This window comes from Sebastes fasciatus, chromosome 2 (assembly GCF_043250625.1).
Source record: "Sebastes fasciatus isolate fSebFas1 chromosome 2, fSebFas1.pri, whole genome shotgun sequence".
Classification (NCBI taxonomy): Eukaryota; Metazoa; Chordata; class Actinopteri; order Perciformes; family Sebastidae; genus Sebastes; species Sebastes fasciatus.
The window spans coordinates 25,341,746-25,413,834 of record NC_133796.1 but is presented as its reverse complement, the minus strand read 5'-3'; the positions used below and the strand labels follow the sequence as shown (position 1 = coordinate 25,413,834).

General features: G+C 40.8%; 3 protein-coding genes across 5 annotated transcripts in view; 1 reads left to right on the top strand and 2 right to left on the bottom strand.

Moving 5' to 3' along the window:
• Positions 1-11,732, bottom strand: part of ankrd11 (ankyrin repeat domain 11) — a 124,118-nt gene extending 112,386 nt beyond the window's left edge. Inside the window, exon 1 of one of the 3 annotated variants that reach the window (XM_074615584.1) lies at positions 11,261-11,732. The gene's annotated coding sequence lies outside the window, so the exon portion shown is untranslated. The remainder of the gene's footprint in view (positions 1-11,260) is intronic. The other 2 variants (XM_074615576.1, XM_074615593.1) reach the window with 2 other exon arrangements.
• A 4,339-nt stretch (positions 11,733-16,071) lies between these two features.
• spg7 (SPG7 matrix AAA peptidase subunit, paraplegin) lies at positions 16,072-27,526 on the top strand. The gene is made up of 17 exons (XM_074615409.1): positions 16,072-16,675; positions 17,723-17,825; positions 17,914-18,003; positions 18,113-18,354; positions 18,469-18,608; positions 19,501-19,603; positions 19,697-19,822; positions 20,191-20,353; positions 21,223-21,396; positions 21,493-21,617; positions 22,620-22,722; positions 22,907-23,017; positions 23,107-23,222; positions 24,524-24,680; positions 25,699-25,862; positions 26,109-26,186; positions 26,274-27,526. Exons 1-17 carry the CDS (start codon positions 16,481-16,483, stop codon positions 26,478-26,480), a joined length of 2,397 nt encoding a protein of 798 aa, XP_074471510.1. The 5' UTR covers positions 16,072-16,480; the 3' UTR covers positions 26,481-27,526.
• Positions 27,527-28,931: 1,405 nt separating this feature from the next.
• cdh15 (cadherin 15, type 1, M-cadherin (myotubule)) lies at positions 28,932-46,976 on the bottom strand. The gene is made up of 14 exons (XM_074615398.1): positions 46,684-46,976; positions 36,557-36,712; positions 35,501-35,656; positions 34,906-35,050; positions 34,465-34,646; positions 34,252-34,380; positions 33,962-34,144; positions 33,296-33,540; positions 33,063-33,199; positions 32,699-32,929; positions 32,372-32,611; positions 31,018-31,166; positions 30,709-30,900; positions 28,932-29,801 (listed from the first exon to the last, which is right to left on the bottom strand). Exons 1-14 carry the CDS (start codon positions 46,732-46,734, stop codon positions 29,601-29,603), a joined length of 2,397 nt encoding a protein of 798 aa, XP_074471499.1. The 5' UTR covers positions 46,735-46,976; the 3' UTR covers positions 28,932-29,600.
• Positions 46,977-72,089: the final 25,113 nt, after the last annotated feature.

Sequence of the window (72,089 nt, the reverse complement as noted above, 5' to 3'; positions counted from 1 at the left end):
ACCCAACAACACTTTGTCCTAACACCCTTACCCCCTGTCTCAGCTTATAGCTCATGCCCAACATGAAGAGGACGGCATGACACAAGAGGGCTCAAAAGAAAACTAATAAAGTCGTTTGCCTCGGAGCACAACAGTAGTCAGGGATGAAGCAATTTCTCAAAGTGGCAATAAATCCCAGACATATTTTATTTATCTCAGGGTGACAAAGGTTGGTTATTGACAGGACACAAGATCCTGTTCCATCTCTACTGTGATGGGGAACAGTAAACACAAAACTACTTTCACATTATATCGCATTTACCATCAATTTAACATCATTCTATGGTCAAGATGTCGTGGGAAAAATGTCAGTCATGGCAATTTGACTGCTTAATAGGGATGCTAATTTTGAAAAATGTCCTTAACCGATAACCAACCATCGTTAACCGATTATTAACCGTTAACCGACAAGATTTGTGCCTCGCATGCAGCGGTGTGCAAGCTGCAGTGCATGAGCCCAACAGACAACTGAGTCCCCAGTTCACCCGTCCAGGAGCGTTAACTTAGCAGCCACAGTGTTGCGTGTAGTCTTGCGGACATTCAGCCACTTTCCCAGAAAAAGTCTCCACCGCGCATTTAGTTTAGTTTAGCAGGTTGTCAGCTGTGTGTCTGCCCGGCATAACTTTAGCGAGTGTCCGACAAACAGTGTGTGTATTTGTGCTACGTTAGCATCTCTAGCATTGCTGGTGGCTTCATGCTCGCCGGCGGCACACACATAGTCTTGTCAGCGTGGCAAAACTTTAACGAGTGTCCGACAGACCGTGTGTGTGTGTGGCGGTGAGTGTGAGGTTGTTGGTGGCGTTATAGCTGTGAACGTAGGTGTAGCAGTGTGTGTACACCTTATTTGTCGGTGAATAAATGCTACGAAACTACAACTCCTCCACTCCGACTCAATGAGTCCTAAAAAACAGAAATGAGTTAGCATTTTAACACTTCCAGTTCCCTCGTCTTGAAGTCAATGTTTTTTTTGGCTAGAAGCCTGAAAAAAGGTCTGTGGTTAACACAAGTGTATGCGTTTTGATCTATGATATAAAATACATCAGTAAATACCCAACTCGTGAATTTTGAAGTGTTAACGTGTCTTAAAAAAAGGGGATTGCTATCAAGTGGCTAAATGAGACTACTTAACGTCATTACACCGAACACTAGTCCGCCTATAGCTGAGTGGTGGTGTTGTGAAGTTTAGAAGCTTTTTACTTCTGGCTATTTCTTTTACGCTTCAAATATCATAGAAGTGGTATTCATTTTGCTGAACAAAATGTAGTATAAAAAAAAGTATCATAAACGTTTGTTTGCCACAGAACTTATTTTCTGCAATAATCCAAAATTCAATGGAAAAATCCATTGGCTTTTTGTCGAGGGAACCAGTGCGATGCTAACTTCCAGGTTGGCCAACAAAGATACGTCATCCCTGGAGCACTCTATAAATACCTGCAGCTTTTCACCTAACAAGTTCACCTTGTTAAACCAACCTGACAAACAACGGTCAAAGTGTCCCAACATAGATTCAGACCGGCTTCTTACCTCAATAATAACCAACTAACCTAATATATGATTCTGCCAGCAAGAATTTGAATGGCCCCTTCACAATAAAGGCCTTTCTGGCTCTAGCAACGAAAGCCAGGTTCAGTATGTGATGAGCTAGCATTAACAGAAAAATAACATCAGAAAAGATCCAACTCATTCTCAGACTTATCACCGTGCTGTGTACACTATGTTCTGTTTTACAACAGAGCTTATTAGGAGGTTTTAAAAAACACGTGCGAGCCACCTAAGCTTTAGATAGGCATGGAAAACCCTTTAAAAAGGGCCTTAAGACTGAGGGAGTCCAGGCAAGCAAGCCTGTCTTGTCTTTTTCCCCGTGTGTCAGCAACAGCCTGAACAGACCAGAACAGCCGAGCCCAGAGGAACACATCACACAGACTGTCTCTGCCATCAGCTCCCAGCCCTGGCCGACTAACCTCACAACATTTCCAATGCCACGTATGGAGATAATACATCATCCCATGCAGCCTCCTGCTCAGCAGCACATCCAATCAAAAAACCAACTGTTGTGTCCAGATTTGCACCACCCCTAATTCATGCCTGCTCAGACGGAGACACATAGCCGTTTGCCGAGTAGCGTTACCTACTCAGGTACTACTACTACTCTCAGTGTGGAAAACATGCACACATGTGAAGGTGCTGCTTATAGCCAAGACTTACCTATTATCACTCTTCCTTCACCCATCTGGAATTTCAACAGTAGCATGTCTATGATAAATATGTTAACTAATAAAAGAGAAGGTGTTGGTATAAGGGAACAAATCAAAATCAGCAATTAATAATTTCAATTGTTGAGTTCACAGTGTGAAACAACTTCAAACTTAAACTTCAGAATGATGTTTGCTGAGCAAGCAAGCAACAAGACACAGGAAATGGCTTGGGTCTTGAGGAGTTATAGCATTTATTCACCGACAGTCTAAACTATACTCACACTGCACTAATATGTTCACAGCTATAGCGTTACTACGGACATGATACTCTCCGTCCGTCACACACACACACTCACTCTCTCGATCGTACACTGACGCGCGCTAGCGTTAAGCACACAACCTACGTACGAGTTATTCCATAAAGAAGTTTGCTACTTGTATAACACATTTTAGTTTAAAAAACATCGTAAAAATACATGATTCCCCGATGCTTCGGCCCGGTGGGGAGTCAACTTAGGGCCAGCGGGCTGCCGGGCTTGTAATATACTGGCAGAAACCCTGCTTTAAATTTTACAAGATTACATCTGAACACATCATGATAACGTCAAAATGTACCTTTGCCTAATATTCAGTTTTCCTGAGTAGAGCTTGAACACATCATAATGTAACTCAATGTAGTCTCTATTGACGTTAGCTCCATTATTTAGCCAAGCGAATAGAGCTGCCCACCGGCTGCTAAAAGCTAACAACGCGAGCAACCACATATGCAGCTCCTGACCAGTGAACGAGGTGGGACTAATACACTGCTGTACAACCCCCCGCATGTGGTTGTTCACATGCACAAGAGTGTTTAACTACAGGTGTGTAGTACTAGTTCGTCACTGTGATAAAACAAACAGCAGGCTGTATTTGCCCGGTTGAAAGCCGGCGGACCGTCACTGTGAAAATACAAACAGTATGTGTTGTTTATGGGACGTAGAGTCGGACTCTACTCGACCCACGAGGTTCTGGGCATGGAGCAGCCACTAAACCTACGTGCTTTAGACACTAGCGTAGATAACTAGTTTCTTTTAAGCCATCTCAACATGGTTGTTTAAAGCGCATGTGTGATTTTATCAAAATATTGATATTTGGCGCCAGTGTATGATAATGTATTGCAAGAGGAAGTAATACAATATATTCCCGTATCAATATTTTGTCCCACCCCTATTCACAAATATTGATTGAACTCTTCTAGGCCATGGAAATAAAATATTAGAATTCCTAATTGAGGCAGTGTTCCCCTTTAATCTTATCACGGGATTTTGAATACTTTAAATCAATACGGCAAACTGGCTAAGTTGCTCGTCAGCTCATGTTAAAATGTATTTATTCCAGAATGGCAAAACATCAAACTCAGTAGCCTGCTTCTGTGTGACGTTTTGAAATGTTCTGCATACCTGAAATTGTGATTAAGCATATCAGTAAGTTTCCCTTAAAAACAAGAGCAGAAAATATTCCTTTTCCAAGCTTCGATCAGAGAGATCAAAAGCCAAGTCTGTAAAAAGCACATTTCTGGAGACGCAGCAGCATGCCAGAATAGAGATCCGCTCCCTTTGATGTGTAAGAGACTCAGGGAAGAGAAAATATTATCAAGAGCGCTGCAGCAGAGGGCTGGGAAGCAGGCACAACCTAACACAAGTTAAAGACGCCATCAACCACCAGGACCTCCTAAACCCCAAAATGAGGCTCCACAGTCCCTGAGGGAAACAGCAGGATTGGGGCCCGCCATTTTGTTCCATTTCGCTTGGAGGATAGAGGAGGGGGCAAAGGACTAGGCTGAATTTCAAAGGGCTTCAGATGCCATTTGAGTATCCGCAGAGATTGTGCTGGTAGAACAGCAGCTATAAAAGATTTACACAACTCAAACAGGGAGGAAGAGAGGGGAGTGAGGGAGAAACAGAGACAGAGAGAGAAAAAGAAAGGCAGAGACAGACAAAGAGAGGCAAGAAACAGGAGTAGCCATGCTTGTTTACCTAAAAGGACCACACTCAGCATGAGAGGGGGAGGGGAGAGCCTGTATGGACAGAGGGCAGGCAGAGTGGCTGCTGGAGCTGCAGCTAAAGGCTTCTTTCCCTCTTACAACCAGCACAACTAGAATTATTCTTCGAATTAGACCTCAAGATGAAGGTTTCTCTGCAATATTCAAGTAAGAAATTGCAAAATGTGCTCAGTACTACGTCAGCCACCAATGCACCGTGCATTATTATATAACAGCTCTTACAAAATGCAAAGTTTTGTGGCTCTGTAATGTTTGCATCTTTTCTGTAAACAATTAGAGACTCTAACAAGACCAACAGTATTTACTTAAAATATTACGTCAAGTAATGGAGCAAAGCTAAATGTGCTTTTTAAGCATATTCACAACTGTGTACAAACAGACGCACAGAGAAACCCAATCGTAACATTGGATGGAGAGATGATATGGACAGAAGGAGACATGGTGTTAAAACTGGACAAACTAGGCCCATATTATTTATACAAGACACAGTGTTCCACTCTGCCGCGGCGCATCAGTGTTCATGTGTTTTTAGCTGAGCTAAACCAGATAATATTTGGTTAAAACAGATCGGTGATGCTGTTTTGCCCTCATTGTTCTCCGGGATGTTTGCTGGTAGTGATTTTATGTTGAGTGAGCACTGTACCAGACTCTGTTTAAAAAATTGCCTTTTAAATGCTACATGGCTATGTCAACACGCCAGTCATAATTTTGTTTTAATGAAATTGAAATCTGGGCATTTTCTTCTGGTGTTCTCCACTGCTGTTTTGGAAGAAGGAAATAACTCTGAAACCAAATATCTTTGGTAACCACAACTTCTTACTTACATAAAACAAAAATCAAAAACAAACCGTTGAAAGTTACATTTGTTTCAATTTGAGTGCCTCTATAAATAAACTAAGGCTGACCCGAATGTTTCGAGCTTCGACCGTTTATGAAGTACAGTATGTAATAATAATGTATAAATCCCAAAATAGCCCATGAAATTAGGAATAATCTCACGTCATTATTCATTACTCATATTCAACATGAATTATTATTAGTTATTCTCAGACAGATATCGCTGTTTGTTGTGCGTAGAAGTGCGTACAGTAGTGCGTCAGCGGCGCTGATGAGATGGAGACACACAGAAGAACATGTCAGCCTGTTACGCTGCGCAAAGCTTCGAATACTACTCACTGAAGCATCGAAGCCCAAAAAATGGTATTGGGGAGAGCCCTAAAATAAACCATTTTTCTCTGACATCTTCTGCCAGGTCACACTACACAACTTTAGTCCTGATTTGCCAATCACCAACAGTTTTTGGAGCCCCAGATCAGCGGCAAATCAGCGTCGGCGCAGCTCTCGTAAATCAGCGCTTGAGCGCTATGTGTGAACAGTTCAAAGAAAGAGCCGATTTAGCATGTTAGATATCTGGACCTGTCTGGGAGTCCGTTGAGGAACTACAGCCAATGAGAGAGCAAGACATGGCTTCAGGGGAAACCTGTGTGCCATGTGTTGCATTTGCAACACGGACTATAGTTGTTGTTGCAACTAGGGCATTGGATGTTTGCATTAATAAACACAACACATAACACAGTGACTGATCTACATGGGAAATAGTAAAGACGTATGTGAACACTTGTGCCAACGACATCATCAACAAGCATGACTATGCCCGTGTCACTTCTCGTGTGTGTGTGTTTTCGCGACAAAATATAGTTTGGAGACCTCATCTGGGATTTCTCCCAGCGAAAGATGTTATAGTGTGTGACCCCCTTTAACTGGTCAGTTATGTAGTGTGAAAACCACAACGACTTCAAGACTCACGATTACAAGACAGCAAGTTGTGTAGTGTGAACAGTACAGCGATCTGACAACTTTGAAAGTCGAGTAGTGTGAACTTGGCTTTAGTAGCCATCTTTGTTCTCAAGATGAACAATAGCTGGAGGCTCAGGTAAAAGAGCAATAATTCACACAAAGGCACCTGCCATTAAAAACAAAGAAAGGAAGTGGTGGGACACATACAAAGGGATGGTATCGAGACCCGGTACTAAATTGGTACGAAGTCTGACAAGCTCCTGGAAAAATGGTGCTGCTATCAGTATTTATGTGACGTTCGTTCTACCTTACCGGCAGCTGGCTTTTTCAAATTCCCCTAATATTGACAAAGCTATTTCCCCCCTGATAATGATACATTGGCAATTCCTTGTTATAGGCTAACATCTGTATCCTCACTGCGCTGCATTTTTATATGCTATGATAATGTCATCACATCTCTGGCTACATCCAGGTGATGTGTCACTCCCTCTTCCTCTCTTTGCAGTTCTCGCCGCCTCATACAACTGAAGTTACATCCAGTAACTACTGTTACTAACGGCAGAACGGACATCGAGAGCTGCAGCTAGCTATAGCTGCATCAGAGCCAAAGTAGCGCACTTTTCAATGAATTTATTTTATCAGCTAAAAAACAACAATTATTTGTTTAATTTTCAGAGAGGCAACATCTTCAACATGAATATAACCATAATTACAACCATATAACATCAAACACCAGTTTAATACTACAATATGTCAAAAAACATTATGGGGTACCCAGTCAAAAGACCACCTGTTGGTCCCGGGGACTCATTACAATGGAACACAATCAACATCACTGCAGTACTATCAATAACAGTATTGATAAGTATCGGTATCGATAAGCGGTACCAGTATCGATATCGGTATCAATTAAATCCTAACAATACCCATCCCTAATTGCCAGGCTGGCTACAAACAATCAGCTTTTGGTTGCCAAGGATGACAGATTGGGTGTCATATATTAATCACTTTTAACTGGACAATAATGGTCTTGCATAAATTATAAGCCACATTTCACTGACAAATGTTACTAAGAAAAAAGAAGAAGAATGTGGTTTAGTATCACTGAAAAGACAAAATAAAACAGTAACTGATTTGATAACTTTGCTGTGTCATTGAATTACAATAGGCAGAAAAATGACCTACAAGTCATTCTGTAACTTGACTGTGGTCATTTATGAGGATATAAACTGTGCTGCTTGCTATAAAGTTAATATGCAGAGTCATATTCTGAAGAATGATATCTACTCTGCAACTACTGCAGTGCTCTCTGCATCAGATTTTTTTATTTTTTTTAAATCTGCCCTCTCTTGTTTATCATCCCATCCCTGATATGCTTTTCATGTTTTGATACCATTTGTACCTTCATTCTGGTCCAACAGTATCAACAATAATTGTGTACAGTTGTTATTCAATGATTCTGACAGGTTATCATTGGCCACAATGATCATCTGGTTGTCCTGTGCAACTGTTACTGTCGAGCCACCCAAACACAGCAATCAAGAGCGTCCTGTTCTCTTGCTTTCACTGTTGTGTTTTTGCCATAATGCGAGGGCTCAGTTGAGTTTGTCTTCAACTCAGCCTTTTAGTCAGTCCAAAAAATATGTGGTAGACTAAGAATGAGAGGCAACAAAAATCTTTAAAAAAGGGTCTTAAGATCGAGGAGGAAAAACAGAACAATCTGGCATGTTTACGACAACACTTCGATCGCAGCATCGTCGCAATCAGCTGATGTGCAAACCCAAAGGTTGACCATCTGTGGTGTGGTGCAAACGGGTCAGCAAATCTCCTGCATCTGCATAAAGGCCCTGACATACCAAGCCGACGGCCGTCAAACAGTTTGGGGTCGTCGGTGAGCGTCCGTCGGCCTAGTTTTTGCGGTGTGTCCCGCATAGTCAGCTCTAGTCTAGAGTTTTTTTGGCTGATTCAGCATGTTGAAGTGAGAGAAATCACTCGGATTGGCTGTTCAGCTTAAACAAATCAGTGCACGAGAAGAGAAACAGAAGTGAGGAAAGCAAACCAACAAGTAAAGTCAAGAGGAAAAACACAGAAGGCTCTTCTCATTTTTCATCTTTCATCTTCATCTCATCTGATCATTCCAACACACAAATATATTCACAGCGACATGGCCATCTGGAATGAAGCTAAGTGGTGAGAGAGAGTGGTTTGAGAATGGTCAGCAAACACCACTTTATTTCATGTTCGTATCGTAACAACGGCTTGTATGTCCGTGGTCCGCGGTCCTCCGGTTTCCCTTTTTGAATGACATATACAGGCTACCGCTGCCTGCTGGTGTGGAGAGTTATTTCATTTCACGCAGGCGCAGAACGTACGTGATAGTTGGCTGTCGGCGGTAGTCTTTGCAGTATGTTCGAGTGCAACTTTTTGGCCAAGACAAAGGCGACAACTGGTTACCTTCGACCATTAAAACAACCATTGATGGAGTCTGAAGAGTCGTAAGACACAAGAGCCACTGTTAATAGGCAGCAGAAGTGCAGAAACATAGAAATGTTGCCTTCCACTCTATTACACAAAACTTGTAACCCCGAGCTACAATCAAAGCTCGTGATCTTTCTGACCGCAGCAGAACTCCATTTCCTGTTGCAAGCAGAGGGCATGGTTTGATTCTCTGGTACTACTTATAGGAACAGGGGCAAAATCTAGCCATCACTAATGGGAACCTGATGGGATGCACAGCTCAAGAGCGCCAAGCAGTGAGGCAATTAGCCACGCTTATATCTTGACTTAAAACTCAAAAATATCTCAATTAGACTCCTGTTTATCATTATTGGTAGATGGAATAAATGTGCTGCAATAATCAGCATGACGTTTCATTATTTCGGATTTAGATGAAACACCGCTGCTAAGCAACGGCAATATTGACGTTACTGTCAGCGTCTAGAAGCCACAGAGGCTAACAATTTAACAAGCTAGCAAGTGAGTAACATAATGCAGGATATGCAAAGGCATAATGATAGAGGAAAGAGATGAGGCCGTTGGGAATATCAACATTTTCATCGGACATATTACAAATTTACAAAGAAAAACCATATACGACTAAAATTACAATATACTAATTTATTATGCACCGAAAAAATTAACGTCCATGGCCTACGCCATTTCTGACAACGTCAACAAATACGTCACAACTCGTGAACTCTGAGCTTTCAGAAACTTTACACTTACGAGGTTGTGAATACCACAAGAGGGGGGCGTTCATATGGACTCTTCTCGTGAACCCGGTAAACACAACCCCATTTGAAGGCACCATTAATAATCTAAATAGAATTCAAGTTCCAAAAGAAAACAATAAAGAAAAGGCATACAAGTGCCCACGACATAACAGAACTGTGAAGAATGTGTGTACTATATATAATGTCAAAAAACTCTACTATCAAATAGATGTGACGTGTTAAAGATAAACTTCAGTTTCAATGAGACTGTCATTATGTGCGTGTCATTCTTGCATTCACAATGTAAACACATCCGTGATACATGGTGTTGTATTTGAGATCACATTTGTTAATTCCGCAAAAACACCTTGTTTATATTTAAATCCCACACATCCTAATCTTCATGTATAGCAGAACAGGGCATGTGATACCATTTGAGGCTTTAACTCTATAGCACAGAGAAATAGGACCTACGCAAGCTCAAGGGACACAGAGATATGCATCACTGCCTCTGCAGTGTAGTCAACATGAACGCCCCAACAAGCTAAAACACTCAGTATCTTGGTGGAAAACACCACCAGCGGCACTGCAGTGTTTTCCTCAGCATTGGTACTGCACCAAAGTGGAGAGCTTCTCCTCCATATTCCATTTCCTCTACAGCTCATCTCAAATCCCACCATGTTGTGCCCCTCCTTGGCATGTTATTTAACACAGAAAAAACACTCTCACTGAACTAACTTAGGTAATTGTGACAGTTATCCATCCACACAGCACTCTACTAACTATAGACACTTCATGATAAATCCAAATAGCCTGTGGGGATTCCAAAACACTGCTCTTTAAATAGTCCTAGAAAGCACACACATTTTCTTCATGAGTTGTAGTTCAGACAACCTAATTCAATGTTTTCCTTTACAGACAGGCTTATAACATATCCATTTTTGCTTTAGTGCTGGAACAGGCCAGCAAATGGACAAGACATAGTGCTTCATGACTGGAATGTATGACGCTGTGTGTGTGCACACACTTAACTGGAAAAGCAGGAAAACTGGTATTGCTTTAGGTCAATTGCCAGCTACTACCATTACCATTTGTCATTGTGACAAGCAAAAAATAGGTTAACATTTGGATGTTGTTATTATTATTGCACTCCCCATGAGAAATGCAACTATATTTGTTGTCTGGGATATTTACAAGTGCCCCTCAGTGCTAATCCTGAGAGTACGCAACAAATATAAGCCTAACATTACTCTCAAACTTACTGTGCGTGGCCAGTGGAAGTAAATTGCTTCCAAGACAAGCCTTCCAAAAACACATGCTCAAGACTGATCTGACCATGTGTTAGTACGCATTCACACATACCTGCATGGCATGGTATCAATGTATGCAGCACTAGTTGCAAAACATTAGTTTAATTATAAAATATCAACCACACTGCAGTGCCAGACCAATCACACCACGTGTGCCACACTAATTACCACAGCTGAATTAAATTAGATACATAAAATACACGAAATGAATGCCTTTTTTGATCTGTCCATGTGTTAGTATGCATGGTATCAATGTGTGCAGCACTAGTTGCAAAACAATACAGTTTAATTATAAAATATCAACACACTGCAGTGCCAGTCCCATCACACCACGTGTGCCACGCTATTTACCACAGCTGAATTAAATATAAATGATAAAATACACTTAATTAATGCCTTTTTTTATAAGATTATCAGCATTGTAACACAGCATAACCATAGAAAGGCTGCATTCAAGAAGCAGAGCACTATTTGTGTAATTCCAGTGAAAACACAGTTACATATAATACATGAAGCACATACTAAATGCTTGAATATCATAAAGTAAATTAAGCTATTGCAAGTTGACCCTTTTGTCGACAACAACCCGAGTTAACCACGGGGTCAGTTTGTTGTTGTTAACGTGTTAGCTTATGTAGGACAAGTACAACACAAAATGTGTCTTACCTCTGTCTGAATGTCCACAGATTCAATAGATATGTGAATGTTTAATGCTTTAGTCTGCGCCGCGGTGTTTTCGGCCGATGCTGGATGGTCCCATTTGTTGCCGTTGGTTTAGTAACGACTAACCCGGAGACATCCGCATAAACTGAAGACGACCATCGCAGCTCAGAAAGCAGCTCACTGGAATCGAGGTAAAAAAGGACTAAAATATCCACGAAGACTCGTCTACAGCGTCGCTATTTCATCGTCACCGCAAACTACCAACCTTCAACACTCCTCTTGTGAAACGGTAAGCTTGCTTTGGGTGAACGTAAACCATCAAAAGATCATATTTTGTGTCGGTTTTAATCCTCTCCGCCAGCCTCATTCGAGCGGTTTTAGAGCGGCCTTTGACTTCACTGTGTGTTGGACGCTAGAGACGGAAACGCTGAGAGGATGAAACGAGCGTCCTGATTGGCTGGTGGCGCACAGGCTGAAACTGACGCCATTTTGGATCCGCTCAGTGCATATTCTTGCATCAGAACGTACAAGGGCAGGGCGCCAACGTGGCGGACTGTGGTTCACAGTTTCCAAACGACAAGAGACCACACTCCATTATATAGTTGGAGACCAAGAAAAGGAAATGGAGTACAGGCATTGGGTGCACTCGTTTTTTTTATGGTGACTCGTTGTTTGTGTATTTAGATTTCCAACAGGTCATTTAAAATGCAAATATTGATGTGTAGGGGAGAGTGGGGTAAAATGAGCCAGTGGGTAAGTTGACCCACCCCCTGTATCTTGGCAACTGTGATTATGTTTTGTCATGTGACCATAAATTCAGGAAGTACCCATCATTTCTATCTTGCTGTGATGGAGTTAAGCACATGGAAGAAGTAGTAAGTACTTTTTTACACCAAAAACAGTTTTTTCCCAGTCAAAGTACATTTTCTGCATGTCAGGAATAATGAATGTTAGGTCAAAGCAAATTTATCCAGGTCTAAAAAAATATATTATACACGTTGGTGATTTACTAAGATATAACACCATGTTAATCCCTTCACTAAAGATTAGCCTGAATTGCTAAACTGGGCCATTTTTTCCAAAATGGTAGCTATGGGGCAAAGTGAGCCAAAGGTTATGGGGTAAGTTGAGCCACTGGCTCACTAATATTCTACTATTATTCCGAGCCACTGGCTCAACTTACCCCACCATAAATTAACCAAATGAATTCTCTGATGTATAAAATGGTATTACTGTTGAGTGTTACACAACTTGGTTTGATTTTTTAATGTGTTAACCTTTATAGAAGAGGGAGATAAAGGAAGTTAAAACAGTTGGTTATAGTGGAACAGCAGAGGCAAAGAGGGTCCTCACAGAGGAGGTAGAGAAGGAGCTTGCAGACCATATCAAGAAGCTGGCTGAACAGTTCCACGGCCTTACTCCAAAGAAATGCTGTGAACTGGCATTGGAATTGGCAGAAAGAACAACCTTCCTGTCCCCAACAACTGGAAAGAGCAGGGTTTAGCAGGTAGGCCTAGGTCAAACCAAAGACCAAGACGAAAGTGTGATGCCATCCCATTTGATGACACTTCTGAGCATGAGAGTTCTAATGATGAGAGAAGTGAATCAGACATCTCAGATCTGTCAGTTGGTGACTTTGTCATAGTAAACTTTGTATCCAAAGGCAGAAGCTACCATTACATTGGCTTGGTTGAGAGCCTGGAGGGCAACGAAGTGAGTGCAAGATTTCTCAGAAGAATCCGGGGGAACACTTGACGTGAGAAGCCCACCTTTGTATTCAAGGAAAAGGATGAGGCATCTTTTCCACTGAGTGATGTGCTGAAGGAGCTACCTCAACCTCAAAAGGCTGGAGGAACTGTAAGGAGGGAGCAACAGTTCATATTTCACTGCAACCTTGACGACTGGAATATTGTCGAATATTGAATGATATTTTGATTGTTCAATGGTCTTGAAACTCACTGGTGGTTTGTTCTCACAAGTTCATAACTGTGAAACTGTTTGTTAACACACTTATGCTGAGGTTTAAACTTAAAAACTCAGATGTTCAGTTTACCCCACGATGGCTCAACTTACCCACTGACTCGGATCAACTTACCCCTTACCTGGGGCAAGTTGAGCCACAGGAGCACTTTTTTTGGGAAGGTCATTTTTTCCAGACAGCTTTGTGATGGATGCATGCTGATCATTTCATTTGATAGGAGAGATCCTGAATTTAAGGTTCAAGTTTTCATTCTGCTTCTGTCTCATTTTTCCTAACCTCGAGGACAGCATAAGTAAAAATTGGCTCATCTTACCCCACTCTCCCCTACTGACTATTTGAAAGCATTATGTAAAGCTGCTAACTCGGGTATTCACACAAACAATATTTTAAATGTAGGTAATGGCTAACTCGCTTCTCCTTAATGTATACTCACTGTAAATATTCGCTTTGTATTAAAAAATAAATAAAAAAATAAATAATAATATTAAATAATAATAAATAAATAAATAATAAAATGTAAGTTTTGCTTTGGCTGGAGACCAAGAAAAGGGAATGGAGTACAAGCATTGGGTTGCACTCGTTTTTATTTATTGCCACTCGTTGTTTGTAATAATAATAATAATAATGATAATAATAATAATACATTTGACTTATATAGCGCCTTTCAGAAACCCAAGGACGCTTTACAAAGTTTGCACTCAAAATCGTACTAATAAATAACACAGAGGAGAAACTATAGCCAAGTAATTAAAAGAGTGATGTGTAGGAAGAGTCAGCTGAGATCATAGGCCTTGATGAACAGGTGGTGTTTGAGGTGTTTTCTGTGTCCAGGGATGAAGCATTTCTTATTTCAGGAGGGAGAGCACTATATTCATTTTTAACAGTCTCTTCTGCACTATATTCACTTTTTTTTAATAGTCGTGTATCACAGCTGTTACCCCTATATTCAGTTTTAACAGTTTTTCTTCATCTCATTGTGTTTTTATATCTGGTATATTTTTATACCCTTCTCCTTAATGTATAATCACAGACGATATTCACTTTGTATTTTGGCGCTTTAATAAAATGTAAGTTTTGTTTTTGTGGATGGGACATAGGAGAGGAGACAGGGTTGGCGGAGATAGCGGAGTGTGCTGGTGAACAAAGCTGACGCACTCGTGGTCGAAATGGAACGCGAGTGGATGGAACGAAGGCTCCCATTGGCTCAGAGAAAAGTTCTATATTCTAATTGGTTTATGTAATACGTCACTCATACTGACCCGTACACGTCGCTTCTCACTACATACTTTACAACAGTGATAATAAAGGATATGAGGGGCAGCGATCTGCATGTTTCACTCCAAGACTGCACCAGCAGGTGTAAAGAGGAGGAAGTCATCATTAAAATTGCTTGCTGATGTGACTATTTGCAATAAAAAATTAGCACACTGTTGGCCCTTGTATGGCACATAGTTCCATAATATCAAAACATGTGATAGGCTGGTTCAAGCTGGAGTTTACAACTGACAACAAAATGTGTTAATATGTATTATTTTTTTTGCTAAACCTAACTGGACCAAGGTCTGCTGAATCCAGAGCTCTACTCAATGAACTAATAGCGCACTCTGCTGGAGTATAGTGTCACCACACTTGGAGAGAAATACTCTTAGTACTTTATACTTTTCTCAGAGGTTTCAGGGAATATTTTGAACTGAATACGAGGAGGAGAAATACTATTATTTTCACTATTACTGCTATTTTCTTGAAAGATAATCAATCAAAGGAAGTTTTATTTTTCTATATTTCTATATGTTTGTTTTTAACTGCTTGCCATACGGTGCAATTATTGTATTTGATATTTGAGTCTCATTCAAATATACTTTTGGTATAATATATATATATATATATATATATATATAATAGATGTATATTATGTTATTGTATTTTTTTGCATTGTTTTATTGTTGTTTATTTTTATACTGTATATATTATTAAATACTAAATATATTTGCTGATGTTTTGTAATGAAAAATCTGAACATATTTATGCAACTGTATTGAACTTTCGAAATAAAGTATGTAAAAAAACTTGCTGCTTTGTACACCTTCAATGTTAGCTTGAGAAAGCGAGCAGAATTTATCAGCAATAAAAAATATAGTTAAACCCTAAAGAGAAAAATACTCTTAGTGCTTTATACTTTTTCTATATTTTGTTTTTAACTGCTTGCTATCCGGTGCAATTATTGTATTTGATATTTAATTATTCATTATATATAAATATATATATATATTTATTTAGCAATTTCTATGATATTTTTGACATTTTTAACATATTTTTATTTTAGTCTTATTCAAATAGACCTTTGGAATAATTATATAATAGATGTATATTATGTTATTGTATTTTTTTTGTATTGTTTTATTGTTGTTTATTTTTATGCTGTGAAATATATTTGCTGTTTTTTTTCAATAAAAAATATAGTTAAAATACACCGCTGTTCCGGTGCATTTTTGTATTTGATATTTATTTATTTATTCATTATGGTTTTGTTTTTTTTGTTTTTTTTAGCAATTTCTATGATATTTTTGATATTTGTAACTTATTTTTATTGCAGTCTTATTCAAATAGACCTCTGGTATAATTATATAATAGCTGTATATTATATTATTGTATTTTTTTGTATTGTTTTATTGTTGTTTATTTTTTATATTGTGAAATATATTTGCTGATTTTTTTTTTCAATAAAAAATATAGTTAAAGTAAACCGCATGATGATCTATTATGTGAGCCTGGAGATTTGCTGCGCTTATTGTATTGTATAATTCCTGCGCAAACGGCTGCGCAGCGAGTAGGTCCTTGAAGAACAACGAGAAAGGTCAAAGTTTGAAGTTCGACGCAAAGATGTTTTGAAAGGCAACGAGATGAGTAAAACTGAACTATTCAATATATAGCACGGGTTAAACACAGTCTCTACAGCAATGATAACTAGACAGTAATGATAACATCCTATTTTACAGTAAATACGTGTAGTTTAAGCTTTCTTCTCCGTGTGCAGGAAGTCCTGTAGTGGATAGATTCAGGGTTGATATGGAGCTGACATCTTTGCTCGGCTGCACGGTTTGATAACATAGCAAAGCTCACTCTTAACAGATCTGGGAGGTAAACAAACGTGTTAAACGCACAATTTGAGCTTCATAGCAAACTACTAGCGATGGCATTGCATTTGATCCGTTAATACACCGCGTTTAGTGATAACAGACAGTATGTCGAGGCTGTTGTTGTTGCTGCAGCATCGTCTCTGTAGGAGATGCAGCTCAGGTTTACTGTGGACGCTGTCAAGGAGAAACTCTCGTGTATTAACTAACAAACAGACGAACAGTGATGCTGGTAAACATGTTGCAAACATGCTCTCCACATCAGAGAGGACACCTACAAGTCAGCCACAGAAACTCATTCAGGTAAGTGCATCATACATATAATAGTTTGCTTGTATTCATGGTTGGTAGTGGTAACAGGTAGTGATGTGACTAAAACATGTTGTAATATGTACACATCATCTGTCACTATCAATATAAATCCTATACTGTACATAATCATCCAGTCCATGCACATCCACCCAGTATTTATTTCATTGCACTATTTGTATTGTTTACAATTACAGAACACTTTGACTTGTATACAGACGTTTTTATTTTATTTCTTATTTTATTGTTGGTCATTGGTGCTTTTGTTAGTTCAAATCAATTCATCTTTATTAACAGACTCGAAGTCCATTAAAAAAAATACAACACAAACAACAATACATTAAAATAGAAACTGACACTTTAATATTTGTATATAAACATATTTTCCACTTCTTCTTCTGTCTATTCTTTCCAGCTTTGTTGTCCTTGTTTCTAGCTGTTATTTCTCTTCATGTGTAAATACATTGAGAGAGATGCATAAAACCAGAGTCAAAAGTATATGTGTGTACTTTGGCAAATAAACCGGATTCTGATTCTCAAATATTGAAAAACTTAGAAGTAAGACCGCCGTTGCCATAGAGACATATGACAGTTTATGAAGTGTGGTCTGTATAGGTAGCCACTCATTGAGACCCTTTACCTTGGAATATAAAATATGACGGAAAAACAATGAGCTTCTGCATTCAATTCAATTCACACTTTATTGCAGACTCAAGGTCCAGATAATAAAAAAGAAAAAACAACATCAATACATTACTTATAATACATTACAATTCAGGAAGCACTATAAAAAGTCATGATTAAAAGATATTAAAAATATAAATATTAAAAATATATATACATTCATCAATGCCTTACATATAAAGAACTATACCAGTGCCTCCACAGCTGTGGTATCGTGTAGTGCTAAATGTGATGTTAGACAACCGCAAGATTATGTCATTCTCAGAGTGATTTAGCCAGCATATAAATTTGTACATGAGATTTCTTCTCTGATATTTTGTCTCAACAAAATCTGTTATCCCAATGTTCCCATTTTAGAGTCTCCTCCACAGACCCTTGGGTCCTGGCATGGTGGGACTCAGCCAAGAGTTGATCAGGAACAACCTGCTGAGGAACCCTGTTGGTTTGGTAAATCTATTAGGTAACCACTCAGTTTTATTAACTATTGTACTTATACTTCCTCTAATCTTATATTTTACTTACTTAATTATAACTACTTATGATTTCAGGGTCAATTAACTTCTTCAGTACATCTCAATCTAAACAAGAGAAAAACAAAAGTGATGGACCAAAGGGAAAAACTCCAGAGGAAGATGGAGGTAAGTTGGGTCATGGCTGTTCAATAACCGCACCCCATCTGGCTGTCATCTTAATGTCTTTCTCTGATCCTTTTTATTCTCTTCCTCCACAATCTGCCTCACCTTTCAGAGGAGAAGAAACGCCGCGAGCAGGAGGACCAGATGTACCGGGAGCGACTGCGGACCCTTTTCATCATCGCGCTCATCATGAGCCTGCTGAACTCCATTAACACCAGCGGCGGGAACATCTCTTGGAACGACTTCGTCAATGAGATGTTGGCCAAGGGAGAGGTGTCCCGTGTGCAGGTCGTTCCTGAGAGTGACATCGTAGAAATCTACCTTCATCCTGGAGCCGTTATCTTCGGAAGGCCGGTATGTTGACCAGGATTTAATAAAAAAAAAAAAAAAACACAAAATCAGAGCTATTACAGCAGATGTGCACGCTAACCTCTCGTTTCCTGCCACCTTTCTTGCTTTGCTTCGCAGAGGCTGGCGCTCATGTACAGAATGCAAGTCGCCAACATTGACAAATTTGAGGAGAAGCTGAGAGCTGCTGAAGAAGAGCTGCATATTGAAGCTAAGGACAGGATACAGGTGTCCTACAAACGCACTGGATTCTTTGGGAAGTAAGAACATGATCTGACCATTTGTGAGGTTAAATGAGCAATTTGAAGCGATGCCATCTCCATATGGAGTAAAACGACGCGTCAACCACAAAAAAACATCAATTAACTTGTTAATGTGATGGATTTGTCTTCTCATTAGTAGTTTCATAAAGAACCAATAGGTCTTGTCATTGTGTGTTGTAACCATAATACCCTAATGGCTTCTTAAATATATGTGGGTATGTTTGTGACTGATCTATCTATTTAAACAGTTAGACTTGTCAAACTGGCAACTGGCAACTGCAACTGTGTTTTTAATGTCTTGAACCCAGAGACTGTATATAAAGATGGACGACGCGGTTCCACTTACGCCAAAATATCCCGGATAAGGGAGCTGCCTTCTTGAAATTTCTGACATCATTTGGATCCAGAGTCTGTGCAGTACTGATCGGGGGGTGGAGCTGCGGTATCAAGGTCACCCACCCGAACCAATCACGAGCCGAGCATGGTCACAGCTTGTCAGCGAGAGACATTCACAGCTGCCAATCATGATGTCTCACCCCCTTTTTATATCATCAATTAACTATTTAAAACCAAACTTGAACTTGAAAAATGAACACTTGAACATACCGTACATCAGTGTGATAAGAACTACCTAAAATGACAGAAACCATCTTTTTGAAAAACGTATTTGATGTGTTTTTAGTTTGGCCCATGTCCCATCCGCTAACATGGAGGGGGCGGGATTTATGACCGATACTGCAGCCAGCCACCAGGGGGCGATCAAGATGATTTGGCTTCACTTTTCGGGAGCTGTTATGTCGTCCATCTTTACATACAGCCTATGCTTGAAACCTGATTTTTCTCTTACTTTTTAAGAGATGCAGTGATTTTTCATCTGTTCACATTACAGTGCAGTCTACGCTCTGGGGATGGCTGCTATCGGCGTGGCTATTCTCTGGTATATCTTCCGACTCGCAGGCATGGGGGGCAGAGAAGGCGGCTTCAGTGCTTTTGTGAGTTAAAACCACATAATTGGCATGTGTACATTTTGGGTTCTTATTGTGTTCCACTGGTGTATTAATTGCATATTACAATGGACTCAACAGAATCAGCTGAAGATGGCCAAGTTCACCATTGTGGACAGCAAGTCAGGTAAAGGTGTGAGTTTCAAAGATGTCGCCGGCTTGCATGAGGCTAAAATGGAAGTAAAGGAATTTGTCGACTACCTCAAGGTAAGAAACAAGACTCCCACTAATATATGTTGGTCTTGTATAGTACTTTTGTGTTTTTTAATGTACAGTAAAGGACACATTGAATATTCCATAACTTTGGTATTTTTCAACCTATTTTTCCATGTTTTTGTGTCTAATGGGGACAACAATTTCTGAAATTTGTCCAGTATTGAGGGAGAATGCTGTAACCAGCAGGACTATACCATCTAAGAATGGTGAATCTAATAGATAGTTTAGTTCAGTCTTTGCTACAATATCTACTGGATGAACTGAAGTTCTTTGTACCTACCATCCAAATCTCACACAAATAATCTTCAATTTCCCCATTGCGGTCTATTACTCACCACGTTGATGTTATGAATTGTCAGAATCCAGAACGATACCTCCAGCTGGGAGCCAAGGTTCCCAAGGGTTCATTGCTGCTTGGGCCTCCCGGCTGTGGGAAGACCCTGCTGGCGAAGGCCGTAGCCACTGAGGCCCAGGTGCCCTTCCTGGCTATGGCTGGCTCCGAATTTGTGGAAGTCATCGGAGGTATGTAAAGACTGCAGCACCGGCAATTAATACTGCATAAAGCCGGTCAACATAATGCTGATATTCAATATTATAGTAGATGTTGTTGGTTATGATATTATAATATTGTGATATAGATTAAAATGTCTGTTCCTGTGTTACGGTGCAGGGATATTCAGACCTTTCTGGATGTATAAGAGCAATGCCCTTACTTTCTTGGTCTTCATATACATATTAAGAAGGATTGTTTCTCAAAATGTTGTTTGTGTAAATATCATCTCTAAAATTCTGTCACACCAGAGATTAGATTAGAGAATTATTGGTAAAATGTGATGTTTGGTTTTAGACATCATTGCTCAACCTTTTATATGGCAGCCTTATTAGCAGGTTAATTTTAGAAGACAGATTAGATGCCGTATGTTACTCCTCAGTGGTGACGTGACTTATATTACAGGGCTGTGTATTGGCAAGAATCTGCAATACAATGCGTACCATGATACAGGGGTTACCATTCAATATATTGCGATACTATAAGCAAGGCAATATATCGTGATTTTTTTAAAGTCTAATTTCAGGAAAACTGTCATAGTCTAAAGAACACACCACCATATGCATAAAATCTGAGTTTTTTTATGCAATCACAACAGTGGGATCTGCATTTGCATTTATTACAGTCCCTGTAACATCCAACATCATAGCACTACTTTGAGAGGGTACATATCTTTGCAAATGAAATAAAGTATTGACTGAGTTAATCTTTGCATGTAAACTATTAATTAAAATCAATACAGTGTTTTTGAGAATCGATACGGTATCACAAAACCTAATATCGCGATGCTCGAGATTTTTGATATTTTCTTCCACCCTTATTATATTGTGTTTGTGTGCAGGCCTGGGTGCTGCCAGGGTACGGAGTCTGTTCAAAGAGGCTCGAAGCCGAGCACCCTGCATCGTCTACATCGATGAGATCGACGCCGTGGGAAAGAAGCGCTCCACCAACATGTCGGGTTTCTCCAACACTGAGGAGGAGCAGACCCTCAACCAGCTGCTGGTGGAGATGGACGGTGAGTAAAACGTGGGATCTCAGCGCAGTTTGTTGTCATCAGAGGCTGAACCTTCTGACAGAATAATAATAAACATTTATTCTTCTTCTTTTGCAGGAATGGGAACGACAGACCACGTCATTGTCCTCGCTTCCACTAACAGAGCAGATATCTTGGACAACGCTCTCATGAGGCCAGGCAGACTGGACAGGCACATCTTCATAGATCTGCCCACACTGCAGGTATAAAATTAATATGAGACACCCAGGTGAATAGGGTAAAAATTCGAACTAATATATATCACCATGAAACTTCCCTAGTTGATTACTTACATTTGTATTACAAGTTTTCGGAAATGCTTAAATATGCAAATTAGGTATTTTCTTATTAAACATGCATTTAAAATTGCGTACATTTCCAGAAGAGAAATCTGAACATTGGATAAAGCCAGGTTCAATATTCTTGTTTCATTTTGCTGACATATTCGAGTCAAATATTTTTACAGAGGGGATTTTGGATATCTCTTTGTATCTCTCCATAAATCAGAAAATACCGTCAACAGCTATAAAAAAACAATTTTCGCCATGTTTTTAGGAATAAAATGTCCTTGAAATCAGGCTATGAATGAACAAACCCCTCTGTAAAATCCTTCTGAATATACAGTAGATAAGAGGAATCTGGAAAGTTCGGTGTACTGAAGTGCTACTGAAGTGGAGATTTCTGGCTCAGAGTATGAGAAATAACTTTAATTAACATTAAGACCATTATTTTTTGTATCACAAGTTTTCTGAAATTGTATGTTTAAATATGCAAATGAGGCATTATCTAATGTTAACTTTTGATGAATTTAGGAGAATCTACAGTCGCAAATAGACAAAGTGAAGTAGAATGCATTTTCTTACCACTAGTCTGGAAGCAAAATAGCCCAAAATCTCAAAATTGACCAGTGTATGAAAAACAAAGTTTTTTCCTGGGGTGTCTCCCTTTAACTTAGCTTAGTTTTATAATAAGCCTGAAAAAGGAGATGTATGGTAATTTCTCAAGCAGTCTGTATTTTTTATGTTTTGAGAATATATTGAATGGTGTCGCCACCACTGTAACAAGTTTTTGTAGCTGCCCTTTTCCTGGTATCCTATTAAGTGGTTCCATTATACATTCTTAAGCAAACAAACATAATCTTTGGACAGCTAAACCATGTTAATTGTGTAGGAGCTCTAGACAGACTTTTTCTTGTTGTCTCTCAGGAGAGGAAGGAGATCTTTGAGCAACATCTGAAGGTCTTGAAGCTGACCCAACCGGCTAATGTCTACTCTCTGCGTCTGGCTGAGCTCAGTCCCGGCTTCAGTGGTATATTATACATATTTATTGTTTCGTCCTCATGTAAATCTGTGAACATCTGTGGCCATAAGAAAATAACGGCCTGCCTCTATGCTCTTGATCAACAAACATGAAACATCTTTGGACGTCACAACACAACACTGTTGAGGTTTACTTTCCATATGGCGATCGTGAAATCTCTTTGTCTCTGCAGGTGCAGACATCGCCAACATTTGTAACGAGGCCGCCCTGCACGCCGCCAGAGAAGGCCACAAGTCCATCGACACCTCTAACTTTGAGTACGCAGTGGAGAGAGTGATAGCAGGTACAAAGATGCAAACACTGTATTGTGGGAAAGCTATAAATGTCATATGCCACTCTGGCCAAATCTGACAGATCTACGTGTGTGTTCAGGAAGTGTAAAGAAGAGTAAGATCCTGTCTAAAGAGGAGCAGAGAATCGTCGCCTTCCATGAGTCTGGACACGCCTTAGTGGGATGGCTGCTTGAGCACACAGAGGCAGTCATGAAGGTAATGCACTGCTGCATGTCTGCTCCTCGATGTAGTGGAGGCTTTTATTTGAGATGCAAGACATGTCCCGTCTAACACACTTTCAACACATAATTGTATGTCTCGCTGTACATTATCCCTTAGATAACATATTGGAATCTTCTTTGCCATGCCCATCTTTCCTCATCACGTCATAAGCTGTCAGTAAAGCTGCTCCTGAAATTTAACTAGCTGGCAGTTGCTAGCATCTACCTACCTAGTGCAAATTCACAAAAATGGACACGTTGGAAAAGAGGAAAAGGAAAAGACCTGACGAGCAGACACAAACACACACACACACACACACACACAAAATGTTAAACTAAACTGACAAAAAAGATACTTAGAATGGAAAAAATAAATATTGAATCTAATGGAATGATTAAAGTTTTTAAATACAAATGTAATTTTTCATTGCATTAATAGAAGGAAAGATATATATTCAGAAGTTTTATTTTAATCATTTATTTTGTATTTTGTAGCACTGTCAATGGGTTTTTAAAGACATCTTGCCTTGCATTAGTTTAAGGCCCCAAACAGAAGCTAATGCTATTTGGGGGGGCCTTGGCATGGAAAAGTTTGGCCTAATTGATGCTTGTATTTTATGTTATTGGAGAGTAGAGTTTCAAATTCCATTAAAATGTAGTCAGACACCGTATCTAAAGAAAAGAGGAGCACTCAGGACCAATATTCTACCAAGGCTGTGTGTCTAACAGTTTCTCACTTTGCCCAAATATCGTGTTAGTCATCTTTCATTGCTCCACTTTATTGACACAAGTGGTTCTGGCCATTTATATAAATTTAGATGCAGGAACTTTGTGTTATCTCAAGGTTGAGCAAATCATCCCAGGTCTCTTTTCTCTTTCTCTGCCGGTCTGCATCGTTTAGTATTTGCTGCATTGTTCTCTCACACATCTGACTATGTGTCAACGCCAGACGGACGAGGACATCAAATTAGGTGTTAAATGTGTAGCACGCAATTAGCATGTCGATTGTTATTGGTTGCCAGATGGGCCACCAACTAGAACACCAGCCTCAGTACATTTATGAATGAGTACCAACTGTTAAGCCAGGTCTCTTTATGTTGTTGACCAAGCCAGTGCAGGAAGACTTGATAAATACACAACAGACAATCAAAAAATGTTAGGACAATGTGGATGGACACATAGACAAACAATCCTAAAACATTTTTAAGAAAGGAAGCAATGCTTCACCTTCAATTCCGTTTAATTCACCTTTTTAACAACTCTTCTATTGTTGTTTTGTTTCGGTGTGTTTTTCAGGTGTCCATTGCCCCGCGGACTAACGCAGCGCTGGGATTCGCCCAGATCTTACCTCGTGACCAGTACCTGTTCACCACGGAGCAGCTGTTTGAGCGGATGTGCATGGCTCTGGGAGGAAGAACTGCTGAGGCGATCACCTTTAACAAGGTTACAACAGGTACGCTCCGTCTATTGTATATTATCCACTGTGATCGCAGGCTGCTCACATGCACGTCACCGTCTTCCAATGAATGCTTCTCACGTATCCCGCTGATTGCTTTTGTCACAGCTTTCCCCTGCTCAGATTCCCTTCTCAAGCTTACTAAATTATTATTATTATTTGTATTACAGAATACCCCGACCTTTGCTTATTTTTTAAATTCTTGTTTTATTTATATTTTATTGGTGGCAGGGGGACAGGTAGAACCTTTCCATATATATACATATCACCAGATTTTGATTTTCTTTAACTAACTAAATAAAATAAAATAAAACTAATAAATAAACAAATCAGAACCAAGAAGGAGAAGAAAAAAGGAAAAAAAAAAGACAATTATTTTGATAAATATACATGCTTTTGTGTGTTCTTTGCCCTCGGCATGGAATATGTTGCAGACGGACTTGAAACTCAGTGAAATGGTGTCGTTGAATGCTTTTAAATCCAAAATGAAAGAATTAGGAGATTCTTAAGATGTCAATGTTTTTAAATGTACCTGGTTATTTATTTGTCTCCCTTTGTGTTTTATGTGTTTTTATGCTGCTGCCTGTCTTGGCCAGGTCTCCCTTGGGAAAGAGATTCTTAATTCAATTTTCAATTCAATATAGCGTCAAATCATAACAGGTTATCTCAAGACGCTTTTCACATAGAGCAGGTGTAGATTGTACTCAACAAGAGATCCCCCATGAGCATGCATTCTATGCAACAATGGCAAGAAATAAATTCCCTTTAACGGGTAGAAACCTTGGACAGAACCAGGCTCTGCGGTGGGCGGCCACCTGCCTCGACCGGTTATTCTCAATGGGACTTTTTTTTTACTGATCAACATGAACTCTGAATAACTCTGTGTAAAAATTTCAGCCAACTATCTAAAAAGTAAACTGCTGAACATCCAAATATAAATAATCTCCCGTCCTGTGTTCTATAACTTGGCGCCCAGTTAAAACCACGTTGAAGTATCGTTACTCTGCGTCCCCAGGAGCTCAGGATGACTTGCGTAAGGTGACGCGTGTGGCCTACTCTATGGTGAAGCAGTACGGCATGTGTGACAGTATCGGCCAGGTCTCATTCCCAGACACGGAGCCGCAAGGTGGAATCGGACGGCGTCCTTTCAGCCAGGGCCTACAGCAGCAGATGGACCACGTGGGTGCTAATATTGGATTAGTTCTCTGTTCTCCGTTAGCACACTGTGAATGTTGACATAATGAGTTTTGGTTATCACCTTAAAGTATTGATTTTTAAGCTTTTGCAGTTATTTCAGTGCACCATAATGTTATCAGGTGTTCTGAAATAGGACTCCTTCTCATCTCCCTGTTAACCTAGAACACAGTGAATGTTATCTTTTGTCATCATTAAATGTAGATTTAACAGCTCTCGTTGTTCTTCCAGGAGGCTAAGATGTTGATAGCGCGTGCTTACAGGCACACAGAGAAGCTGCTGCTGGACAACAGAGACAAGCTGATACTGGTCAGTTGAGCATAACACTTCTGTATTACTTTTAGTTTTGTGTTCAGTTATAAGAAATCACAACTTGTTTTTGGCCTGTCTTTCCAGTTGGCCAACGCGCTGCTAGAACGAGAAGTGGTAAACTACGATGACATCGAAGCCTTGCTGGGTCCGCCGCCCCACGGGCCCAAGAAGATGATCCTCCCACAGAGCTGGTTGGAGGCCGAGAGGGACAAACAAGACACGGGAGAGGACGAACCTCAACCACCACCCAATAAACACAGAGACGAGGACGCAAATCCACAGCTGGTCTGATCTTAAAATGATTGTCTTCTCCAACTGCTGCATTTTGTGGGGGTCACCAGGCGTTGGGTGGATTTGATAAAACCTGGCATTGATTCCTCACTTTGAAGCTTTATATGCCTGAAAGTGAAATCATCAAAGTCCATGCAGATGTTTTGTGCAAATGCACTTGTTTTCCAGTTGGCTGACCCATTTAGATAATCTGAAACGGGCCTAAACAAGCCAGTGCAACTTTGAAAATGATTATTTTGGGAGGAATTCCATCATCTTTCTAATGTGTTTGCAGCAAAGCCATATTATTATTATTATCATTATGCCATGGAAGACCTAAAAACAGGCCTAATTAAACAGGATGTCTCCAACCAGCCTGCAGTGCAGATAGTCTAGAAAAGCCCTCTAATCAACATTTACTGTATGTGCAAGCAATTATATACTCTGTCTTAGAACTGCCAAACACTGTGTGCTAATACCTGAAACTGGAGTTGGATCATTTTTATGCAAACATAATGTAGCGTATACAGGTTTGGAGTTTGGGAATTTGTTATTTTACATCTGCAAATGACATGGCAAAGCAACTGCTAGCCATTTGTAACTCAAGTCATTCTACACTAACAAAAGTCAACTTTTAAGGGTGATTTTTCTGTTTTGTCAGAGATGACGTGCACCAAATATATTTGCATTCATTCAGGTGACTTATCTACACAAACAGTAAGGTTGCATTGTTGCGTTTGGTATTTAAGTGAGCTGCAGTAAAGAATTTTAACTGATTTCTGCGGACGTCATACTTGATTTTTCTGACTTGGCTGAAAATGATTTTGAAATAAGGCTAAAATATCAAGCTTCTTGTCATGTTGAGGATTATTAAGCAGCAGATATTACTCCACACTCCCTGGTCCTTCTTTGACCGGATTGAGTTAATAGATGGAATAGGCTGAAGTAGTGTTTTCTTTGAAAACAAGTCTTTGTATCAGGGACTGTGTATTGGTTTGATTGCCACAAATGAATATGAAGTCCCAAAGGATGGTGTTGCTGAATATTAAAGTTTTATTTAAATATTGTGTGTTGCTCTTTGTGTATTATTTCATTTTAGTGGTAACAGAGTGCATTCAGACACAACTCGACTTTTCACATTTTGTTATGTTGCAGTCTTATGCTAAAATTTCCCACACCGATCTACCCTCAGTACCCCATAATGACAAAGCAAAAACAGGATTTTAGAATTGCAAATTTATTAAAAGGAGAAAAAAAAGATGAAATGTCACATTGACACGAGTATTCGGAGCCTTTACTCAGTACTTAATTGAAGCACATTTGGCAGCGATGACAGCCTCGACTCTTCTTGGATATGACACAACAAGCTTTGCACACCTGGATGTGGGGATTTTCTGCTATTCTTCTCTGCAGATGAGATGGTGGCCGTTGGTGGACAGCCATTCTCAATCTCCTCTGTCTGTAAGCCAGTCCTGCGTTGTCGTGGCTGTGTGCTTAGTGTCACTGTTGTCGAGTCTCAGTTCATGAACACTCCAGACAAGGTTTTCATTAAGGAGATTGTTGTACTTTGCTCTGTTCAGTTTCCCATTAGCTTTGAGTCCCCACCACTGAAAAACACCCCCACAGCATGATGCTGCCACCACCACGCTTCACCGCTGGGAAGGTATTGTGAAGGTGATGAGCAGTGTTTCCTCCAGAGATGACGCTTAGAATTGAGGCCAAACTTCAATCTTGGTTTCATCAGGTCAGAGAATCTTGTTTCTCACAGTCTGAGAGTCCTTCAGGTGATTTCTTTGCAAACTCCAAGCAAGCTTTCACTGAGGAGTCTTCTGTCTGGCCAGAGTGACCATCACGTTCCTGGTCACCTCTCTTTACCATGAAAGCTCTTCTTCCCCAATTGCTCAGATTCTGGAAAGAGTCCTGGTTGTTACAAACTAAATTCCGTTTAAGGAATATGGAGGCCACTGTGCTCTTAAAGACCTTCAATTCAACATAATATTTTGAATCCTTCCCCGGATCTGTGCCTCGACACAATCCTGTCTCTGAGCTGTAGGCAGTTCGCTGTGTTGTGAGACCTTATATAGACAGGTGTGTGTCTTTCCGAATCACGTCCAATCAGTTGAATTCACCACAGGTGGACTCCAATCAAGCTGTAGGAACATCTCAAACATGATCAAAAGCAACGGGAGGCACCTGAGCTACATTTCAAGTGCATTAGCAAGGGTCTGAATACTTCTGTCTGTGTGATATTTCAGTTTTTTCTTGTTTGAAACATTTGCGAAAATGTCTAAAATCCCTTTTTTTGCTTTGTCAGATTGATGAAGGAAATGTGTTAAAACTATTGAACATAACAAAATGTGGAAAAAAAATGTGTGAAGGGGTCCGAATGCTTTCTGAATGCATTGTTTATATGTGTATGAATTGTGAGTAAACCTTGTGTAGCCTGTGAAGAGGGTCACAACACACACTAAATAAAAGATTTGCATTTATTCTGTAGACACCGGTAAACTCTAAATTCAATGAACATATTTAAAAAAAAAAAAAGAAGACATAATTCAAAGTCTTCACCTCCAAACAATTTGATAACAGAATATAGTGTACAGTTTGTTTTGATGAGTATTTTTTTTTCCCCCAAAAAAGATCAACAGATGCTGGAATGGAGGATTTGTGATCAAAAAGAAAAAACAAACAAAATCAATATCAAAGCAAATTCATCTTATAAAATAATCACTTATATAAAAAAAGAAATACATAAAGATTTTTTTGTTGTTGCCGTGTGCATCATTACTGAGCAATCCAAGTCTGAGGATAAACAACACCAGACACGAACAATCATTTCAACACACGTTCTGTTTGCCTTGCAGCATGCACAGCTCCTTTCCTCGGGGCCGATCACCCTTTAACTGTCTCGTTTACTTTTCCCGAGCTAACCACAACACTTTGCAACGAGCCCATTTTGTCAGTTGTCTCCAAATGATCCTCAATAAAACCTAATGCACATTAGATTAAAGGCCCGTGGTTTTGCATTTATTTTCCCTTGGCACACTGGACTAAAATCTTTTCAAATGTGTCCAGAAAAAAATCACCTGAGGCATGATCTGTGTCCCTAACCGGTGGTGAAGCATACGGGTCCTGTCCACCTTAACGTGGGTCGTACATGCTGGCCAGTTTCTGAAAGCGTGGTCCCCAGTCGTTGAGGTAGTCATAGTCCTGGTCTCCGTCAGAGCTGCCTGAAGCGATGGAGCTGAGGCTGCCTGCCAGAGAGCCCTCTCCCTCGTAGTCATAGATCAGGGCCGTGTCGTATGGAGGCACGTTGGGATCGTTGTCTGCAGCCTCCAGGCCCTGAGGGAAGAACAATTACAAGGTTGTTTAGTTGATAAGGGCAAAGCAAATGCCCCGGGAATGCTGTTTTAATTGTAAATGGACATAATCACACAGCTCTGGAGTCAAAAAGGCTTTATGCAACTTTTTCCACATATACACAAAAACCTGGAAACAGACTTTGATGTGTAAAATCAGTGTCGTTCGCCTCTAAGTATATTCCATAGGGGTGAAGGAAAAATCGATACAGCATAGTATCAATATGTTTTGCGTGGCGATATTGTATCGATTCACGGATGTCAAGTATCAATCTTTTATCTAACAAACTATTAACCTCTTAACAATCCGACGGTAAACTATTCTGTCTTTCAGATGCTGTAGTGGGCTCAGTCTTAAAGCTAGAGTGAAAATACTGGTATCATATGAAACTAAAATACCACTACTATAATCACCAACTATTTTGATAATCGATTAATCGGTTTGAGTATTTTTTTAAGAAAAAAAAGTTAAAATTCTCTGATTCCAGCTTCTTAAATGTGAAAAAATCCTGGTTTCTTTACTCCTCTATGACAGTAAACAGGATATATTTGAGTTGTGGACAAAACAAGACATTTGAGGACATCATCTTGGGTTTTTGGGAAACACTGATCAACATTTTTCACCATTTTCTGACATTTTATAGACCAAACAACTAATCGATTAATCAAGAAAATAACAGATTAATAAACAATGAAAATAATTGTAAGTTGCAGCCCTACTGATCACCATTGAAAATATAGGCATGTTTTTATCATTACAGCTCTAAACAAACCTTTAACAGCATCAGAAAACATGTCCTATAATGTAAGTTTAGATTCTGGTTTTGGCATTTAAAATACATTTTTGTTATGAATTTGAGGTGAAATAGGGTGATGGTAAAGCTTCTCACATCATTGATGTAGTCTTCGATGTCAGTGGGATCCGCTGGAGGCCTGCGTGGGTAGATAGGTGAGGGCAGGCTATGAGGGGTGTCCTTCCTGAGGGGCTGCTTGCCTCGAGGAACAGCAGACCCGGGGTAGTAGGACCCCGGGGTCGAAGGTGCATCAAGTGGGTTCCACAGCAGGTCGATGTTAAAGGCATTCTGCGAGGTGATAGGAAGAGGCTACAGATTTACTCTGCAGTGATAATATGCACAAACTGGATGGACCACAGGATGGTTCAGACCTCTCCTCCTGACTCGTGACCTGTGCGGCCTTACCTCGTCCTCCTCACCGCCGCCTTGCTCATCATAGTTGAAGACATTGTCACGGATGTCGTCTTCCGATTCCCCGACAAGCAGACCTGTTCCTTTCTTGATATGGTGGCGTCTCGTGCAGGTGGTCACCGCCACAGCCAAGAGGAGCAGCACTGCAATCAAACAGAGGGAACCCATCAAGTGTTAATTCATTAGTGTTTATCCGGTCATATACAGTTATTATTGATAAATTTGCCGATTTATCATTTAGTCTATAAAATCTCGGAAAATAGTGAAACATGTCCATCCCAGTCTGTCATGTTTTGTCTGACCAACAGTCAATAACCCCAAAATATTCAATTTAAAAATAATATAAAACTGAAAAAAGCAAATTATCATCATATTTGACAGGTTGAAAACAAAACTTTGATGGCATCTTTGTTTTAAAAATGACAAACGATTAATCAATCAAAATAGTTACCAATCACTACCAATTATTTTTCTGTCAATTGACTAATTGTTACATCTCTCTATCTTGTTAGTGAATGATATGATCTAGACCACCGGTTCCCAACCTGGGGATCCCGACCGACACTAAGGGTCGCAAAAGCTTCACGTTGGGTCGCAAGGCCTTCTTGATTTTAAAGGGTGTAAGACAACTTTTTAAAAAAATATACAGTTTGCCTATATCGCTATATTCACAGAGACTCCCCTCTCTGCTAAACAGCCTCGTCCTGCATTAGGAAAGTACACAGTTAAAACAACCAAAGAGCTGATAGAACAATGGCCAAGCGCCAGGAAGAAGAAAAAAAGAAGCCTATTAAATATGAATGATTGTTAAATTAAAAAAAAGACAGGGAATTATATTAAAGGTTCCTGAAAATAAGAGGAAAAGTGATGCAATAATCCCGGGATATAATCTGCTCAAAATACATCCAAATCCCTCGTTTTTACACAAACTTCCTGCAGTTATTGTGTTCACTATTTGGGTTAATTGTACAGTCTATCTGTTGTTCTGTTCTGTTATTGTTATGCATTGAAAATAATATGAAATATCTATAAAATATGTCACTTAGTCACTTAGTTTAGTTTAGTTTAGTCAGTTAACTCAATGATAGAAAAAGGATCGCTTAGGAAAAAGGTTGGGAACCACTGATCTAGACAACTTTTGCAACAGATTTATATCAAGCCCATGTTTTGTTTATCAAGCTGGAGATGCGATTATTTGTTTACTGAGCCACCAAAAAGCATATCTTCACGAGTTATTTAATTCAACTGAAAATAGCTGAAATTATAGGCTCATGTTTTTTTTATTTTTGTTGCAAAAAAAAACAAAAAACAAGATTTTTAAGACTGGATGATTCAAAATGAGACTTACAGAGTAGGAGTGCGATGCTGACCATGATGATGATGAGAGCGATGAAGCTGATTCCCACGCTGGAGCCGAGGACGGCCCCCGCCTCAGACTTACAATCTCCAAAGGAGTCACAGAGACACACGGTGACGTTGACCTGAGCGTAAGCGCTCAGAACTGGGCTGCCGGAGTCGGACACAAACGCTGTGACGGCGTACTCTCCCGCCTCCAGCTCTACGAGGGGCTGGAGCACAGCGTGAGTATCTGAGGAGGGAAGGAGAACGGTGTGAGATTAGGAGATTCGTGGGAACACCCCTCACGCCATCCTAACCCCTGATGCTTTCTCCTTACCGTTGACTTGAATAAAAGTCCAGTTGATTGACAGATCATCGGGTATCCCAAAGGCGAAGGGCGCAGCGTGCGGAGGGAGGTCTTCATCCACAGCGGTCACAACCAGACCAGACCTCCTGCGGCCTGCGTCCCTACAGACAGTGCCGCTCAGAGGGAAGAGCTGAGGGGGGAAGTCATTGGTCTCCTTCAGTGTGATGGCCACTGTGGCGGTGGTCGACACACCGCCAGCATCTACACAGGAGAACACAAATACACAGCGATGCCACATTAAGTCAAAACACTCGTCTATTATCTTTATGAAAGTGCAAACAAGTACATTTTGTTTTTTGATAAAGACTTTTTGTCATGTGCGGTCTAAACTGACCTGTAACCTTGACAACAGCATTGTAGATATTGTTTTTAACATTTGGAGATCGCATGTTAAAGGTTCTCCTGGCAGTAATGTCTCCTGTTTCTCTGTTGATGTCCAGCCACCTCTCGGGATCTCTGCTGATCTCATAACTGACACAGAGAGCAGCGTTACAGTCACAAACTGTCCAATTAGTTCACTCGCATTCATAAAAAACACAAAAATCCTCCTCTAGTTTTGTGTCATACCTCAGGTCAGAGAGGTCAGGGTCAAAGGCGATATCGCTTTTCAGTAAAGTCCCAGGAACCACAGACTCGAGAACCACAATCTGTATGGGGTCCTCCCTGAAACGTGGAGATTCGTTCTCGTTGGCGACAGTCACCACCACCGTAGCGGTGCTCACCGGGAGGTTGGGAGCCTTGTTGCTCAGACGATTGACATTTTCCACTGTCAGAATCAGGACGTATTCATTCTGGCCTTCATAATCCAGAGGCTGCATGACCAAACAGAGCAGAAGAGACTGTTTGTGGAAGGAAAACGTTGCACTGCACTTTGGTTGGACAATAAAGAATGAATGATAAATCTATAACAAATGCTCAAATTCCAGTCATTTACCAACCAGCCGCATAAATATACACCAAATAGGCATTTTTGTCTGAGAAACATGTAGTTTAAAACTTAACCACTAGAGAGTGTTGTTGACTCAATGCACATTTTGGGCAATACCAACAATTCTGAAAATTCTAATTATTCCTGCGCCCCAGAACAAATCAGTCAACATGTTTTCCTTAAGATAGAATACAGAAAATGTACGGGTTGTTCCCTCATCCACTTACTCTTGTCAATGTGACTTTGGATGCTTGTCAAAATGTGTGATGGATCCTCAACAATCTAACAAACTCTTCATACTGTACCTTCACCACGGTCAGAACGCCCTCGTTGGTGGCAGGATCTGTTCTGATGGCGAAGTTGCCTTCAGGGTCGTTGGAAATGAAGTACTTGGCCTCCCAGTTTCCCGTTCCACGATCATCTCTGTCTGTCACATTCACCCGGCCAATGTCATAGTCCTTCCTGTTCTCCACTGCTGTCATACTGTACTACATGTACCACACACAAAACACAGATCAAAAGATTCAACATCTAACCATTTAACTAAAGTGCAGTTAATTAAATAACAACTGATATATAGTAAACTGAGACTCACCGAGGCAGGGCTAAACTGTGGGGCGTGGTTGTTGATATCAGATATATGTATGATTGCCACACCTTCACGAGTTAGTCCCATGCCCCCCATATCAGCAACCTGCAGTTTTAATCGGAAACTTTGCACCACCTAGGACAAGAATACAGCACATATTAGTGAAGTGAACCATACTGTAATGATCTGCAAAAATCTGCACCTCAACCTGCGCGTTACCTCTCGGTCCAGGCCTACATCTCTCGTGTAGATGGCTCCTGTCTCGTTGTTGATACCAAACATCGTCTTGGTAACAGCGTTGGCAGGAATGCTCTCCTGGCCAATGATAGAGAAGCTCAGAGCTGCGTTTTCTGTCATCGGGTCATCTGCGTCAGTGGCCGACACTGACATCACTGAGGTGCCTGTCAAAAATAATCGAAAGCTTTGGTCAGCTGGGATCAAGTCGAGTCTAAATGCATCAAGAGTCAACACCTCTGTTATACTGTATACTGTAGTTTCAATGACACTTAAACAAACAGACAGGATTGGAAACGCGTTCAGTCAAAGCTACTTTATAAACTGCTTCAGGAAAACAATTTAAGATGGCTTTTAGGAACATTGTGGTTAAAGAAGGTAAGAAAATGAAAGGTTTGTAATGCAGTATGTAATACATCGATGTACCTGGGACTGAGAACTCAGAGACGGTGCCAATAAACTCTCTCTGGGTGAAGGCGGGTCTGTTGTCGTTCTGATCCAGCACCATTATCTCTATAGTGGTTGGATTCTCTAGTCTCTGTCCACTGGGGGACAATGCAAAGGCTTTCAGCTACACAAACACACAGACACAACGGAGAAATATTAATAAAAACTGCATTCATGAAATTGTTTTTTCTTACTAAAATCAAATCTCATAGGAAAACATCCAACGCTCATGGTGACTGTGGGTATGTCTGGAATCTGTGCACAACATTTGCTGGAAACGGTGGAAAGAAATGTGCAGGATGTTTGGTTACAGGTTACATCACAGTCATCTGGTCTGAAGTCTCTCCCAAGATGCCCATAAAGGCCCTCGGAAACTGACCTCTGGCTGTTTATACTAGTGTCTGAGACACTGATATATGCTTTAAGACAAAAACACGGACCTGAGCTGTGAAACGCGTTGTGTAAGGTCTTATTGATTTCATTGTGTTAAGTGCTTTCTCTTTGACTGTGCTTTAAAACACATTTCAAGTGTCTGGGTGATTTAAAAATGTGACTCCCATAAAAGCTTTCTCACCGTGAAGCTGTTGTATCTCTCTCTGTCCAGCGGCCGCTTGCTTCTGATTATTCCCGTTTTATCATCGATCTCAAACAGATTCTTGGGCTCCTGGTCCACCCCCGGCCCCTCCAACTTGTAGATCACTTCACCTGTAAAGATTTTGTCCGATTTGATCTAGACACACAGAGAGAGAGGAGATAAAGTTGGTGATCATCACAACCTCGTGGGAAGGTGGGGGAGCATTGTAAAGCATATGTCGTAACACCAGATGTGAGCATGCTGACAGATCGGGACCTTGAGACGAGAGTGTTTAAACTCACAGAGGGGCTTTGACTTATGGCAGGAAATGATATTCTGACTAATAATAGCAAGGAGTCTATATTTTATGCATTTTGTTTCCCCTTTCTTTCACACGTGGTCTCTGCTGCATTTTCATCACCATGTAAAAGAGGCTCTATATTTCTCCTTGTACGGTAGGATTTATATTTATTATAGGATTTATACACTCAGTGGTCGCCTGTGACAGCCTTAACACAACATTTACATTTCACATGTCTTTTAAACACTCGGTCTGTGCTGTGTGTGTAACTCTTCATCTGTGATGAAGACTCCAGTGACGCGCAATGAGTGCTCGGGCAGGGCCCATTTTGCTTCAGTCGCAATTGACCGTTAGCTAAACCCCTTCCCCACATAGAGATTGTCCGATCATATTTTCATATTTTATCATCAATTTTGGAGGAAATCTTTTACTGACCAGGAAGGACGCCATCAGGGTTTTTATGCCCCATGAAAGGATATCACATTGGGCCCCACCACCACAGGCTACGCCAACCCTGACCAATTACGGTAACCACACCTCCAGTACCCAATCAACCCATTCAAAGCTTTAAATAATGCTGCGTTCCATTTGAACTGGGAAGTCGGAATTTGAACTGGAACGCCCTCTGAAGTCAGATTTCCAACTTGGAAAATTGGACGAACCTATACGTTGGTGTCATTTATACCGGAGACGTGACACAGCTGTTATCCACTGATGACATTCATCTCTGAAAAGCTATAATTTGACATCTTTACCTGGACAAGGTCTTCGGGAACCTGCTTGCTATTCTCCGCCACTCTGATTGGAGGGATGATCCAGTCCCTCTTCACCCTGACCAATCCCTTGCCTTGGTTTCTCCATGGGTAAAGGGCCTCTTCCTCTTTCTGATGCGGTTCTGCAGAGCTCCACACCTGAAGGAAACAAGTACAGCATGAAACTCACAAAAGGAAGTAACAGGAACATCCAGGCATGGAGTATATAAAACGTATGTCAGTAAATATATATGTTGGTTCCAGTAATTCTCCGTCAAGGAAGACAAATTATGTCATTATGGATATTTGCAGCTGTTTAAAATCACGTCAAGAGTCTCCCTCGGTGCTATAACATTCCCAATGGTCTGAAGGAATGACTGTATGCTAGCTGTAGCACCGAGGCTGTCTGTAATGTGGAATTAATGGGAGTGTGGAGGGCAGAAGGGACGCGAGGCCACCGCCTCAGGTTTCACTCACTAATACATGTCTTTGTCAGCCTCCTTTGATCTGTGTGCAAATTCACCTCAGGACGAGGAAACACAAACACTCACACTCATTTCACAAGCCCTCCCTCACCACATCGCTGTCTTGACCGTGTTCACACACACAACACACATGTGAGAAACACACACACAACCACACACACACAACAGCTGTCGACTATGGATTTAGATCCTGTGCTTTCCCACCCGCATTCCCACTCACACTCACAAATTCCCCTTTATGCTCAGCTCTGCACCTGACTGGGAGTTTGGGATCACCTTACGGATCTGCTCCGCTGTAGGAATTCCACAGACACACTCATATACACGCTTTCCCACACACACACACACACACACACACACACACACACACACACACACAGGCTGATGTATATGCATGTGCATCAACAAAACACCCCACCCACACATATATATCCGTAAGTTGCTTCCGTCTTCTCTGTGGGAATTCACCGGATTCAGCATTGCTTCCCATATGTTTAACAGCTCAAAGGCTAAATCTATAGAAGCAGGAATACATGTGGATGTCTTAACTTGCCAAAAAGCTTTGTCTGTAACATGTTCTTTGTGTTTTCACTCAAATACAACTGAATCTTGATGAATGACCTGTTTCAGTAGATCTTTAAGTAATTCATAAATACATAAGCATCATAATGGATAGTGGGTAAACGTGAATATTTTGTGAATGGCCTGGGATCCCTGCTTTGTCTCTGGTGCAGTGATCTGATATAGTGATTCATTGGCATGCTGCTGGACAGTGCAGGGATGAATGGCAACCATGGCTGGCATCTGCTGGCTAAGCCAGAGGGCAGGCTAATCTTAGACCGTTCTATATTCCCGACCCCTGCCTATTTAACTTTTTGTATCCATCGTCATCTCCACTCTCGCAGTGATGTTTACACTCACATTCCAGCAGTGCATGTCACCCACACAAATTCATCCTTGTAGCTATCTACATCCATACAGACTTCTGCATAATATGAGCTCTCAAAGCTCCACTGGCATTGCACACATTCTGTCACTTAACCTCAACATGAATAACAGCTGCATCACAGTTGTATTTCCAAGTTTAGCGCTTTCTAAGTTTGCCTGATTTGTGGACACTTTAGCTCACATGAGAACCTTTTTGAGAACGCACACTCAGCCAGGTGCTGACCAGTGTGAGCTTCAATGCAAGTTCATCAAACTTAATAGCACATCCATAGACCTTGGGGGTGTAGCTAAGTACAACCGAACGCTGAATAAGACATTTTTGGTCGAACAAAATGTTGCAATTTACTTTCATGAACTGAAAACACACTGTGAAAGGGTTAAAGCGGACAACTCCCAGACCGGACAACACCGTGGTAGCGACCTGTCAATCACAAGGTAGTCACGCCCTAAAGCATGCCCTGCTTTATGGTCTATTTGACTCTAAATGGGACCATAATTTACTAAATGAACATCATGCTGTGTTGACGAAAACTTGAAACTAGCAATTGAGACCATAAACTCATGTTTACAATGTTTACTGAGGTAATAAATCAAGTGACTTCTATACAATCAGACTTCTTTTTGCAACCAGAGGAGTCGCCCCCTGCTGGCTATTAGAAAGAATGCAGGTTTAAGGCACTTCAGCATTGGCTTCACTTTTCAGAACCAGAGGTTGCAGCCTGAGCACATCGCATAACTCTTCTCCAGTAATGCACAATGCTTTAGCCACCAAATGAACAATAGGGAATTTAGGATGAATGTGTTATGATTAACTGCAGATTGACTTTGAAATTAGGGTAATCCATAAATGTGAAGAGATGGAAGAGACTTGAGTATACTGTGCAAAAATTAATTTGATAAAATTATGTTGAAAGAGAAGAAGAAGAATTTAAAGGTACAGTGTGTAGGATTTGGCGGTGTTTTTTCTAGTGGTGTGGTTGCAGATTGCAACCAACCGAGTACCCCTCCGCTCACTACAGCCTTTCCAAGACTGCAGTAACGAGAGCTGCCATGTGAAAAACTGTGGTAATGCCGCTCGCCTGGCTCAGAGGCCATCCTTACCATAATAACACTACTTTAGGAGCAACAGAAGTCAGACGGTGGCTGGCGGTACCATGGCATTCTGCGGCTCACGCTACTGCAGTTTCACAAGTGTATCTGAGAACTACGGTGGCCTTCAGGTAACATAAAACGTGAAAGGCTCTCTCTAGAACCAGTGTTTGGTTTGTTCGTTCTGGGCTACTGCAGAAACATGGTGGAGCAACATGGCGGACTCCGTGAAGAGGACCCGCTCCCTATGTAGATATACAGGGCTCATTCTAAGCTAACGAAAACACAACGATTCTTAGTTTCAGGTGAATATACACTAATAAAAACATAGTTATGAATATTATATTCTGCTAATAGATCCCCCGAAATGTTACACACTGCTCCTTTAACAAGAGTCCCCAGTCATGCTAGTGGCTCTGTTAGGCTTTACTAAATACTGATTAGTTCAGTGTGTTAGCATGCTAACATTAGCACTAAACATGCATTACAGCAGCAGATGATGGGAATATTAGTTTTGCAGGAAAAATGTTTGACCTGATGATGGCGCTAGAGGTTAAGGGATCACCAAAGTTAATACAATTCATCCGTAGGGGTTTGTGAATGTGTGTAACAAATTTCAGGACAATTCATCCAATGCTCATTTGAGACATTTCACTCAAATCTACAAACATAAACCTCAAGGTGGCGCTAGAGGAAAAGTCAAGGGATCACAAAAGTTGTTCGGATACATCATGTGGGGACCACGAGTGTCTGTAACAAATTGCATGGCAATCTATCCGACTGTTGTTGAGACACTAAAAGACTACAATGTCAACCTATTGGTGGAACTATAGGGGAAAGTCAGGGGATCATTAAAGTCAGCAGGATTATGAATGTTAGTACAACATTTCATATCAATCCATCCAATAGATATTTCAGACCAATGTGGTGGACCGACAGACGGACTGACTGACCAGCTACCTTCCCGACCTACATTGTCATCCCTAGAGCCGCTCTATATGGACTATAACTTGGCTAAAAATGGATATTCAACCATTTTAAAAGTTGGTTGTAATACTGAATGTTTTGTATTTATGATCATTTATATTTCTCTTGTGAATTTCTGCATCCACTAGGAGTAAATACTATTAGTATTAACATATTAATGTCTTGTATGTTTATCAATGGTGACCTATAAATCACACAACTGATCAATGGACTGTAAACAGTATCAGGAAACTGGAAACAAGCTCAAACACCACCCTGATGAATGCAAGAAATACACAAAACATTTAGAGAATAGAGCGTAGTTCACTGGAGTAAAGGTCTGCTGGGTGTTTTTAAGTTTGATGAACTAACGTGACCACCTTCACAGTTGCAGTTATACTGTAAATCAACTATTTTGTGGTAATGCTGAATGAAAAAACCCCAACAACAACAAAGTGTTGCCGTTTTTCCCGATTATAAAACATTAAGGGATAGTCAGAAAAGCTGGCCACCAGATAACAAACAACATTTCTTATTCTGCACACTTCTTTTAGTTTTCCCACACATCAGTGTCTTGTTCAGTCCCTTCAATCTGAATTGAAGCTGACTCTGTGTTCTGGAGAACGGCTCCACCAAGTATCTGCCACAGTTGTAATGTTTTTACCAGACCAAGTTGCGGTAACAGCAAAGTGTCATGTTACCAATTAGATCAATGACTGCCTTTTCTGACAGGCTGGGCGATGACACCACACACAGATTAACTGTTTTAGAAGCTTTTCCCAGATACTTTTACAACTTGGCCTTTCACCTCGGGCCCTCACAGAAGTAAGGACGGCTTGTTTGTGGATGATATGCCCTCACAGAAGAAAGCTCTCTGTTGGAGTGTTTACGGAGCTCGAGAAAGTTCAATTCTACCTCTCTGATGGCTTTAGAGAACAAAAGTGTATTGTCACATTGCAAGTAGTCTTCTGGTTCATTTGAAATACTTTACCTCAAGATATGTGCACTAAATTACCCCCTGCATCGTAGTCACTGTACTTATATTTATAGGAGACGATTGGTAATGATGAGCCTGAAATCACATGAATAATTATTTTTAATAAATCATTCCATAATATATAAAAATATGAACATATAAAATATGAATGCAATTATAAATGTATTGTTCAAAGAGAGATATTATCATGATACTTAAGTCACGATACGCTTTTATTGCGATTTTAAACATTTTGTGATATGCTGAGTAGTGCGATAAGATGTATTGCAATTTATTACCTTTTTTCAATTACAAATCATGCAGTTTGTCAACATCTGTTTTATCTAATAAGATACAGTTTTCACTCTGTTCATCTCAGAGTTTTCATTCACATCTTGAGGTCAGAGGTCAGGGGACCCCTTTGAAAATGGCTATGCCAGTTTTTCCTCGCCAAAATTTAGATTTTTTTCGTTTGATTCCTTAGGTTTTCTAGTTTTATATGATATCAGCGTTTTCACTCTCTTTATCTTTAAGACTGAGCCCGCTATGACATCTGAAAGACAGAATAGCAGCCGGGGCCTGCTTGTGGGCCATCAGATTGTTAAGAGGTTAATAGTTTATATAATAAAAGATCAATACTTGATGTACAGATATACAGGCATAAATATCAATAGGAAACACACTTCCATTTGTGGGAAGTACATGTGGTTGGCTACATTTGGTAAAAATACGAGCACTGGCCATAATTAAAGATGATGTTAATGTTATTTGTAGAGTACAACTTACTTGTTGCATTTCAAAACAGAAATAAAACATGTGAGATGTGTAGGGGGTTACATATCAGCTACACTCAAACATATAATGTAAGACTGTAGTAAACACACACACTAACATTCACCATGTGTTGATAACTGTAAAATTACTTTCTAAATTTTGCCACTGCTGCAAATGCATTAAATCTGTGACATTCATTCACAAAGCCATCAGAGCTGTCCACCTTCCAAGTATTGCTACTGGCACAAATGCATTACTACTCGGACACGCATTCACGAGCCATTACAGTTGTCCTTTCCGGCAAGCCTTTAAAACTACCTTAGTTATAGTGCATTTTAATACGGCAATGCAAATGCCTGTCACATGTTGCAAGCCATTAACGCTGATTGATATTTAGGTTGTTGGTACAAGTTTAAAGAAATGGTATATGGGTTGTGGGGGAGGTTTACACCACGCTACTAATGTGGACACATTATACCAGTTTGTCAGGCTTGCCGTGACATTTTCAGTAAGAGATATATTTTACCACAATGCTATCTGCCATCTTGTAACATTTGAATTTATTGGTAAAAGCACCCCCCTGAGATAACCCGCTGTCTCCGTACTAAATCTCTATTGGCCGTAGTGTCTCCTGTGAGTGGAACAGTCGTTCAAATAACTCAAGAACTCTTGTCCAGCCGAGAAGCTATGCCTGCGGCATTCCTGACAGTCCCTTCGGCCAGAGGGCTAAAGGTCGCACAGGTGTCCCTCTGGTCACTTCTGTTACTGGACATTCAACCAGTGAGTCAAAACAGTGCTGCTCCCACACCCCGACTATTTGCTAAGTCATGACTGCCTGGCATGGGCATGGACACCCTATTTATGGTGCCACTACGCATGTGAGTCCCCTTCGCAGCAGATGTCTGAGCTTTAGGAATGCTGAGCAAGGTTATAATATAAACTAGGTCTAAAAGTAGGACTCAATAAACATGGAGTTACTGAAAAAAATAGAAAGGAATGTTTTCTGACAACTAAAGTGGTGGATTAAATGAATGAGAATAACATAATCTATTTATTTAACAGAGCATGGGAAAGATTCTTCTTGAAAGAGGCACACATTTACTATCAATACAGTGAAAAACTGTTCCCCTCCTCTTCTTTCGCAGTATAAAATATACTATTTATACTATAAATGTTTGGCAAAAGAAACATAATCGTTAATTGGAATATGCCAGAACAAAAACACAATCTGTTTGAATTTTAAGTTTAAGTAGAGATCCCAAACTTTTCTGAGTTTCCAACTACAGTACATCAAACTGAATTTATATAATTGTTAAAGGGATAGTTTGGGTGTTTTGAAGTTGTATTTTAGCCACCTAAAAGAAAGGCCTCCCTAAAAAAATCTATCAGTTTAAGTGAACGCTATATTTAGAGTATTTTCGCTGGTTAACATTGCAGTGAGACAGCTATACAGTCTATGTTTACGATGGGGAACTGAAGCCGTAATCTATGCTCGGTGAGTTTGTTTGTGTTATTGTGTGACTTTAGTTAGTTCGGATTCACCAAAGTCACACAAGCAAACTTGCAAAAACAAACTAACCGATCCAGGCAGCGGTAGACCTGCAACCCCCGTGTTCTGCGAGGTAAAATTACAGTTTTTTTTAATGGAGTCTGGTGGCTTTGGTGAGAGCATAGGTACAGATACAACAACGTCAGTTCCCCGTTGGAAAGGGCTGAAAGCAGTGAAAATATAACGCACACTGATATCGATTTTTTTAGGTGAGCCTTTCTTTTAGGTGTCTAAAATATGTTTTGCTGCCGGCACCGTCACTGCAGTACATTACTTTGTTCCCGGGCCAGTACTCCTGTCTGTTTCTCCAAACTGGGGGTGTGCCGACCGCCATCTACTGTAGGTAAGACACTGACTATGGATATGTAGTTTAAAAAATGTTTTGACTGTATGTAATGTATTGAGGTCGTTTTGTGGTAACTAAAGACTGCCTTTTTTAAACATCTCATGGTACATGGGTTAATTAACTTATTCATTTGGGATACAAAATGGCACAAGTGACAAACCCTTGTCCAACCTTGTACATGACCTCTAAAACAACTGTCACCACTTGGTCTTTCATGTCTCAGTCCATAAAAATAAAAAAAGAAAGAACTTAACTGTTAAATTGACTATAGGTTTAACGATCGGGAAGTTGTCTCTCTACCCTTTGCTCCCTCTGAAACCCTAGTCAGTGTAAAACAGCCTGCAGGTATCCCCACCCAGCAGGACCTGTGATTCAGACTCTAAATCCTCTGACTGATTGTTTCCGATGAGTGAGACCTCAGCGCCAGCTGGCCGTTGCTACAGACTCTTGATTTGTACCCGATTTCATGGTTCAGAAACGGCCCACTCCTCTTTCCGCGAGGGGGATTATGAAGCGGGACAAATGGCATCACGTATGCATCTGGGAACAGCTGTGACTGCTGCTCACTCCTCAACACAACACACACCCAGCAGACCAGTTCAAAACACCAGCAGCTCACTGCAAATTAAAAGAGAACAACTGAAGGCTATCAGGTGATGCTGATCAAAGTCTTTGGATTGACAGCTGCTGATGGTTAAATTAATCTCTAAAAAATCAGGACAAATTTATATTTGTTTACTTCAATATGGACATGGAATGGTTTTAGAGTTTTTTTTTAGCTGTGATGTTGCAGCCCGATCTACGAAAAGGCGTGTGAATGACATGTGAATGTACAGAGTTAGTGAAGTAAAATAAAAAGACAAGCTTATGGCGGGCGGGAGGGGAGGGTGTTAATACACACATGTAAAATCCATGCCTCGGTGACAGTGCGCAACACCGGGGTCTGAAAAGTGAAGCCAATGAGGAAGTGCCTAAACATTATTTCTAACAGCCAGCAGGGATCGACTCCGCTGGTTGAAAAAAGAAGTCTGATTGTATAGAAGTCTATGAGAAAATGATCCTACTTCTCACTTGATTTATTACCTCAGTAAACATTGTAAACATGAGTTTATGGTGTCAATCGCTAGTTTCAAGTCTTCTTCAATACAGCATGATGTTCATTTAATAAATTATGGTCCCATTTAGAGTCAAATAGACCATAAAGCAGGGGATGCTTTAGGGCGGGGCTACCTTGTGATTGACAGGTCGCTACCACGGCGTTGTCCGGTCTGGGAGTTGTTTGTGTTTTCATCTTAGAGCTTTAACCCTTTCAAAGTGTGTTTTCAGTTCATGAAAATTAATTAGAACCTTTTTGGTTACCTAAAAATATCTTATTCGGTTGTACTTAGCTCCACCCTCTCATGTCACATCTGGTTGCAAAAAAACAAGATGGCAACGGCCAAAATGCCGAACTCAAGGCTTCAAAACGGCAGTCCACATGTTGGGATACCATTGGAGTCCACTAACGCTGCTGTTCCATATGAAGGAGTCATAGGATTTCAGAGCCACCTTTCAAGTCTCCACTATTTCACACTCAGAAGATAGACTTTTGGTGGAGCAGATTGTTTTCATCTAATAAAAATGACAATGTAAACAAACTGAAAGAGACACTTTTTGTAATTTGGGGATCTTGGCCTTGTAACACTTCTGGTATTTGAATGTGCAATTTAACCCCATATCCGCCTCACCACCGAGAGCTCAAGCAGTTCTCCGATATCTGCATCCAGCCTGAGGACTGCACCTTAAAGGTCATGCTTCAGGGTTTACAGGCCTTTCATGTCATCCACAGGGTTATTTATTTATGTTAAAATCATTACTGAGGTCCTGAGAATTTGACCGAAATATCTTTTGTGTAATGTAATTAGGAGCTTAGGCCTCACTGTGAGAAACTGGGTTTCCCCGAGGTTTCTCCCATGTTCAAAAGAGACAACATATATGTTCAGTGATTTTCTCCACAATTGATTAGCCATGGAATATCAACACCAACCACAAAGGCAGAATAAATTCACCATAAAGACTTTCAACACACTCACAGACACTGAACATTTGCAGTAACTTTTGACAACTGACAAAGTCAAAGACACTGCACTGATTGAGAAGATCTGAATTATTCATTTCTATCGCTACATCGGCAACATTTACAATGAATTATAAAGCACATCGTAGCAAGACTTCCCTCATGAATCACTGGAGCCAACTCACTCACTCACCCTCCCAACCTGGGCTCCATTACTTCTCCAAACAGAGAGAAAGACTGATGGTGGTTGGAAGTGCTGTTGGTAATAAGTCAGTTTACATTTTAGATCTCATAATGGCGTCTGCTGACAGGAGGATACTAATGATGCCCTGAGCCCTGTGTACACATCTGGAGTCTCGTCCTCCTCAAAACACTTCATCATCCTCTCTCCAACCAGGATGAAATGTTTAGATCAACCTCTGATTGCAGAGCCAGTTTAGTGGCTCTATTGATGGAAATCAGTTGATGTTTGGTTGAGGACATCACTCAGGTAAAGACATAAACTGTATATGTGAAGAGCGGGGCAGCTAAAGGTTATTCTCTAACCAGGATAACACTCTGAAAGGGCAGGAGTTGTTGGGCTAAACTTTGGGGGTAGGCTGAATCTAGATCCATACAGCAGAGGGAGGAGAGGGAGGAGAGGGGGGCAGTATCACACGGTACAGCTCAAGTGCAAGTGGAGTACCTTTACAGCAGCAGCCTATCCAATCCATAGGTTCGATTACTTGTTGTGGACACTTTTACAGCAATCAGAAAGTGGAGAGGGACACACTACACTAGCTCTTTTGCTCAGACACCTGTGCGCTAAGAGTCGACATTTACACTAAATCATCAACTGAAGATAATATTGTCCACAAAACACAGAAAAGACACAAAAGTACATCAACGCTCACATTAATCAACACATTTTGTTCATTTTAGTGAATGAAGAGACTTCTTACCTGACAAAGCACAGCGCCCAGCACACACACCATCAACATCCGCACCGCCATCCTCAGTACCTGCACTCACAACGAACAGACCCCTGATGACTGAAAGATCTGAGGCTCCTCCACTAAGAACTGGACTCCTGAGTGGCTCTACTGGGCGAAAAGGCCAAACTCTCCAACCCTGAAACCTGCCCCTCTCTTTCCTTCTCTCTATCCTCTGGCTCTTGCAGTCTCTCTCTCCTTCTCTCCCTCTTTCCCTCTCCCAGCGTCTGTCCCTCACAGCTCCTCCCTGTCCATAGCCGGGGTATGTCTCACAGTCGTGGGGTAAGGGGTTAGAATTTCAGCAGCGGCCCTCCCATGTACCCCAGCACATGTGCTGTCACTCACAGACCGATGAGAGAAAGAGAGACACAGAGGGAGAGAGAGGGAGAGAGAGGGAGAGATGGAGAGAGAAGCAGGGCAGCTGTTGGTGGTGTAGACAGAGACACTGTCTTTACCAGTTAAAAGTCAGCAAATGAGTAAACTTTAACACCTTTCAAAACAACAGTGCTTTACAGAGAGACAAAAAGAAAGAAGACAATATGTAAAACACGGACATACAAAGTAGGAACGTCCAAAAAAAAACTAAGATTTTCAGTTTACAATGATGTCAAACAGAAAAGCAGAAACAGAAACAAACAGAAGCTGGAACCAGAGAGTGTTTAGCATTTTCTACATAAATTACTCAATTTATTCAAGAATAAATCGACTAACGAAACTGTTGCTGATTATTTGTTATCTTTCAGCCCTACACAGTTATTCTACAACTTGCAAATACATCCAAAGCAGAACCTCTATCACTTTGATATTAAATTGTTTTTATGACAATGAAATTATAGTCTGCTTTAAAGATTTAGAAGCAAATATCTCCATTAGCTCATGCTAATAAATTGCGATGGACAATTTCAGTTTTTTCTTTTCTTTTTTCTTTTAAAGGTGCTAAATACGGGATTGGGAACATTTCTATTGCCTCTCAACGGCTCTCAACATGGCGACGGTGAGCCAGTGCCGTAACAGTGCAAACAGTGCACACAACAGCGAAATTACTTAGAGATATAAGTGTTTACCTGAAGGGGGAACCAGAGGGGGGGTGCTGCGCTTCCGCAACAGCGGCGTAGGTCGGGACGACATTATCCGCTGTAACCCGTCATATGAGCGCAGTGTGGTGCGGCGGCCGTGAGCTAGCCAGGGTGGCACGCTCACATGCACAAACATGCACTAAAGGGCACGTGTGGCCGGCCCGGAGATGTCAACAAAGCACAGAGAAACTTGGACTACAACACACACAGAGGGAGAGTGACTTGATTCTCTGCTCAGGTAGACATCACTCCTCTATATCTTTACAAAGCAAATTTGTTTGATGCTATTATTAATGCTCTGGATATCATACAGAGCACCTTTAAATGGATTTTTTGACAATAAAATTATACTTTAAAAAATTTGGAAGCTTCTATCTCCATCAGCCCGTGCTAACAAGCGACGTTTTTATTAAAACTGAAAAACAGCCAGTGATGTCAATGCTTGATCTAAATTGCCACAAAAATCAATTCAACAGTTCCTTCACCACATATCGATTTGTCTTTTTGACATCTGTTGCTGCCACACTGAGAGGAAAATAGAAATGAAAACATTTATTTTACAGCCCCCCCTACAAAGCACAACATACTCTTGTGTTTAAAGCCTTCAGTAGCTTAGCACTTGTTTTCTTCTTAAATCCGTGTTGTCCGGATCAACCTTCATGTCGTAAGGCTGCATACGTAACCTCGCTGTCTGGCGCGGCCTGTGTCGCGCCCTCACGCATTCAGAACATTCAGCCGGGAACTCTTTGATCTCCTGCTATTTTGAACACTCGTGTCAAAGCAGAAGATGAAGATCTATGGTGCTCAATGTGTGATGTCAAAGCAGAGATTGCCATGTCAAAATCTGACGGAAACACTAGCATGAGTGATGAAGTTCAAGTGTTTTTAGGCAACCACCTCTGATGCAAGAAGAGTTGGCTGTTGTCCAGACAGAGAGTGAGAAAGCTGGTTATATGTTCTCAGGGGAAACCAAACCAGCAGGAAAGAAGATGTGTTTGGCATTATGGGACGGTTAGATCTCCTAAACGCTTCTTTCAACACCCTTTCAGCAAGTCGGCTCACAGGTCAAAGGTCGATACGGATCTTTAGAAAGTAAACAACCTCGGACCACATTGGCGTCCGTCTCACCACAGAGACGCTCCTTTACTTGTGGGACAGACGCAAATTCATGTTAAAAACCAAAACTAATATTAAGTATCACAGTTATAAACAAAGAATCAAATACACAAAATAAAACTCTCTGAGTTATGAATGTACAGGAGACAGAGATACTGTTGACACTACAGTCTAGAAACTCCTGTTAGAAAGTAGAGCAGTGAAATAATTGAGTATGTTGGCAGGCTGACTGTGCGTGCTGAGTGGGTGTCGGCATGCTTCCATGTGTCGTGTGTCTGTGTGTGTCCGTGTGTGTGTGTGTGTGAGTTCTGGTATAAAGGGGTGATTTTACAGCACCTGTCTCTGTCATTTCAGGCAGTTGGCAGGAGGCGTCCTGATGTTTCTCTTCCTTCACCCCCCCACCAAACACACACTTCCACAGCAACAACAGGCTGTCATACCACAGACATGCAGACATTTCATGTGGTGCTGGAAGGATGTAGCGTGCCCATTGGATAGTCTTGATCAGTGTTTTCTGTAAGAAGGTGATGCTTAAAAGATGAACCAATTACTGAAACTCGATCCAAGACTACAGATTCAGAGACAGGGCTCTGCTGCCCACTGCTGGCAGAAATAACAACTCGCATTAACTCAGAGAAATCAACTGTATGATTACAACTATGGAAACTATCATCAATAATCCTGAGTTGGGGATTTAATCGCGGCATTATTGAATGAAATACATACACTCCCCTCTTTAATTTGTAATTACAACAATACTCTGATGTTTTGGCCACTTGGGAGCAGCAGAACAACATTGACATATTATCATTGGTGGAACTCAAGTACTGTAGTTCAGTATAATTTTGAGGTACTTGAACTTTACTTGGGTATTGCTATCTTATACTACTTTGTACCTCTACTGCATTGAATTTCAGAGCTAAATGTACTTTATGAAGATTTTACAGGCAAAACATGAGAAGCTATAAAATATGACACAGTACTTTATTATCAATCTAAAAAGTAGTATGTAAAGTACCTAAAATTGGCTACACATTGACAAACATAATATATATATATATATATAATAATATCCAATAATACAATGTATTATGAATACTTATTACACGGCTTTGTTGAATACTCAATTCTGATTGGTCAATCGGAGCGTTGCTATGGATGCAGTTCGGACTCTGGAGGACCGTTTTTGTGTCAAATTATTGATTTCTTAAGTAAGTAGCTGTGTAATAATCGGGATAATGTACAACTAGTGGGTCATTCTTGTGAAATAACCCCCATCAGGGCGATCCAAGACCCCTCTGCTTCGCGTCGGTGTATTTCACAAGAATGACCAGCTCACTGTACAATATCCCTTACATGTAATTCAAAACTCTGGAAGGAGTGTTTCTGCATAATGAATATGTTTACTTTTTATACTTTAAGTACATTTTGCTTGGCTTGTTCTTTGCTGGGTACACACTACACAAGAATCAAGCCGATTTTGGGCCTGATTCCCCCCTCCTGACAAAGCCACGACTTTTTTGACGGTTCTAAAGATTATCTTTCCAGATATTCGTGTGGTGTGAGGAATGTTAAGAGTGTTTTTTACATCCCCGATCAGCTCAGAAGTCCATCCTTTTCGCACCAATTTCAAATTGCAAATATCAAACATGTTCAATATTTCCGATCAAATATCCTGTTGTGTGTGGGGAACCGCGGGGACAGCCGATGACGCAGTCATGTGGGAAAAAAACAATAGCCAATTGAAAACTAAGCTGACTGAAGAAGGAAGACAACAACTGCCGTCATGGCGGCTGCAGCTAATCATGCATTAGCTGAGGCCGCCATAACTGCCGTTGTGGTTAATGTAAAATGCAAAGCATAAAGTATTAGTAAGATGGACCTCAGAAATGGAGGACCAATTGTTGATCAGTGGCAATAACATGAGTATTTATTTAACGTGCCTCCATGACTTCATTATTTTTCTTTTTACTTTGTGAATTTTCAGTACAAAGTATAGTGTGAAAACTACCATTGTTCTTCCTCCTCGTCGCCCATGTTTGTTTACACTAAAGTCACATTTGATCACAAGAGATTTTGTAAGATTTACGGTTTTGAGAGTCAGGACTCTTGTTGTTCATGAATTAATCTGTTAGTGTGTGGTGTGCTGTTTTGGCCAAATCATTGCTCTCCCCACACCTATAGTGTGAACAAACAGTTTAAATTTACCATAACATGTCGTTGTCTGTGGGGTCTCTCACATTTTCAACATCTGTTAAGATTTGAAAAATCTTGTAGTGTGGGCCAGCCTTGACATTTTGAATGCAGGACTTTTAATTGACTTTACTCTGCTCTTGTCTAAAACCTTCTAAATATTGATTGGTATGCTGCAATGCATTGAGCTCTCTAGGCCACTGTACTTGCTTGCTAGTAATGCTGCTAGTTTCTAGCTATCAGTTTCTGGTACTGCTGTTTTTGTTGATATGCTGGATACCCAAACTAGTCATCCAGAGAGAAAGGAAGACTTAGTATTACAAATTAAGCTGGAAAGAGAGAGAGAGAGTGGAGACTGGAGAGTTATCCGCCAACAGTTCAAAGAAGTTTTTCCTCTTTGGCAGAAGGTTTGGACAATATCATTGCATATTTCTGGATATTACAAACTCCACATGAACTACAGAAATGTACAATTATATAGGAAAGAAGATGACTGCAAAAGCAGAATTTGTGCACTGCACCACATTGTCAATTACTGAGGAGTATCCGACCCAGCAGAACAGGAAATGAGATCACGAGTTTCAAAGGCTTCTTGGTGCAGAGTCCCACTGAGGCGATAATAGTGGAGAAGACTCGCGGTGCTCTTGAAGCTGTAGTCAGGTCACTATAAAAAATATTCCTCTGAACATACAAGGTGGCTCGGAGCCCCACTGATCAGGAAATAAGGAACCCAACGAAGCTGTCTGGCTCACCAGGGAGACAGTAACACTATTAATGATGAATAGTGGAGGGGGGCCGAGGGTTTTCACACTATATCACTGACACCAATGACAGGTACAGACGGGAACCATCTGGAAAGCCACTGTTAAAGATGTTTGCATTATTTTTTGTCATAATTAGCAAGTGTGATATTTTCATCAATATCCACAAAACCTAAATATATTGTTATTTTTACATTTTCTAACAGCACTTAATGTGGAAAATAGAGTTTTTGTTGTCTTATAAGCAGACAAATCTCCTCGTTAAGGGTTGATTACACTTTTACAATTCACAGGATAAAATATGTGTTGGTCCCATATTTGGTTCAATGGGACGTCTTCATATAAACACTTATATTTATTTATTGTATAGACACTTTAATTTATCTATATATGCGGTTTTGCTTCACTTTGTGGATGCTTCAGTCTCTTGATGTTTGCCTGAGAACAAATAATTCAGCCACACCTTGTATTGATAATTCATTACTTCATGTTAGTCTTCTACGTTTGTTCAACAAGAAAATAAATTGGACAACCCCTTCTACAAGACAGCTAATGCAACTCGACTTATTTATGACTTTAATTTAGGGTTAGGGTTATTTTTGCCTGCTTGCCTCCTCGACAGGAAGTCAATTCCGGTGCCAGCGAAGTATTACAGCCTCTACATGAGCGGCTAATTAGGCCAAAGCTCTAACACCCTATGAAGTGCATTGCAAAGCACTAATATAATTCCTGCATGTATAATGTAGAAGTGAAACTGCCATCATCAGTGTGAGTCACCGATCGGCTGCCAAAACATTTCGCCAAAGTTGCAGTTTTGCAAAACGTTGCAAATTTGTTGAAGAACTACTCTTCTATAACGAGTATCACACGTTGAAATAAAGTTTAGTTTGTGCAAAAATGTGTGCATTAATCCTTTATCTCATCTCACCTTTATATTAAAATAATTACAGTAAATGTTGTTATTATTTAGGTCGAAAATGATAACCAAGCAAACAAATCAATGAATAAAAAACGAAAAAGTTAGTTCATATCTATCTCAGCACATGGGAGACTGAATAAGACATTTTACCCTTGCTAGTAACACTATATAATAACCATCATTAATAAATGGTAAATGAATAGTTAATTAAACTTAAGTTAATCATTATTTTACAGTTAACAAACAATGAAATGCTAATTAACAATATTTTCTATTTATTAGTAGTGCTATAATTGATGTTATTTTATCATTAGTTTATGAATTATATATTGTATCATAGCTGATAAGAGACAATAACAATTACAATTAGTAAACTATTTAGTAACAGTTTATTGTTGCACACATTATAACATTTGATATACTGCATTAAGTATTTGTTAATAAATACCAAATGATTTGTAAAACATCTATAAACATTACATACATAGATAGATGGACCAGAAACCAATTATTAGCTATTGACAAAGTATTAATTATCTAAATAATGTTTATAGATGCTTTACAAAGTATTTATTAACCATTTGACAAGTTATTTTAATCATCAGTTGCAACTTTATAAGTAATAACAAACTAATAAGTTATGTTGAAAACTCAATAGATATCTATTTTTAAAAAATATATATAATTGGTAAAAACTATTAATTATCATTTCATTGTTTAACAGTAAAATAACTATTAACTCGAGTTTGATTAACTATCAATTTACCATTTATAAATGAAGGTTATTATAAAGTGTTAACTACTTGATATACTGCACACATTTGTTTCCCCATCTGTGCATCAGTTTAGAGGTTGACTTCTGTCTACGTTTGTTTTTTGTGCCTTTGTTTTGATGGCAGTATTTTCTTCATTTTGCAGCAAGTGTTGTGACTTTGTACACCTGCAGAGGGCAGTGTTACACCATGTAAGCATTGAGCTGGAGAGGGGAGATAGGAAACTTGTGACACTTGAGGGTTTTGTCTAACAAGAGATCCATCTGAAGAAGAGAACAAATAATGACCCTGAGGATGGAGGGCACAATATTAAGCAGAAAAAAACAACAGACACCGACTCACAATGCAACACCGAGACAGCAAAGTGCAGTCTGCTAATCGAAACATTGCAGACACAAAAGCCTTTGCAACATGCACCACTATACACCTTTAGTACACATTGAACAATGACGACAAAGATCTCTGCATTATAGCCAGATAATCAAATTGTTTTCTATAATGTCTCTGAATATGTGTGTTGTATTCAACTAATTTATATATATGTTATTTCTTTGCCAGTACGGGAAAAACAACAGCGACTCGAATGTAACACTTCCAGAGGTGAGTGTGTGTGTGTGAGGGCGGGAGGTGGTTGGGTTACTGCAGCTCTGCCTTCGCCCCAGTCAGCCTCCACCAGGGTGGGTTGCCAATTAGAGCCAACACATATGACACACTTGACTCCCCCGCTTGAACCATGGCTGGAGATAATAGGCCTCTTCCTGCAGCTCAATCGATGACATACTGTCCCAGGGTGGATGTCTGCCTCACTACACACACACACACACACATACATGCAACACACTCTTTCTTTCCTTCTTATCTGTCACAGGGTAAAATGTGAGCTTTCTGTTTCTTACACAGCAGCAGCACACACACACCCACAAAATGTCTCTTTCCCCCTTTTTTCAAACCATAAACTTCCAACCAGACAAAATGGACCCTATTGTTCACGGTGAGATAAGAAACTAGTGCAAAAAAAACCAAAAAACCTTGATGCACAAGTGAAGTTATGTGTACATAAATAGCTAATCCATCTGCTAAGTGTGTTCATACGTCTAGCTAACCCCACAGGAGGCGTCTGGGCTGTGTGAGGGCACCTGAGTCATGGGGATTACAGACATTACGGTAATGGATATCTGCTGTGCGCGGTAATAGGCAGACTCCTTGCGTGAACTTGCTCTCAGTAGACGGGTCTCGACATTGTTGTTTCTGACTTGCATCTTGATTCGGTTGTTAGACCCTGGCTATCGATACGGCTGGGTCATAGCTGGCTGAGCAAAAGCGTAAACATTGCATCAGTGCAAATTCACAAAGCTCTGCGTGATGCAAACCCACCCGTGTAACATCATCCCCTCGGTGCTGAGCCTGGAAAAATGTGTGTTTGTCTCAGTGTTTATAGTCGAAAAAGAGTCGAAGGAGAGTTTGGGAGTCAGTGCAGCTCTTTGCGTGGCCGGGGGAGGAGGGATGGAGAGAGGAGAAGCAGTAGTGGTGGAAGATTTCTGCATGGCTTTTTTGGATGGGGGGTAGAATTGAGGTGAGGGGTGGATGGGGATGGGGATGGGGATGGGGATGGGGATGGGGATGGGGCGGGAGGTGGTTGACAGTTGTGTGCGTGCATGAGCCTAATCTGCCTCCATCAGCTGTCAGAGTTGGGGATGTCAGGGCTACTGGGGCTCCTGGTCCTCCCTCTTGCTCGCTCTCTTTCCCTCCCTCTCTTCACTGGCAATGTCATGTTGTCAGCCCACATATGCTCGTCTGTGGTGGAGGGGGGGTTGGGGGTGTAGGGGGGGTCGGGTGGAGGAGACATAGGCACATGGGCAGCCTCCGTCTTTTTCCTGTCGCTGTCGACACTTGTCTTCTTGCCTGTGCGCCGCTGACGTTGTTGCCTTTTAACCCCTCCAGCTCCCCCTGTCCTCTCTTCCCTGCTGCTCTCCTCTCTGCACGGAGAACAGCAGAGGCGGCGCTCAGTTGAGTCGAGACTTACACTCGCAGGGCTTTTACTTCTGGCGGGATTTTTGTCCACCCTGCCGCTTTCTGTTCACTTAACATCACAATAGATTCTGTAGCCTCTTTAATTTGGGCAGCAGGGTGGTGTACTGAGTACGGGGGACTGTCCTTCGGAGGGATGCTGTCCTTTAGCTGACCCTGAACTCTGACCTCTCAGTGCATTTCACTACAGGGAAATTGTGTACTGGTTCCTGTTGCTCACAACTACGGCTGCAACTAACGATTATTTTCATTGTTGATTTATCTGTTGATTGTTTTCATCGAGTAACCGACTAGTTTTTTGGTCTATAAAATGTCATAAAATGGTGAAAAATGTTGAATGTTGTCCTCAAATGTCTTGTTTAGTCCACAACTCAAAGATATTCAGTTTACGGTCATAGTGGAGTAAAGAAACCAGAAAATATTCAATATTTAAGAAGCTGGAATCACAAAATTTAGACTCTTTTTTTTAAAAATGACTTATTATACTTATCTTTATTAATCGATTATCAAAATAGTTGCAGATTAATTTAATAGTTGACAACTAATCGATTAATCGTTGCATCTCTACTCTCAGCATCAGTTTATGCCTCTTTTGATGTATTACATTTGAGTCAGAGAGCTGATCTGATTTTTGATCTTTGAAAAACCCATAAGGTTTTTAATCAACATTTACTATTCAGAACTGTCTGTTCTGAAGTTATTTCAAAAATCCTCAAAGTCTTCGAACAATCTGGATGGCAAAATATCCCGTCTGCTTCAGGATATGCCACGGCAAATTCCTTGTATGTGAAAACCTACTTAGCAATAAATCTATTTCTGATTCTTATTCTGATGAAAAAAGTTTCACCTCTTTTTCCTAATCCAAATCAGGATTGGAGCCAGAAATGAGGTGTTCCTTACTTAATTTGTACTAAAACTTGAATCAAAATTGAAAATGTTATCAGTTATGTTGGTACATATACTCTACATGTTTCTCTTCAGTGGTGTATATTTGTTATACAAAATAAGGCGTTATTAGTTTGCTTGCAAGTTGAGTTGAGTTGAGGAGTCTTTGAGGATCCTGGAAATACCACCAGAACAGCAAAAATTGTTGTTAAGCAATCTTCTATTTTTTTTAAAGATTTTAAAGATTTTTCGGAATAAATGAATGAATAAATAAAATTCGGATGAATGAATAAATAAAATTCGGACTTGAACGTATTTTCCAGTGATTTTAACAACACAAACAAAATTAAAATCTTAAAACCTGAAGAAAATAAATACAAAATCTATCTGCTAGATACCACTACCTATTTTGTACTTTAGGTGATCCAATCCTTTAAGAATCATACTTTTACTTTCACTGATCATTTTCTGCTATTAGTGTCATTTTATTCTATTGAAAAGTGGTGTTTAACAATTTGATAAAAGATTAAAAATGCTTGTTTTAACTAGAATCATGCATTTATTTAATTTTTTTTACATGATACAGGGATTTATGAACTATAACTGCAATATTCTTTGTCATTTTCCCTCATAGGCTCAGCTGTAATATGTCTGTTTGTACACTGCATGCTATTCTTTTGCTGTTAACTTTATGTAACTGAGATAATGTCGCAGCTTTGAGTAATAAATTGAGTTTCTATAGAGCATTTTAACATCTGAACAGGGACAACAGATAAAAAAATGCCACATTTTACAGTTTCTCTGCTCATCAATGTGAACTGTCCCTGAAAAATAAGCGAATAAACTAAGCAGCTACTGAGCAACGAGAGGCCCATATGCCAAAGACAGCAGTCAAGCGTTTCTCTCTGTATGGGTAACGGTGCTCTCGCCCCAGTGACCTGCCACTGGCACTTTCCACAGGGGGCTTTGAGACTACCTGTCAATCAAACTCAGATGACCCCCCCCCTCCTCCTCCTTTCTTAGGATTCATGATGCAAGTCTTGGCTAACTCATTACACTCCCAGTTTCCACACAAAGATGATATCTCTATACGTGCCCACCGGAGCGCACCGCCTCCCTGTCTCTGCATGCATGTTGCATGTTAACCATAAATCCCATGTACTGTACAGTATGTCTGCATGAATGGATTATACTTCTGTTCAGCTACAGGCGGCAGTTGTGGCTCCTTATTGAGCCGAGTTACAACCCTGTCTGAGGATTTCTAGTGTGCAGGATATTAATGCAGAGCAGCTTTAACCAGGAGCAGGTCAAGTCTCACATTAAAGCCTCTGCAGACTGCTTGTGAAAAGAGTGATTTGTGTTAAAGAATTAGAGCGCTGTACTGCCCCCGGTGCTTCTAGAAATCACACTGAGAGGTATTTCTAATTAATGTTAATATTTAGCCTTAGCAATAATATGTATGATTCATAAAAGGTGATCAATGGCGTGAAACTTTCATGCATCTACATAAAAAAATCTTCTCACCCCCACCTGCGCTGAAGTACAAATATGCTCAATGAAAACTCTCCCTGTCACACACTGACACAACACACACACTCACACACACACCCCTCCTGGCTATGAGTACCCTTGCCCCGAGTGCTCCCTCGCTGCAGTCTCCATTGCAGGCAGGGAGACTGTCTGAGTGCTTTATGTTTGCTGTAACACAGAGTCATCACTGTCAGAGCCATTGATTTGTCAACAACATAGTGATACACTCGATGGATAATGGCCCATCTTGTGCACAGTTGCTACATTTTTCTGGACAGCCAAGGAGCATCTGCTGTTGTTGTTTTTTTTTCTTCCTCTCTTTCCTTCCTTCCTCCTCCTCCTCCTCTTAAACCTCCCTCTCCCCACCCACACAAAAAAACACACCCTTGCAGTTTGAAAACAATAAAAGAAAAGCAATGTGTCTTGTTCAGCTACTAAATAGCTGTCTGGTTTGTGTCTCCTGAGGTGGCTGCACATCACTGGCTAGCCCATCTATCAGGCCAATGCATGGCCATCAACCCTCCAGGTATAAAGATGATAAATGCCCCACCTCCTGAGAAGGGCATGGAAAAAGATGGATGGATAAGGGAAGAGAGAGACAGTTACAGATATCGAAATGGAGTGATTGAGGGAGAAAAAGCGGGAGAATTGAAGAGGAAAAATTAAGACGGAGAAAGTAGAACCAAAATGTCCTTTGAGCTCACCATGAGCCGGTTGCACCCGTTCACAAGTTCAAACTTAGCCTAGCTATAACCTAAGGGTTTATATAGTGGAGATTTACACATCACTAAATTAAAATTGGTTGCACCACACAAACTAACTAGCCCTTATGAAGAAAGAAGTTGGTACTTAATATTTACACCCACTAACTGCCAAGTATCATGTTACTTATGTAGCTAATTGAACCAACTGACAAAGCTAACGTTAGCTTTCTAATACTGAATACGGCATGTTCCAGGCCAGTCTCACGGCAAAGCGTGTAATAGATCCACCTGTCCACCGTACAAAACGTGTCAGTGTCACGTTTTGTTTCAAGACGTGAATATTACACGCCTCAAGGTGTAGTGTTTTGTAGTGAGGGTTGTCACGTAATGTTTGTCACTTCAGAGCTATAGTTACACAGTACATAAAGTGAGAAAGACCACTTATGGTGGGCAGGTGGGGAAGTGGATGGGTCCAACCAGAATTTTCTACCGGGAGACCGGTGTTCGAGACTGGTGTTTTGTTTTGCAAGTTACTTTAGTGGTGTTTGTCACGTGTATTGTAGTGAAGTTTGTCACACGTTTCCGTACGTTTCGTTGTTTCCGTACATGTTTTACGTACTTATTTTAACCCCAACCATGACGTTATCCCTTAACCTAACTAAGTGGTTTTGTTGCCTGATCCTAAGTCCATGGTTTCGTTGCCCCCCCTGCTGGTACTGCCCGTTCATACAGGCGTGTAATATTCACGTCTCTGCAAGGCAAAATGTGACACTGACACACTGTTCTCTGGTGGACAGGAGGCTCTATTACACGCTTTGGCGTGATATCGGGTTGCATGTTCAGAGTGAAAAGTAAAAATAACTAATATGGGAGACCTATCTGACCTGACACTTGATCAAAATGCTGTTTGATAACTATGTCGCTTAGAAGAATTCAAATTACACCTAACAAAAATAACCTCAAATTACAAAACGTCAGACTACTTGACAAACGCTAGCCGCTAGTACACACGCCACGGTACACATACACGGTACGCTCTGACCATCCTGTTACGTTGATTTGAATGGGAATGTCTGTTCTACTCCTGTATTTTATTTTTATGGTTTTGCTTCCCTATAATTGCGTATTTTTGGTGCTGTGTCCACCATTTTCGTATACAGTAGCTTCCTCTTGGATGTGTGCTTACAATCTCAAGATTCAAGATTCAAGATGTTTATTGTCACGCCGGTTGTACAGGTACAAACGTGTGAAATACTTTTCGCTAGGAAGCTCCATTAAATAATAAATTATATTACATTTACATTTACATTACAATTATAAAAGGAAATACTTTATACAAGGATATATATATATCTGGCACCTGGTCGCTACGTTTTTATAGAGGTTGACGTCCAGAAACGTCCCGAACACAACAAAACAAGAAAATACAGACAGAGATCAGGGTCTCTGCAGATACAGACACCGCCACACACCTCTAGTGGATCTTACGTGATGATTGAGGGGGATTATTTTTGTATCAGTCTGCATTGCTTTTTAGGAAAATCCTAGTCATTGTGCCTTTAAGAAGACCTTTACACACTTGGATTTATGAATAGCTGGTACAACCCAGTCCAGGCTCCCTGCGCTCATTCCCTATTCCCTCCACTGTTTGATTAAACAGTACTTTCCCCCCATTTCCCCTTATCTGGGCTGTCGCTGCATGAAGGAGCTATCTGCTGTGTGACTGGCAGACTACTGCCTGCTGCCTCTGATAGCATTCCACTTTGCTTAGGTAAATAGGAACTTAACTGAACTGAGACTATTTAAACAGTCTAAATGTAAGGAGATTAAACCTGGTCAAACAGTGGCTGAGCACAGGGATGCTAGTTATGCACTGCTGCAAGAATGAGAAGCACACATGCAGATTCGTGCGCGGCAAACACAAATTTCACAAAGTCAAACAGAAACGAGCATCGGAGACGCTCAGCGAAAAGACGGACAGAGCGAGAGGACACATAGAAGCAGCCTTTAGTTGTTTTTGATGCCTTGGTGGCCTCTGACCTATAAAATCACTGTCTATGTTTGCAAATACATACACACACATAGATACAAATGGCATGAGGCAGGCAAAGCAGGATGGACCTGGGGACAAGTTTCCGCCTGGACGCCCTCATATGCGAGCCAGTCCTGCCCTGCTCTGCCCACAGGCCTTTCCAGACTGGCCAGTCGAGTGAGCGACCTACCCTGACTCTAACACTGTGTGGCAGGGGGACCTAGAGACAGATGTTCCGTGCCACTGGCGTGATGCAGAAGAGGAGATGCTACCCCATGTGCACACAGTATATATGTGTCTATGAAGACAGAGAGAGAGACAGACAGAGAGAGAAACTGAATGGTTGGATGGCGATGATGTTGGGAGGAAGGAGGAGGAGCAGCAGTGGGTGGCTGGGTGGTGGTGGAGGTGGTGAGTGGGGGGGGGTAAAAGGAGAAATAAATCAAGTCAAAGCAATTTGTGGCAATGGCTGCTGCAGTGTCATTAGGAATCCCGTCACGCAGCAGCTCCTCTGAGCAGTCAGCAGACGCAGGTTGACAGCAGGCCAAAGAGGAATTTTAATTTTTCCCCCTGTCTCACAGCTCCCACCTCACATACATCTCCTGGTCCACCCTGACTGCCAATATAGTAGCCATCAAATTCATCCTCAACACTGCTGGCTCCTCCTGGATTAAAGCCCTTTTCAATACCATCATAATACACGATCGCTGCAAATCCTCATGCAAAAATATGGTTAAATTCCCTTGTACTTTTATGAAAGTTCACTTAAAATAGGGTTGTAAATTACAAGTTTCATCCTGATACAATATTATATTGACTCTTTGGACTAAGATATAATTTGCTGATATCACAAAGTCTGCCACGATATGATTTTGATTTGATTCAATTCAGGGGCCTGCGATCAATATGAGACAATATCATATGCCCATTTAACACAATCAGTTACATTTATATCAGCTCACAAAAAGCAACTAAAATATGAATTGACATCTTTAATACTGGGCTCTTCCAGGTATTTAAATGAGAAACAAGTTAATAAAAAGAGTAAATAGAAAGTGTATTGATATTTTCACAATGCATCGATGATATTGGATCGTTGATCACTGAATCGATATATTGATCTGGATCAATGTAGTGTTACACCCCTAACTCAAGAGTGACAAATCAAGCCAGAGATAACTCATCTTGTTTACAGAAGCTTCTGATCAGTAATTCTCAAAATATTAGAAACAATTCTTTCATCGTTTTATTTAACAAAGCTTTAAAGTTAAGGTCCAGATTGATTATCTACTATATTAACTAGTTATTAACATCAACATTTTTGAAGATCAACTTGCCTGCATACAGAAATGCAACCCTGTTTCCCTGTATAAACATGGCACAGAGCCGTCGTTATCAGGTGATGTAGCTGACAGTTTTTATATTCTCACATTGCCTCATTTACTTAAGTGTGCATAATGATTCCCAACATGATTTCTCACATGGTAAACACGTGTGAAGTTGCACTTCTCAGATGTGAAGTGTAAAAGATGACATACTGCACTACATCCATGTCACAGAGATGTGGCGAAGAAACCAACTGAAGACGGCAAGTTTTTCCATTTGAGAAAAAGCCAAAGCTGCAATGACTGCGGGTGACAGAAGTGTTGTTACAACCACAACGAGTAGAATAGAATAAACTGTCCTTTAACAAAAAGTAATCTCATACAAATAACTAAAATGAATGCACAATATGATTAAGGTGAAATAACTCGATTAACGTTACAGTTGACATTACATGGTGCATTTCACCTTTTAAAAAAATCAGTTATATGTGCTAGAGATAGCATCTCTTATAAAAGCAGCGTACCGGGCTGCAGAGGAATAAAGATCCAATATGGATGTGTGTCAAACACAGAAACAACAGGTCCAAATCAGCGTTATGAGTGGATCAGCAGCACAAACTGAGAATGTGGTAATAACGCTGCCCGAGCAGAGCCGGGCAGAGTAATGCACAACATTTCTCCTCTCAGCTGCCACTTTAATGAGCAGACAAAATGGCCACCGTTGAATAATTAATATGCGGGTCCATTAACAAGGCATTAGAATGCATTCTATCTCTTATTGATTTTCTCCTGTCTTTTTTTTTTTTTTTTTTCTTAGTTGAAAACTTTTACTCCATCCGTAGACCACTCTGCGTCCAGCGCTGGCGAGAGTGAAATATGGCTGCTGCTGTTTAAATGTCAGCTTTGTAATTACACATGGAGCCACGAGCCGGGCAATCCCACAGCCGGAGGGCCTCTGATTTATGGTCAGGCACTGATGGCAACAGCACAGACACATACAGACTAACCGCATTCACACACAGAAACATCTTCTATCACCTCACACATACACGCAACCTCAACTCAGATTACGCCCCTATTTATTTACTGTATACAGTTTATCCGTTTAGTTAATGCTTTCATGTATTAACAGAGAACACAACAGAGCGTACAAATGATCTAATACTTATTATAAATTCATTTGTTTGTTTGTTGCTTACCATTAAATTCCCGGCTCTTAAGAGACTCTCAAAGTTTAAAGCAATGCTTATTTCATCTGTAGCTAAATCTGTGTTACTTAAGTATCAGGTTTCCTAAGGCATGAGGTTCATACTGTAGGAATGTTTGGCAAAAATCCCATGAATTTAAGGGTTGAAAACTACAAATTACTTAAAATGTTCTGGTGTCACAATTATGCATATAATGTTATTATTTAAAAAAAATGTTTTCTCTAAAAATCTTGTTATGTATTTTTTTGTAACTGGGATTTTTGAATACTGTGCTGACTAATTTGTGTATGGTAAGTCGCTGACACTGCTGTAACAACAAAATAATAATATTATCTTTTGCATCTAAAAGTTTTTAGAAAAAAGCTAATTATTGGCAAAAACAAGTTTTTTCCCCTTTTACCGTCAATACTATATTCTGAAAAGTTTAAAGCAATGCTTAATTCATATGTAGCTGTGTTACTTTAGTATTGGGTCTTTTAACGCCTCGTGTCCACACAGTTTTGCTTTGTTTTGTGTCCGTAAATCAGTATAGTATTCAGATTATGCCCCCTAGTGTGGATATGGATATGCATCTCTTTACAGATGGACAGAAACACCAATGCCGATATGGGAGAGAAGTTACTACATAGAGTTACTGTCTGTTTTTCGCCGTCACATTTTATAACGTTACATTTTTCCTAAGTGAAAAGTTCGACAGCATATTTAACTGCTTGGAGCGCTAGTTGTTAGTAACGTCTGGGACGTTAGAGTTTGAAAAATAGGGGGAGGAAGCTGCCCTTTTGGTAAAGACTAAAAGGAGGAAAGCTGCCCTTTTAGTAAAAACTGAGGGGAGGAAGCTGCCCTTTTGGTAAAGACTAAAAGGAGGAAAGCTGCCCTTTTAGTGAAAACTAGGGGGAGGAAGCTGCCCTTTTGGTAAAGACTAAAAGGAGGAAAGCTGCCCTTTTAGTAAAAACTGAGGGGAGGAAGCTGCCCTTTTGGTAAAGACTAAAAGGAGGAAAGCTGCCCTTTTAGTGAAAACTAGGGGGAGGAAGCTGCCCTTTTGGTAAAGACTAAAAGGAGGAAAGCTGCCCTTTTAGTGAAAACTGAGGGGAGGAAGCTGCCCTTTTAGTAACGAAAACTGAAAAGGAGGAAAGCTGCCCTTTTAGTAAAAACTGAGGGGAGGAAGCTGCCCTTTTGGTAAAGACTAAAAAGAGGAAAGCTGCCCTTTTAGTGAAAACTAGGGGGAGGAAGCTGCCCTTTTGGTAAAGACTGAAAGGAGGAAAGCTGCCCTTTTAGTGAAAACTGAGGGGAGGAAGCTGCCCTTTTAGTAACGAAAACTGAAAAGGAGGAAAGCTGCCCTTTTAGTAACGAAAACTGGAAGGAGGAAAGCTGCCCTTTTAGTAGCGTGTTGAAAACTGAAAGGAGGAAAGCTGCCCTTTTAGTAGCGCAAAGCTTAAAACTTTCCTGTTTGCGGGTGCCTTTTATTCTGACACTGCACTATAACTTTTACTCTTTTGAGTTTTATGCAATTTTAGCTTCTATCCTAGCTTTTATTTTTACCTTGTTTTTATTTTCTAATCCTTAATGTTTTAATGTTTTTAATTATTTCTTAATGTTCTTTTGCATTTTGTCGCAATGTTCTTGAATGTTTCTGTAAAGCACTTTGAATTGCCCTGTTGTTGAAATGTGCTATACAAATAAAGCTGCCTTGCCTTAACTAACATTGGTAGCAGGTTCTGGTTCATCATGGTTTATGTCTTTTAATAAAATGGCTCACAAAACTGCTAAATATAACGTTGAACATTTCACTTAGAAAAAAAATGTAAAAAGTAGAGCTGTATTACTTCATCAATCAGTTTGTTAATTCTTTAATTAGTATGTTACTTTACCTCTTGTTGCACACTGTCCATTATTATTGGACAAAACAAGCAACACGAACAAGTCAGCTTTGACTTTATTATCACTATTTTCTGACATTTTACAGATTAAACGATTAATCGATAAATCTAAAAGTGATAATAGAGAGTGAAAATGATGGTGCCCTACACACCTTTATCTTTGCCACTGCATTGATTCAGAAAACTGATAAGAGCGTCACTCCTCTTAGACTTGTATGAAGTGTAACCTCGCCCCCCCTCACTCCTCCTCCCAGTACTTTTTGCTTAGCGGTCTAACACACTCTAGTGGCATGTGGGACACCCTGGTTCAATACACCCTCAATACACGCTCTCCGCCCATCAGTCAGATTCTAGGCACAGATACCTGCTGGGAAAACCAATCTATATCTGGACGAATGGAGGAGGAGAGGCGAGGCCAGATCAATGTACAGATATTGATACACGCAGCCATGCGAGGAGACTACACTCCTTCTGAACTCATTCTCTCTCTCTCGCTGAAAAGATTAGGAATCGAGATGAACTGCTGAGTAAGGTGTGTGTGTGGATGACAAAAGAGACACTGTAACACAGTGGCAGATACTACAGATAGAGCAGTGAGAAAGAGGGAGAGATGAAGGAGGGAGTGGAGATACGTAGTGGAGACACAGATTACCACCACAGAGCTCAGTAATGGTGTGAGGGGAGCACGTCAATAATAAATACCTCCCATTACACCACGGTGGACTGCTGCAGCCGGCTGTACAGCACGACACCTGCTGACTCCCTGATCTACCTCAAATTACACTGATGCTCTCACACTGAGCTTCTGTGGACGACAACACACACCGACTGCATCAGACACAGAGATATACAGCACAGCTAGGAACACAGAATCATACTCGCGGCTGCAGAGCTGAATTCATTTTCCAGCACAGTACAGAGGTTGAGCGTCAGGGTTTGATCCCTTCTGACGACTCCCTGTTGGGCTCTGGATTTTTTTAAGGCCCTCTCCCCCCCCCCCTCTCTTCAAAGAGACGAGGCTTGACATCCAGGTGTTTTATAGTATTTGTGGCTCTGATCATCCATCAAGCCGATCGATCACTCTCCCAGCAGCTTTTATTAATGATCTTGTCAGCCAGCCCGCTCTCGGGTGCAGCCGCTTGTCCAGGATGATAGATCATTAGCTAGTCTGCCTGCTATTTATTCTCTCATGACCTTGTCTCTCTCCATTGTTGAGTGGGCCGAGTTATGAGAGCTAGGACATGATAATTCACTATTGATTCTGTATTTTTTTTTTCTTATTCTAAAAAAGTTTTTTAAGCTGTGTTCAAGTGCAAAGACACAGACAGTGGTGGAACAAGTAATAAAATCATTTATTTAAAGGGGACATGTCATGCTCATTTTCAGGTTCACACTTATATTTTGGGTTTCTACTAGAACATGTTTACATGCTCACAAAACACATTAGTTTTCTCATATACTGTCTGAATATACCTTTATTCACCCTCTGTCTGAAACGCTCTGTTTTAACGCCTTTCTCTTTAAGCCCAACTCCAAAAAAAGCAGAGTCTTCTTTGATTTACTTGAGAAAAAAAAAATATTGCGCACCTTTGCAAAGGTAGTTCTCAAGCTGTGGGCGGTATTAACACTTGACATAGGAAGGGAAGCCAAATCTGAATGGCTTGTTGAAGCACGTTGATAATTTTACTTAAGCAAAAGTCATTATGCAGAAGGGTCCCCTTTAGCAACACATTCTCATTCCTCTCACAACTCGTCAAATACCGCCGCTTGGTCAGTGCCCCTCGGCATCAGAGACCGATGCACTCGGTAACCCTCTTATGTTACTTTTGGACGGACCAGGGACGGCGTGTCAATATACGCTTGTTACATGCATAGCGTCCTTTCAAAATAAACTTCTGTTTTTACAGGAAGTTAGGTTTATGCAACAAAACCACAATACCGACGAGCCATAGTTTGTTTTAAGTCAATGTTACTCTTAGTTTCACCGGGGACATGAACAGCGGTCTCCTGGTTGAAAATCTTGTGTTTGTTTGACACATCCACCACCTCTCATGCCCGCCCTTATCATACTGTCATGCTATTTATACTACGTCACTTGCTCCAACCATCGAATAACGCTGCGGGTGGGTTAACATAAGAGTTAGTTGAAAGCCTGGTTCGTCGATAAAGGGTGCCTCCGTGCGCCGGTTTCCGATGCCGAGGGATGCTGCCCAATCAGCGGTTTTTGACGAGATGGGAGTGAGACCGAGTTGCCTTTAGTTTTATATTTATGTATCTTTGGATCATTATAACTGATGTATTAATATCTAAGCTGTATTTTGATGTCGTAGATGGTTGAGGTGGAGCTAATTCTTACTACTTCATATACTGTTGGGTAGTTTAATCTATAACACTGTGCATCATATGTAATAAGGAGATCATATGTTTTCTATGTAAAATCTTAATCTGAAAAGGAACTGCCAGATTAATGTAGTGGATTAAAAAGGACAATATCTCCCTCTGAAATGTAATAGTGTATAAGTACTGTATAATGTAGCATAAAATGGAAATACTCAAGTGAAGTACCTTAAAGTTGTACTTAAAAGGTGTAAATACGAGATTGGGAGCATTTCTATTGCCTCCTCATGGCTCTCAACATGGCAACAACTAAACTAACAGCGCTAACAGTGTAAACAAAGACAACAGTGCTGACAGAGCTAACAGTGTTAACCTGAGGGGGAACCGGAGGGTGGGTGCTACATTTCTGCGATGACTCCGTTGGTCAGGACGGCGTTATCAGGTGTAACCGTTGTACGAGCGCAGTGCTGAGTAAACTCACATGCACTAAAAGGCACGCGTAACCACTTATCCTATTCAGGATCGCGGGGGGCTTGACCCAATCCCATCTGACATTGGGCAAAGGCGGGGTTCACCCTAGGTTGCCAGACTATCACAGGGCTGTCACATAGAGACAGACAACCATTCACGCTCACATTCACAACAATCCAGTCAACAATTAACTTTACCTTCATTTCTTTGGACTGTGGGAGGAAGCGGAGGAAGGAGAACCCGTCAAAAACCCACGCTAACACGGGGAGAACATGCAAACTCCACTAACCACTGCACCTGCAGTACAGTAATTGTGTAAACTGAGTAAAACTGCACTTAGTCACTTTACACCACTCGACGCAGAAGTGGTGCAGCAGAGTAAATAAGCAGGATAGCTCGATTTGTCCTCGCCTTCATTTAAAAAACATGTTTTGGAACTTCACAGAAAATGAGACAAACATAATTAATAGATAGCAGTGAGGGACATGCAGGAAAAGAAAGAGAAAAAAGAGAGTGAGAGTGAGAGAAAGCGAGAAAAAGGTCAACAGAGAAAAAGGCAAAGAGAAAACAGAGAGCGAGTCAGCGGGAGTTTCACAGGAACGAAGCCCGAGGCTGAGCCACTGAGGTGTAAGTAGCTTTAGAATAAACATGAGCTCCATGTAAACAACAACCTGCCACTACAAGCATCGGTTACGCACCCACACAGACCTGGTGGGGTTCTGGATTCACTGATGTGTGTTTGTATGTGTGTGTACTGTATACTCAGGGTGTCCCTGGGGCTGGAGAGCCTAGCCTGTCATCCTCCCATCACTCCTCTCTCTACCCACTTACATCCATAAAGCCTGTCATGTTGATCAAGTAGCTACAGGCCCCAAGCCTTTTGTGATTGTTACATGTGAATGTTTGACTGTATAATTTGTAGCCTGATTTTCTATTTGTGACTGCAATGTACAACAGGGCAGCAGTGTATAAGTACCCTGCTACCAATTCAGAGGCCACTGTGTTTCTTTGGCTCATTACTTCAGTCTGACCTGTTTATTATGCGGTCGGTGTTCAAAGAGAAGAGGGAGGAACGTCTTTCTCCTCCAGAATCATTCATGATGGACGGCTTTCATGTTCACAGCAGAGTGACGGGCAGACTGAGACCTCTGTGGAGACAGAGTGACAGAGGATGAGCTTCAAAGTTACTTACTGTATGCACAAATCCAGATGCAAATGCTCAGAGTACAGAGAGATAAGATAAGATAAAATACAACTTTATTAATCCAGGAGGAAATTCTTGATGCCAGAGATTGCTCAAAATTATAACAAGTTCAAGTGTATAAAATAAAAAGTACTATTTCTAGCACCAGAAGAGAGCACATTACTGTACTGAGGACATACATACATTGGCTGCATTGTGATGTTTAAACAATACGTCAGTATCCATATAGTAACCTAGGGGTGCTTTCACAAGCCATAGTCCGCTTGGTGAGTCCGAATCAGAGTGAAATTGATTGGTTTGCTTTGTATTTAGTCTGGTTCGGTTTCACAAGTGCACAGATTAAAGCGGACCAAATAAACAAAATAATTAGCTGAGGGGTGTGTACGAAGGAGCGAATATATCTATTTTGTCTCGAGAGCTGCCACTTCTATGCAAGGAATCACGTACTTTGATATATTGCTGTCAACGTTTTTTGTTCACTTATTCAGCACTGATCTACTGTGCGCATAAATCCCTTTTTTGGCTGGACCCTAGGGCCAGCCTGGCAAAAGCAAGTCTGTCACTGAGTTACTGACTGAGTGATGAAGTTACACGATTGGTCGGCCGAGTGTTGGAGTTTCCTCATTGGCCGTAGCTCTTTCAAAATGAAAAGGCGGGGAACAGTCAACAACTTTGTGCAAATGAACCCGTCTAGCGCTTGTTTAGACGGAATAACAGAAAGTTTACGAGCAGGCTGCCATGTTGTTCCCGTTTGAAACAGCAAGCAGAAAACCAGGGACCAATCAGGTGCATTCAACGATAGGGTATGTAACCGCTTGAACGCCCAGTTGAGTGGAGCAGTGTGTCCACTAGTGTCCTCGCTGGACCTGGTGGACATGCACCGCTGTATTTGAAATTAAAAACAGACCACTGACTATCTGTATAACAGCCATATACTCGGTTTTAGCCAATTCTTGTTCTCCAGGTAATCTCGAATGACTTTATAAACGTCACTACTTTTGTGGACTTTATTCATCTATCCTGTTTGTTCTCTTTGGCCCAGATGTCACGCAAACATCGGACCACTACAGGAATCCAGGTCAGTCCTCTCCTACTCATGTTGACCTGTCGTTTACCTGTGTTTACCTGTGTTCAACAGAGTTACATTGAAACGGGCTAAATGTTGGCTTGTGAAAGCACCCTAAGACTCTCGGTCGGCTAACCGGGTTTTCCAGAGTCTGTCTATGCCTCTAAACTTGGAATTGTTCACTACTTGGTATTGAAATAATCCGATTGGATGAGAAGATTGATACCACTCTCATCTACTGTAACTCTTAGTAAGTAGGCAAATGAGACTATTCCCTAAAATGTCATACTATTTCAGCATTATCACTCCTGGGTGTGGTCAGAGGAGTTCTGTTGCACACCCAACAGTGATGTCACCATGTACTGACACCCTGGAGGTTAAACCACTGGAGATCAGCTGTTGCTCTTTAATTGCTTTTATTCTGAAGTACTTTGTAACTTTTATTCAGAAAATATGGATATGGATATAGATCATACCTGTCCTTGTGTACTTTGTTCTGTTTGTAACAACCTAATTGACTGCCCATATGGTCTCTGTCAGCCCTGAGACAAAGTTGCACACCGTCGAGCTTTTCTGTCTGCCTTCAACCAGGTGTATGCTGGGATACCACTCTAAAAAGCGAGTGGAGAAAATGAATCAATGATTGAATGAGCTGGCATTCAATCAGTGTGCTCGATGCAATACAAAATCTCACTTTGAAATGTAATACTGTTTCAATCCTCTGTTAGCTTGTGACGCCAGCTGGCTCCTGTTATAACCTAATGTGTCCGTCGTCTCAACAGGAAGCTAAACTAGTCTTGAAAAGTAAATAAATATCATCGTGCAGGCAGGCTTACATTAAAAGTGAAACTGTGACAAAGTAAAAAGACACCAAAACAAGATGACAATATAAAGTCCCCCCCGTCATCTTTTTTATAACATCACCTGCTTCTTTTAAACCTTTGCCATTCAATCCAATCTCTCCATGTGTCTCCAACACATAAACAACCTCACCGGTGTCCCCCATAACCCACCCTCCAGGACCCTGGGGCCCAATAAGCAGCCATCTGCAGACAACCTCTTCCACCATGCTCCAGCAAACACAGGCAGGGAGTGTTTGAATGTGTGTGTGTGTTTGAGAGAGGGAGGTGGATGTAGTTCAAGGGCACGAGTACTCCATCAAGCTCGAGTCCGGGGAATATCCACCAGCTTCGTGCACCAGGGAGGTAAAGGAACCTGTCCTGAGTGCCCCCCTAAACACACGCATACACCTACAGTAGAGTCTATCTATTACTGCACACCAGCTCTACACTCTTCAGTTTTCAGTTTGACCCTAGCTGCAGCCTCGGCGTGGCAGCTCCAGCCCTCCCGCCCGTGGCCCTGGCCGACTCCCAGGTCTGGCGTGGGTGGTTGGGTAGGGCGGCGGGGGGATTTGGGGGCACTGAAGCTGTCCTCTGGTGCTCCTGCAGCCCTGCCTGCTCATCCATCCTAGCCTGCCAGCCCACAGATCGATAGCTCTGCTCTCTTAATCAGGTCTCTGGTGACTGTGGGCGGACAAGTGCGTGTATGTGTGTGTGGACAGGAGGTTGTATCGGCTGGGGGTTGCACTTGTGTTTCTTTCCATCTTCAATTCTCTGGCTGTTCATCACGACTGTTTATCTCAAACGAATTTTAGTGCCTTTTTTTCTCTCCAAATCCTTTGCATATCACTTGTTCAAAACCCCACGCTGACTTTCTTCATTCCTGTCTCTCTTCTATCAACTTTCTTGAGCCAGCTCTTGTTACAGCTCCGATCTCTCCGACAGTCCTGCTTCATATTTCTGCTCCTCTCTCTGTGCCTTTTTTTTCTTTCATCTCCTCGCACACTCTCTGCCTATTCTGGCAACACGCCA

Bases quoted from the DNA above. Each gene is read 5' to 3' on its own strand.
- spg7 (XM_074615409.1), top strand. From the start codon at position 16,481: ATGTCGAGGCTGTTGTTGTTGCTGCAGCATCGTCTCTGTAGGAGATGC. The intron at 18,004-18,112 runs GTAAGTTGGGTC...CTCACCTTTCAG, and splicing joins AACTCCAGAGGAAGATGGAG to AGGAGAAGAAACGCCGCGAG. The intron at 26,187-26,273 runs GTCAGTTGAGCA...CTGTCTTTCCAG, and splicing joins ACAGAGACAAGCTGATACTG to TTGGCCAACGCGCTGCTAGA.
- cdh15 (XM_074615398.1), bottom strand. From the start codon at position 46,734: ATGGCGGTGCGGATGTTGATGGTGTGTGTGCTGGGCGCTGTGCTTTGT. The intron at 34,145-34,251 runs GTGAGTCTCAGT...TGGTACATGTAG, and splicing joins CACAGTTTAGCCCTGCCTCG to TACAGTATGACAGCAGTGGA. The intron at 32,612-32,698 runs GTAAGGAGAAAG...TTCCCTCCTCAG, and splicing joins GACTTTTATTCAAGTCAACG to ATACTCACGCTGTGCTCCAG.